At 41.2% G+C, this 72,089-nt stretch overlaps 1 protein-coding gene and 1 pseudogene across 1 annotated transcript; both read left to right on the top strand.

Annotated features, from left to right (window-relative positions):
* Window positions 1-5,993: 5,993 nt before the first annotated feature.
* Window positions 5,994-9,393, top strand: LOC140739063 (protocadherin gamma-A6-like; annotated as a pseudogene).
* A 10,956-nt stretch (window positions 9,394-20,349) lies between these two features.
* Window positions 20,350-56,940, top strand: LOC140739558 (uncharacterized). The gene is made up of 5 exons (XM_073067954.1): window positions 20,350-22,871; window positions 29,771-29,803; window positions 40,176-40,580; window positions 42,351-42,786; window positions 54,163-56,940. Exons 1-5 carry the CDS (start codon window positions 20,487-20,489, stop codon window positions 56,583-56,585), a joined length of 5,682 nt encoding a protein of 1,893 aa, XP_072924055.1. The 5' UTR covers window positions 20,350-20,486; the 3' UTR covers window positions 56,586-56,940.
* Window positions 56,941-72,089: the final 15,149 nt, after the last annotated feature.

Here is a 72,089-nt window from a genome sequence, read left to right as displayed (position 1 = left end):
GAGGACAAAAAGATCCGAGCCAAAGGTTCAAGCAGGCAATTCCCTGTAAAAGCCACAGCATCGTAATTCCATACACTGATTCACACTGGACGCCTATTCCTATTATTGATAAATCTTTTCGTATTGAAGTAAAGCCATGCCCACTGACTAACCCTTCCCTTCAGTCACTCTGCACATTGCTTACATCTTTACACCATATAGCTCTTCATCTTTTCGAAAACTCTGGCTGTCGCCCTGCAGCGAAACTCATTTAAACTCTGCCAACATCTCGAGCAAACCTGCCTGCAAAGCCATCCCTCTCGAACTCAGGTGTAACCAGTCCCTCTTGTGCAGGTCACACCTTCCACAAAAGAGATCCCAATGTTCCCGAAATCTGAAAACCTGTCACTTCCACCAACTATTCAACCATGTATTCAACTGCCAGAACTTCCCGTTCTTCCCCTCACTTGCGCGTGACACACACATCAATCCAGAGATTGCTACATTTAAGGTTCTGCTTTTCAGCTTCATACTAATCCACTAATTTTGTGCTTTAGGACCTCAGCCTATTTCCGTTCTATGCCGCTTCACCATGTACGCTGTTGTAGACTCCATCAGGCTGGGCCCCTGTGGCTTTGCCTGTAGGTTTCCTCTTCCAGCAGTATCCAGGGCAGTATACTTGTTATTACAGTATTTATGCTTTAGCTTCACGCTTCTCACTTCCGTGCATATTCACCAAATTTTATATTACACCTTTGCCCATCTGTTTGTCAAATTGTCCATTACTGCTATCAACCTTGTTAACCTCAGTTACTAGTTGTGGTAGTTTCCATTGTCTATTCGTACGCAGATCCCCTAAATTACTCACAGTTTCTATTATTATTATTATTATTATCTCCTTTATGTGGACTCCTCTACATGTAAACATATTTTCTCCTTTCGTAATCAGTTAAATACTCGAAGATGTAATCTTCATAGGACCCATGACCTTGCTGCTGCTTCGGCTCACTTCTATAGACTCTGCGACTGTACTCCAAGTAATCCTAGACGCAAGAAATCTAATTGTATCTTCCCCCATATCTTCTGGTTCCTCGCATAGATTACGAATCTGATCATTTGTCCATTGTAATCCTGTTGTTTTTGGCATATCCGTAGATTACTTTACGATTGTTCTTTCAATTGCCTGCTAAGGAAATGTCATGCGTTAGTTTAGTCCTTAGATTTATTTCTTGTGTTATTTTGAATTTCCTTTACTCCATTAACACCCCTTTTGTTCTTACCTGCTTATAGCTGCTCTGCATCTCCTATGTTTCCTCATCCATGACCTCAATATCTCTTGAAAAGCAACATTCCCTAAAACTGCTATCTTTACCTTTTTATTTTGACAAAGTGTTGCAAGCTTTGTACTCCCAATAGTTCACGTTTGCAGTCCTCACATTTACAAATCTACATTGAAGAAACCAAAAGGTGAATATAGGGGTGAAGGCGTTTTATTTGAATGCGTGCAAGGTAGATTAACTTAACAGCACAGTTGCAGATTGGCAGATATGATGTTGTAGGCATCACCGAATCATGGCCGAAAGAAGACTGCAGTGATAGTTAATGTTCAGGGATACACAATGTATCAACAGGACAGGCAGGAAGGCAGAGGTGACGGCGTTGCTCTGCTGCTGGTGTCGGAAGCCCTTGAATTATTGTGAATAGAGCTAACGAACTGCAAAGATATAATAACCTGATGGGAGTTGTGTATAGTCCCCCACCCCAACCAGATTGAAAGATGTGTCCTACAAATTACAACGAGAGATAGAAAATCATGCTAAAAAGGAAATGTATTAATAGTGATGGGATACATCAACATGCAGGTTGATTGGGAAAATGAAACTAGTGTGGGATTCCAGGAGGGGGCATTCCAGAGTTCATTGTGATTGGGCCCACTGGGGGATGGGCTATTCCGGATTTGGTGAAGTGCAAAGAACTAGAATTGATTAGAGAACTTAATGTGAAAGATCCCTTCGGGGCAAGTTATCATAATATCTTCTAATTCACCTGAAATTTGAGAAGGAGAAGCTAAAATCAGATTTGTCAGTCTCACAATAGAGAAAAGGGAAAAAAAGAGACATAAGGAGAGCTGACCAGAATTGATTGGAAAAGAACACTGGTGGAGATGATGGCACAGCAGAAATGGCTGGAATTTCTGAAAGCAATTCGGTAGGATATATACATCCCAAAGAGGAAATAGTAATTGAAAGAAAAGAAGATACAATCGTGGCTAACAGGAGATTTTAAAAAATACCATCAAGGCCTAAGAGAGGACATATTTTAGAGCAAAAATTAGTGGGAGGTTGGTGGGATTATAAAATTATATTAAAGAGGATACCGACAGTTTCTTCAGATACATAAAGTGTTAAAGAGAGTTGAGAGTGTATGTTGGACTGCTGGAAAACAATGCTAGAGAGGTAGTAATGGGGAACAACGAAATGACAGGACTGAATACGTATTTTACATCAGAATTCACGGTGGAAGACATTAGCAGTATGCTGAAAGTTCCAGGTGTCAGGGTCATAAAGTTTGTGAAGTTACCAAAGTGAAGGAGCAGGTCTTGGGAAACTGAAATGACTGAAGTCACTGGACCAGATGCTGCACATCCAAGGGTTCTGGAAGTGATGACTGAAGAGACCGTAGAGGCATTATTAATGATCCTTCACGAATCAATAGATGCTAGAATTACTTCTCTGTAATTCCATGTGCGCTTAAGTAGCTAAGCAGCCTCATGTACGGCACCTTGTCAAAGGCCTTCTGAAATTCCAAGTCCACCACGTCTACTGCATCTCCTTCGTCTACCTTGCTTTTAATTTCCTCAAAGAATTGTTGTAGGTTTATCAGGCAGCATCTTCCTTCGAGGAAACCATGCTAACTTTGGCCTTTCTTGTCATGTGCCTCCAGGTACTCCCTCGTGTCATTGCTAACAATCGATTCCAACAACTTCCCAACCTTTGATGTCATGCTAACATGTCTATAGTTTCCTTTTTTGCTGTATCCCAACATTATTAAACAGCGGAGTAACATTTGCAGTTTTCCAGTCATTCGGCACAATGCCAGAATCCATCGATTCTTGAAAGATCATCGTTAATGTCTTTGCAATCGCTCCAGCTACTTCCTTCAGAACCCGAGGGTGCATTCCATCAGGTCGAGGAGACTTATCCACCCTCATACCATTCATCTTGCTGAGCACTTTCTCAGTCGTAATTTTCACTGCACAAACTTCACTTCCCTGACACTCTCGAATGTCCGGTATACTGCAGACGTTTTCCACTGTGCAGACTTATACGCTTTTAATTCCTCTGCGATCTCCGCATCTCTCAGTACAATATATCTAGCGTCATTTTGTATTGGTCCTATATTTACTTTCGATTCATTTTTACCCTTTTTATACTGAAAAATATACTTTGAGAATTTTCTTTGCTATTATTCGCAAGATTCATTTCATAATTCATCTTTCCCAATGACCTTAGTTTCCTTCTGCAAGTTTTTAAAAGCTCCCCAATCCTTTATCTTCCCTCTAGATCTGGCTTCCTTGTACACCCTCTCTTTTTATTTTACTTTGGCTCTGACTTCTCTTGTCAGGGACGGTAGTGTTCTTCTTTCCTTTGATAATTTCATCTTACTTGGAATATATTTGTTTTGCACTTCCCTCATTTTTCGCAGAAACTCCAGCCATTGTTGCTCTGCTGTCCTTCCTGGAAAACAGTCTACTTAGGCCAGTTACCCTCTCCTGCCATTGCAATTCCCTTTATTTCACTGAAATAGCGACAGTCTGGGTTTTATTCTTTCCCTCTCAAATTTCAATGTGAACTCGATCATATTGTGATCACTGTTCCCTAAGGGTTGCTTAACCTTAAGCACTCGTATCACCCCCGGATCATTGCACAACGCACAATCAACAACGAACTATTCTAAAAGCCATCACTTAGACATTCTGTAAACTCTCTCTTAAGGTCCAGTACAGACTTGGTTTCCCCAATCCACATTCATGTTAAAATCCTCAACGCTTATTATGACATTGCCTTTCTGACACGCCTTTTCTATCTCCTGCTGTAATTTGTAATCCATATCCCGGCTGTTGTTTGGAGGTCTGTAAACAACTGCCATTCGGGTCCTTTTACACTTGCCATTTCTTAACTCAACCTATAGAGACTCTACATCTTCCTTTCCTATGCCATCTCTTTCTTCTGATTTAATATTATGTTGACAACATTCAAAAGATGTGTGGTGAAGAGCATAAGAACTGGTTACATAGCGGCCTGGTATGGAAATTCTAATGCCCTTGAACAGAAAATCCTACAGAAACTACTGGATACGGGCCAGTCCTTCACGGGCAAAGATCTCTGCAGCAATAAGCACAGATACATGGAGCACTGTCGCAGGAAAGCAGCATCCGCTATCAGGGACTCGCACCATCCGGGATATGCTCTCTTCTCGTTGTTGCCATAAGGAACATGGTAGAGGAGCTTGAGGGTCCTCGTTACCGGATTCAGGGAAATTTATTAGCCCTCAAACATGGTTTCTGAATTAGTGGGATAACTTCACTCAAATTGAGTCGGTCCATCACTGAACTGTTGCCACAACTTATGGACTCACTTTCATGGCTACTTCCTTTCATTCTCCTTGATTGTTATTGCTTCTGAATATATTTATTTGCCTTTTGTACATTGGTTGTTTGTCCGACCTGCTCGTGGCGCTCTTTCAGTGTTTGTATTATATTGGAAACAAGAGTGAATCTTCAGATGCTGGAAATAAATAAAAACACAAAATACTGGCAGAACTCAGCAGACCAGACAGCATCTATGGGAGGAGGTAGTGACGACGTTTCGGGCCGACACCCTTCATCAGAAGTTTCGGCCCGAAACGTCGTCACTACCTCCTCCCATAGATGCTGTCTGGCCTGCTGTGTTTTGCCAGCATTTTGTGTTTTTATTTGTATTATATTGCTTGGTTTTACTGACTATCCCCATAGGAAAGCCAATGACCAGGTTGTATCTTGTGACATATATTTACTTTATACTTTGAACTTTGAACGACAGGAAATAACGGAACTGCCCAGCTGATCAGTGGATGGGGAGGGAAATACAATTGACTGTTCATTGGTCGGAAACATTGTTCTTGTTAGAGCTTTCTCCATTTTGAACAACTGTGTACTTCCAATATTTTCTGTTTCTAATTAGTTTTGTAGAAGTTTCATTTTCATTTAAATATTTCAATTCCTCTGAAAGCGAAAATATCTGCAGATGACTGAATTCTTCCATTATCCCCCCATGATCATTTCATAATTTTTTCACGACATTTAGTCTAGATTTCCTATACTAGAGAGTTAATTCCATGCAGTCTTTAACTTCTCAGTCACTGCTCGTTTACTTCTGCTCCTGTTTGACATCACGATATTTACTACAGAAGATAAACATTTTCATAATATACGTTTAAGGTTCATTACATGTGGCCGAGATGGAAGCAGTCCCTGAGCCAATCTTTCAACATCAGCATGCATGCACATAGCTCTTTTAATATACGCTGTTGACATTTGTAGGAATAGTTTTATAGCTTTGGTGTAAACTTTGGAACAGAACAAAAATTGCGGATTAAACTGGGAACCTTCTTGTGTCATTGGGGCAGAAATTACAGTTGAACACCCGTAAACAGTAGACTACCAGTCCTGGCGCCGCCCAACTTTAAGAATTTCTGGCGTTATTATTGACAAGAATTCTTTGCGTTGCTGTACACCGATCAGGCTCCCAAGTGCAGCTAGAGATCCATTGCTCTACCCCCACTGTGAACGAAAACAGGATTATAATGAAAAGACCCGGTATTTTACTTTAGTCTGAGCGACCATTTATTGAAACAGACTGGACCAGTCCGTCATTTCGGGAAGACAAGGTTTAGTTAGATATTTCAGTCAGCAGCCTTTCGCAAAGTAACCGAAGTAAATTCCTGCAACTGGAAAAGAAGGCGGCCTCACAACAATGGCGAATGTACAGGATAAGAAAGCCTTGCAGTCCCTGGGATTGCCATTTATTTTTATTATTTGTACTTTAAATGTGGTTTTCGGACAGATTCGCTATTCGATTCCCGAAAAAATGGAGCGGGGATCAATCATTGGTAACGTTGCTGAAGATTTAGGATTAAAGGCTGGAACATTGCTCGCTCGTGGAGGACGGCTTGTCTCCGGTCGCGTTAAACCATATGCGGAATTAAATTTGGAGAGTGGGGTTTTATTTGTCAATGAGAGAATGGACAGTGAAAAAAATCTGTGGATCGGTATCCACCTGCATTCTTTCTTTCCAAATTGTGATTGAAAATTCCCCAGAAATGTACCGCAGTGAATTGGAGATTGCTGATATAAATGATAATTTGCCCATTTTCCCGCAAAAAATTCCTTGCAGATTGTTGAAAATGTTGCACCCGGCTCTCGTTTTCCGCTGGAGAGCGCTCTCGATCCGGACGTGGGGGCAAATGCAGTCTCTACGTACATGATCAGTCCTAATGAACACTTCAGTCTGAAAGTGGAGAACGCGGAAGAACGCATTAAAATTGCAGAGCTATTGTTGGAGAAATCCCTGGACCGCGAGAGGCAGGCATCTTTTCAGCCGAAGTTGACGGCCGTTGACGGAGGAATCCCTTGGAAATCTGGGACAACTCAGGTTGTAATCACTGTGCTGGACAGCAACGATAACGCGCCGATTTTCAACCTGAAGATCTACAAAGCCAGCCTGCCAGAAAACACGTCTAAGGGATCCCCAGTGGTTGCCGTGCACGCTTCGGATGCAGTTGTAGGCTTAAACGCAGAGGTAACTTACGCTTCCAGCAATCGTGCCTCAAAGAAAGTTTGTATCCGCGGACGGGAGAAATTAGATTTTTAGGAGATCTGGACTTCGAAGAGGCAAATAGTTACACAGTTGGTGTTCAGGCTCTGGACAGAAGTTCACCAGCCATTGCTGGGCATTCTAAAGACCTAATCAGGTTAACGGATGTCAATGATAACGACCCGGAAATAGAAGTAAACCTGGTGACGACAAAGGTCACAGAGATTGCCGCGCGCGGGACAGTAATCGCAGTGATCAATGTGCATGATCGAGATTCTGGGATGAATGGTGAATTACACTGCAAGATTCCACCACATGTTCCGTTTAAGTTGCAGGCATCATCGAGCGACCATTATAAACTAATTGCCAGTGACTCGTCAGATCGGGAAAACACCGCACTCTGTAATATTGCTCTTTTCAGAGACACAAGTCTGTGGGTCGAGGGTTAAACGGAGATTCAGATTCAGATTCATATTCAGTTTATTGTCATTTAGAAACCACAATTGCAATGCAGTTAAAAAATGAGACAACGTTCCTTCAGAATGATATCACAAAAGCACATGACAAAACAGACTACACCAGAAAATCCACATAACGTTTGTTATTAACGTTTGTCAATCCCCAATCCAGAGGCCGGAGAGGCTGCTGCGTACCATATCGTATTAATATCGCGCTACTATCTTAGCGCGTTCTCCGGAAAGGAGCTTCAACTCCAACTCCACCAGACAATACAAGACCAAAAACTAAAGCTACACATCCTGCATAAAACCACATAGTTACAACATATAGTTACAACAGTGCAAACAATAGCATAACTGATAAAAAAAAGACCATGGGTACAGTAAAAATATTCCAAAGATGTTAAAAGATTATAAGTTCAAAAGAAACCACCACATAGTTTCCACAAGTCCTCAGGGTCCCGATAGACTCTTCATCCCACGCAGGCGGCAGAAGGGAATAATCCCGCTATGGACTTCCACGGCGCCGCCCGACTCAGCCTCGCAGACGCAGCACACAATGAAAGCTCCGTCGAACCCAGCCTCGCAGACACAACACACACTGAAAGCGACTTGATCGCAGCGGACTCCGAGTCCGTCGAGCCTCCGAGCCTCCGACCATCCCCTCCTGCACAGCCTCTCCGAGCACCATCCTCTGCCGAGCGTATTAAGACACCCCCGCCGACGGCCATCGGCAACGCGACCCCGAGGACTGGGCGCCTGTTCTTCCCAGCAGATATCCGGACCTCACAGCAGCAGCAGCAGCAGCAACAACTAAGAAAGGCTTCCTGGAGATATCCAGATGTTCCTCCGTGCTCCCACGTCCGTTTTTCATCCGATTATGATTGCGCACGGCACTCAGCGTCACAAATAACAGATAATCAGCTCCGAAGTGGCCGCAGCAAGCTGCGTCGCGCCGACATGTTGGATCTTTTAGCCTGGGATTCGGGATATCCTCCTTGATCGACGAATAAAACTATCCAGATATGGGTTTCTGATGCCAATGACAACGCCCCAAGGTTTGCCCGGTCCTCTTATACAGTTTATGTGATGGAGAACCACGCTCCAGGTGCATTTATTTTCGCAGCAGCTGCAGTTGATCCTGATTTCGACCAGAACTCTTATGTTTCTTGCTCCTTTGTAGAGAGCCTTATCCAGGACTTTCTAGTATCCAGGTATCTCAACATTAATTCTGTGAATGGTACCATTTATGCGCTGCGCTCTTTTGATTATGAGAATATCCAGGTCTACGTTCAAGCCCGGGACGCTGGAGTACCCCCACTGAGCAGGACCGCTACGATGAATGTGATCATCTTGGATCAAAATGACAACGCTCCAGTAATTGTTTCACCTTCAGCAGAGAGTGGATCAGCAGCTGTGGAGTTCGTGCCGCATTCAGTGGGTCAGGGGTACTTGGTCACCAAGATAATGGCAACTGACGCAGATTCTGGTCAGAACGCGCGGCTGTCCTATCATGTGCAGAGATCCACTGATTCTAGTTTATTCAATATTGGGCAAAGCTCGGGCGAAATTAGAACAGCTCGTAATATTTTGGAGTCTGATGTCACTACACAAACTCTAGTAATTGTGGTGAAGGATCATGGGCAGCCAAGCCTTTCCAGCACGATTACAATTCCCCTTACAGTTACGGACAACATCACTGAAAGAAGCATTGAAAACAGTAATTTTGTAATGAAGCCCGAAGATTTCTCTGACCTGAACCTTTACTTAATTGTCGCTTTCGGCTGCACTTCTACCCTCTTTCTTGTCACATCATTCTCCTGATTGGCATCAAGTGTAACATGACCAGAAACGTCAGCCAAGACTACAATTCACCCAGTTGTTGCTACAGCCTTCAAAATTCTAACGACAACTTTCACCTAAGACATCAAGTGAAGGAATCCTTAAATTACAGTAGAGCAAACTCGTTGGGTTACGTACCGGAAAACCATCATTATTCTGTTTGTTTGTCTCCAGAGTCAGCGAAAAGCGATTTCTTGTTTCTGAAGCCGTGCTGCCCGCCAATATCTCAGGCCCAATGTCAATCTCTAAATATCGGATAACAATTCCACTTCGAACTCTCTTTAAAACTAAGAAATTGGACCAATGTGAAAAATAATTAAAGAGAACCCGAAACAAAGTCCATTGTTTATGAGGCGAAGAAATCGTACATAACTATAAATATTGATTGGAAAGTGCAATATTCAAAGACAAAGTTTCGCAATATTTAATCCAGGTATCGCAAACTGGCATGTGATAACTGTTATAGAAATTCGACGATGAATTTTTGACTCACACTCACAAGACTTTGTTGGTATATAAGCTGCACCAAGCATGGTGGTCCCATGTACGTCGTTAATTTTTAATGTGAATTAAAGTGATTATAATTCCTTAGCATTAAAAAAAAAACAAAGCGATTTGTGTGAAGTGCATAACCCAAAATAATACTCATTTACTCAACAGCCGAACCATTACAGAACGGCTTTGCAGATTTGTTGGGCGGAATGGCCCAATTCTACTCCTATGTCTTTAATATTATTGTTTAAACCTATCGTTCCTCGGACGATAATGGGAAGAGAAATGGCACAAGCGAAAAGCACACGAGCCACATCAAATTGTAAGCTATGATAACGGTTATGATGATATATTAAGCCGAAAAACGTGACAAGCAAACCGGGAATATTATGAAGAAAGGGAGTTGAAGTAAGACGCCCAGTTATTAATCATATGGATATAAATATCCAAATAGCAGAGGGACAATGTGGCTGATTAGATGAAATAAATGATGTCAGCATAGAAGGTGAAGATACAGCAGGAGGATTAAATAAATGCTTTGATTTTGTTTTTACAGTCTCGTAGGGTTCAAAACCTCAACCAGAGCCATATGCCCTAATGAATTCCACGGAATCACCACCCACTAGTTATAGAAATCTCTCCTCATCTATGCTCGATAGGGACGGCCCTCAATTCCAAGCCTGTGTCTCCTTGTCCATGGTTTCCCCAGTACAAGAATCAACTCTATCTCGGCCTTTTAATATTCTAAATTGAGTAATCAGATAGAGAACAAGAGAAACATTATTACAATTGATAGACGGGGAGACTGAGATAAAGCTTGTTAATAGCAGAACTCTTGCCTGGAGAAGATGCAAATCTAACCAAAAGAATAAGAGCAAATGAACTAAAGATCACTAGAGCAGCGAGTGACGGAATGGTGCTGTAGGGAAAACCTGAAATGAAGGAAAATGCTGTTTTTTCTGTGAATGGGAGAAATGACGTTCTGGCCTTATTGTGGACGATACAAAAATAGGTGGACGAGCGGCAAGTGTTGTGAACCATGGAGTCTGCAGAAGAACTAGACAGATGACGAGAAAGGGTAAAGAAGCGGCAGATGGAATATAGTGCAGTGCAGAGTATGATCTTGCACTTTGTTAGAAGGAATAAAGGCATAGGCTATTTTACAAACGGGTCGAACATTTAGGAATCAGACGTGCAGGACTTCTTAAAGAATAACTTGAGTCGTTGGTAAAGATACAAAAGTAATATTAGCATTCATTTCAAGAGAATCGATATAACAGCAAATATGTAATGCTGAGGCATTATGAATTATTTTTCATCCAGCACTTGGAGTATTGTGAGCAGATTATCGTCCCTTGTTTTCGAAGGTTCCTTTATTGCAGCTTGTACACAAAGTATTCAATTACGCAGTGATGCATGGATATTCATCATATTTTCTCTTTCACTTATCAGCTGAGGATAAAATAACTTCTCTGGAACCAAACTTGCAGTGTAACAATAACGTTCGTAGGGAAAGTCATTCGAAATTTCACAGCTGCTATTGTCCACGTCGGCCTTGACACTCCAAATGCAAACTTTGGAATGGAATCTAAAGATTAATACAATTTCTCATTAATAAGAAACAACGCGGGAAGTAGTAAAATTATATTCGCAATTATATTGGGCTCGTTATCTAAGAAAAAAACTGTGCTGGCCAAAGGGTCCAGGACCAGGAGGCACAGCCTCCGAATAGAAGGACGTCCTTTTAAAAATAGATGAAGAAGTACTCAGGCCGACAATATCAACAGACTTGTATTTCTATATTGTATGCTAAAGAACAAAAGCAAAGTGTATTATACGCCATTATTCTAGCTGTTCTGAAGTACTGAAGAAGGCAAGAGCAAGTAGAAATGTCTGTTTTGTTTCTCCAAACTAAATATTTATCGAACCACTAACACCCTTCTCTTTTCCCTGCAAACTCCAATCTCATGTTTGACATTGAGCGCGAAATAACACTCTAAATATACTTTACCAAACTAGAAGCATGAGATATACGATTTTATCATGCAAATAAAAGTCCTAAAATTGTGCGCAAATATTGTTTGAATAAAAGTGAACAATTATTTCCATTGCCCGTTAGCAGCATTAGATTATCGAACTAGTCACGCCCGTGCACTTTTCTCCAACAAACCTTATTTAAACGCCTTATGTAAAACACGAAATTAATTTTAAATTTGATGATATCTATAGCGTCATGTTTTCAAAATCTCAACCTGCGTACCTGAAATGTTACAATGAAATACTCAAGAAAATTTACTTTGAATGGTAATGAGGTTACATTTCCTTAAAAGTAATAATTCATAAAGTAATATTATTGAAATTCAGCTGCGAACAAACTGATATTTATACAGAAGACATTTTGTTACTACACTTAAGGGGTTCCAAAAGAAGTGTCAGTATATGCATGCATTTTTGCTATGTAATAGAGTAACTGTCGAAGAATGTACCCTGTTTTACCGTATTATATTGTAAGAGAATTCACCACGTTATTAAACAGAAATAAAAAACACAGTCCTCGGTATAAGGTTAACTCTTTAATACGTGATCACAGGGAGCCGTTGCTTTACGACTCATACGATGCTAGGTTACGTCTTAAATTTATACGGTAAATTTTGGGCGATAGCCTATATTCATTGAAGTTTAGAATAAACATAGTCAGCAATTTCCAGAAGCACTTGCTAGATATCAATCAATTCACAAATACTTCCGTGCAGTACACAAAATTAGAACTGCATTTCTAGATTCAATTCCTCTATAAACCAGTCTCGGCAAAAATTAGGACTACTTCAATTCTGGCATGGTCTATTGCAAGGCAGTGGCCGCGTCATATCCTGTCACTCTCATGTTCCAAATCTTAAGCAATACTGAGCCAGTCAAGCTTGACAACAACATTGAATTCAAAATTTAATTTTCTTCCCTCGTCCCTTCGTTTTGTCCACCTTTTCAGGACACTTCTCTTTTTCCTCTGGATAGAGAATGCCATATTCATGGGGTAAAATCCTCATGTTTAAACAGACCTTTTCATCATATTCTGGATAGAAAGGTTCCAGTTTAACTGGTACGGATAATTTTACAGGAAAAGCTGCAGGCCGAGCTATCCAAGAGCTAGCACATCGTGCAAAGTTGACCACTAGTGTGATCATTACAAATTAGCCCATATGGATGAGGGGTTCCCACCATAAATAAAGCTTTTCGCTACAACTAATCCTTCCCAATAACTGACCTGTCCTGTTTTATCTGCACCTGCGCTGTTCACCTGTTTGAGAAGCTACGTGAAATCTAGGCATTATGATCTGTTAAATTACAGTCAGGCATATACCAGCCATTAAAGGAATTTCTCTTAAAGGATAACGATCAGAATGACATTTATGTAGCTTGTACTTTTGTTGCTTATTTATTTCCTCCTGTATCCATCCCTTCCTTTTTCTCCTACCAGTAATGGCTTTTGAGGCAGCTGGCTATTTTATCGCGCATTCTTGCTTGTCGTTGAAGGGCGTTGACTTTATGCACAGGAATCCCAGACAGACAGACAGACAGACAGACAGACAGACAGACAGACAGACAGACAGACAGACAGACATACTTTATGGATCCGAGGGAAACTGGGTTTCGTTACAGCCGCACCAACCAAGAATAGTGAAGAAATATAGCAATATAATGCCATAAATAAAGAAATAATAAGTTAATCATGCCGAGTGGAAATAAGTCCATGACCAGCCAATTGGCTTAGGGTGTCTGACACTCCGAGGGAGGAGTTTTAAAGTTTGATGGCCACAGGTGGGAATGACTTCCTATGACACTCAGTGTTACATCTCGGTGGAATCAGTCTCTGGCTGAATGTACTCCTGTGCCTAACCAGTACATTATGGAGTGGATGGGAGTCATTGTCCAAGATGGCATGCAACTAGGACAGCATCCTCTTTTCAGACACCACCGCCAGAGAGTCCAGTTCCACCCCCCACCACATCACTGGCCTTATGAATGAGTTTGTTGATTCTGTTGGTGTCTGCTATCCTCAGCCTGCTGCCCCAGCACACAACAGCAAACATGATAGCACTGGCCAGCACAAGCTCGTTAAACGTCCCTAGCATCGTCCGGCAGATTTGAAAGGACCTCAGTCTCCTCAGGAAATAGAGACGACTCTGCCCGTTCTTGTAGTCAGCCTCAGTGTTCTTTGACCAGTCCAGTTTATTGTCCATTTGTATCCCCAGGTATTTGTAATCCTCCACCATGTCCACACTGACACTTTGAATGGAAACAGGGGTCACCGATGCCTTAGCCTTCCTCAAGTCCACCACCAGCTCATTAATCATTTTCACATTAAGCTGCAGATGATTCTGCTCGCACCATGTGACAAAGTTTCCCACCGTATCCCTGTACTCAGACTCATCTCCCTTGCTGATGCATCCAACTACGGCAGAGTCATCAGAAAGCTTCTGAAGAGGGCAAGACTCTGTGTTGTAGTTGAAGTCCGAGGTGTAGATGGTGAAGAGAAAGGGAAACAGGACAGTCCCCTGTGTAGCCCCAGTGCTGTTTACCACTCTGTCTGACACACAGTGTTGCAAGCGCTTGCAGTGTGGTCTGCCAGTCAGGTAATCAATAATCCAGGACACCAGGGAAGTATCTACCTGCATCACTGTCAGATTCTCACCCAGCAGAGCAGGGCGGATGGTGTTGAACGCACTGAAGTAGTCAAAAAACATGACCCTCACAGTGCTCGGCGGCTTGTCCAGGTGGGCGTAGACACAGCTCAGCAGGTAGACGATGGCATCCTCAACTCCTAGTCGGGGCTGGTAGGTGAACTGGAAGGGGTCTAAGTGTGGCCTAACCATAGGCCGGAGCTGCTCTAGAACAAGTCTCTCCGGGTCTTCATGATGTGGGAGGTCAATGCCACCAGTCTGTAGTCATTGGAGCCACTGGGTCGCGGCGTCTTCGGTTCAGGAACGAGGCAGGACGTCTTCCACAGTACAGGAACGGTCTGGAGACTCATGCTCAGGTTGAAGGCCCCATATACGCCCAACAACTAACGACATTAGTTCGTGTAGCATATTCAGAAACTAAGCCCAAGTAAGTATTATTGATTTTCCCCAGCATAATAAACACCAACTGACTACAGAAATAAGTAATATCTTCATAATTTAGTTTTCAGTCTTCAATTTTTCAGGAGAAGACAGTTTGAACTTGGCTCCCTGTATCCAGCCAGCCATCCCCCAGACTTGCACAGCAGTCCTTGTCACCGGAATCACCTGATTTCTCCCCCTTTCTACCTAGAATAAAGGGAGTCTTTCATAAGCGTCTTTACATAGTCTCCAGGTTTAAAGGGGTGGGAGTTTTTTTTCTCCCGCCTTAGGGAAGGCAGCAGCTACATGTCCTCGGTTTGCTCTTAGTGCTTAGCCTAACAACTTCTATGGTTCACTTATCGGTTCTGAGCAGGCACGTTTGCGCACTAATCAAAGGAGGCAGAGAGAACGGCGGTATAGGCCTTTCCCTTAATACTTCGAACTGAGTCAATTTAGGTGTGCGTCTCACTTGATTTCTTAGAATCTATAATGCTATGGGAAGAGCCATTTCAAACCAGTTTCCTGACATACCTTAGCCAATATATATTTTAATACTCCATTTATTCTTTCTGCTAGTCCCGAGGACTGCGAGTGTTATGGAAGGTGGTATTCCCAAGGAAATTCTAACGCCGGACCCAATTCCTTAATTAACTTTCCTGCATGGAACCCCAATTCTGGGAATAATTTCCTGCATGAATATCTTAACCGCAGGTAGGGGTAATCTTTTCTAGTGGGAAACGCCTCCCCCATTTGGAGAATTTATCTAGTTTTACCCATACTTATCACCCCCACTAGCAGGTATCTATCTGTAAATTGGCAACTGGTGCCGACGCGGGTGGAGAATGATCAAATTTAACAGGTGACTTTCCTCCATTATGTCACTAGCTAATCTCATAGGTTTGCAGAACCTGTACCGCAATTATTGTTAGTCTGGATGCAAGCCATTATTCATGTATAATACCCCGATTCCTGTGACATACAAGGAGATTATACGGATGTCCCCACACCCTCTCAGAATCCTGAAAACTCTAGTTTTCCCTTTATACTCTCTTATCCTTTTGCGGAGTCCCGTCTTTGGCGGAGATAAAACTTTGCAGATTTGAGGTAAGAGTTACAAGAGTACATTTCACCTACATATGTACTAGTATAACTTTTCCTGCATGAGCGGCTTCTTTAGCAGATGCGTCCTCAGCAGCATTTCCCTTACTTATGGGGTCTGAGCCATTAGTGTTAGCTTTGCACTTAATGACAGCAGTTTTGTTGGGCTGCTGCATTCTTATAACATTTTTATTAGATACATATGGTAAATGGGTTTTCCCGCAGAAGTAATGAACCCCTGATGTTTCCAAAGTGATCCAAAATCATGTCCCACTCTAAGGCCTGCCTAGAGTCCTTACAGATGTTTACTGTGTGTCACTCGTGTTGGAGCAAGTAGCTCCGCTGCCTGAGCTGAAGTTCCTTGGGGTTCGGTTTGTACCTCTAAAGTTTCAAAGGCAGTCACTATCGCATCGCTTTCTAATAGGGTGTGATGGCTCGGCTTGCACGAAGATCCCTCGGTATAGGGCATTAATTCTCGGTTATCAAGGGGTACAGCGTATAGGCTTTAACACAGTCATGGGGATCATCGTGTTCTTTAAAAATTCAAATTTGACCTTTTAAGTATCCCGTGCGGGGGGCGTCAGTGAAATGTTGCGTAGGAGTTGAGCTAAGGAGCAACATTGCAGCAGAGGGGTCAGCAGCATCCAAGCAAGCTGTAGTATTAACGGTGCAGCCTACTCGCCCTCTGCCGCTGTCGTTACCAACGTCCTTAACTATCCTGACATTCCTCTAACCGCTAGATGCAATAGGGTGGAAAAATGTGCCACTGGTCTTCGTAAGCTACCTTGGGTTAATACTGCGCTTGCGAAAGCTCAGTTTCATTCACATTCAGCTGGAACGGCTTGCTGTAATAGGGCAGTCCATTGTATTGTATCAGATGCATCCTGTGTTACAGCGACTCGTAGGACAGTATCATAGGTGCTGTGTTCAGGTACTCAATGTCGACACTAATTCGTCATTGCAAGGAATGGTATCATCTGTCTGTTGGCGGAAGGTCTGGGAGACTGAGCAGTGAGAGTCACACGCTCCGGCTTCAATCGGCGGGTTGCTTTGTGCAATATATACCCGAAATATGTCACTGTAGTCCGGCAAAGTTGGAAGTTTGACAAGGAGGGTGTACGTCCTCTGGCAGCAAAATGATTCAACAACGTCACACATTCTTCTGTAAAATCAGTCAGTGTCTGAGAGGCCAACAATAAATCGCCTGCATATTGCAAAATCATGCTGCCTCCAGGCAGTAGTAAGTTTACTGGATCATCATGAATAACGGCTGCGTAGAAAACTGGACACTGTAATCCGGCAGTAAACCTGTTCACGTGTATTGCTCTCCATTATATGTGAAGGCAGCCAGATATTGACTATCCTCATGCAGTGGTATAGAAAAAAATGAGAAGAGTACAAATCAATCACCGTATACCAGTATCACATTCGTGTCCGGAACCTTCCGTGAAATAGGCTGGACTTTCTGATTTATAGACCGCAGTTCCTGGATAAACCGCCTCTCACTCGGCCTCCCTGGTTTGGGATTGGATAATATCAGCGTATTGCAAGGGCTTTGAGTTCATCGCAGAATCCGTTGTCGAATAACGACTCTATTACGTTTATTACCCTTGATGGCTTCTGGAGTTGGCAATATTGTTTGATGGACAGTAGTCGGGCACTTTGTTAAAAGTCACCTGATGGGGAACTATTGACCATTAATCCTACATGATTAGTATCTGGGGAACTGCCTATGATTTCCAATCAATAAGCATGAAAGGTGATTTCATTTCCAGTAAGGCATGGGGCGGTGAATTTTGGCCCCTCGGGAAGAGCTCCTCATGTTTCCTTTTGAACTGAATCTTAGCTGCTATTCACTCAGGGCCAAAATATCCCTACTCGATCAGAATATTAGACCCTCTTACCTTCATGCTAATATACTTGGTACAATAATCGTCATCAGGATCTGGATTCCTGAAGGCCACAACACAATGTAGTGCAGATACTAGTTTTTCAGGTTCTATTCACATCATTCAATAAATCTTCCACTTTATGTGGTCTTCTATTTGCTGCCACAGCCAATCTCACCAGGCTTTCCCCCCACTGTGTCAACTGTAGAGAACTGCATTACAGTGCAGAGCTCGGGTTGTCTATTCTCAGGGGTTTCAAGATATAATCTTTCGGAGGTACAATGTATTCCCCATTTAGTGTTTAGAGTGCTTGGCGTCGAAGCCAATTAAGAGGTGCGTTCTCTGCTATAACAAGTGTTTCATCAGTCGAAAATTTCCCTGCTTGTTTTTAATTGACTCAGACAGCGATTCTATCATAGGAACTCTGGTTATCTCTGCATTCTTAATACTTTTGCTGTCTTTTGGGTATGCCAATTCAGGCTGGTCAATTTAAAAGAATGTGCTACCTCTGATGGGGGACAATTTACGAGTGTTTTTTTTCCTGCAAGGGTTGCCCTGCACTAGATCCCTGGAAAGCTACACGTATATTTCCAGCTTTTATGTATCAGGGCATTCCCTACTATTAGCGAGGAGCCTGGAGAAGAGTCTGAGCTAATCGTCGGCCTCTCTATTATTATTTCTATTATTATCTGGAACCTCTAGTTAAGGTGTAGGTAGTGCTATTGGAGGATATAGTCCGGGTCTGAGACGGTCAGAGCCGAGGGTCCTGATGCGAGTACCTCGGCATTCTGCGTAATTTGCGTAATTTGGTTTAAACTTCAGAGGCTGGTGCCGATTAGCCGTCTCTTCCCATGTGTTAAAACACCATATTATATATTCTAGATTCCAGTTAGGATTTCCGCCTCCAGCGTTTGTTTCATTTCGCCTATACTGAATGTTTTTTTAGAACAACGGATCCACCATAGAGCCCATCCGCATAACTCCACCCATAGAGATCAGGAGAGAAAGTTTTCATAAAACCTGTTGTCTCTCGTTTCGAAACAAATCTTGTCATCGAGAGACTACAGGAAACCAGCGGGCCACTTAAGAGTTGTTTGGTCTTCAAACTTTTGGCCTGCTTTCGTGTATTCTTATTCATTGACACCTTTGCCAGAGGATCAGATGGCTGCGATTGAAAAGATGATTCTCCTCAGGTCTTTTTCTTTGATTCTTGCTTTGAAACGTACCGTTATTATTACCCATTTTCCTCCTCCAGCTACCGTTGAGACAATTATACAAGATCGAATATTCTTTCCAGGTAATAGTTACAATGTCTTCTACCCCATTGGTTGACAAACCATCTAACATACGCCAAGGTCTCTTTACATTTAGTCTAAATGCACTCCCCGATGCTCTCAGGCTCCCTTCTACCAATCCCACACTTGTTCCTTTACTCGAAGTCATGGGTCACTGGCCGGTATGTGACAGCTTCGGCACACTCGTCTAGTCTGGATCCCGCTTCCTTGAGCGAGTCTCTGTGATGAGCTCACCCGAGTCGAATCTTGACCTTTAGCTTTCAAGTAAATCTCACGGATAGGTTCGTTCGGAAGCTCTTATCATAAAGATCCTATCTCCGTCGCCAAATTACAGTCTGAGAATCTACCCTGTTTTACCTTATTTACTGTAAGAGAATTTCATCAGGTTATCAAACAGAAATAAAGACACAGACCTCGGTATACAGTTAACTCTTTAATGCGCGATTAAGGGGAGCGGTTGTCTTACGATTCGCACAATATCAGGCTACATCTTACTTCTTTAATAGTAAATTTTGGGCAAAAGCTAACAGCTGAACATAGTCACCGATTGCAAGAAACACTAGTTAGATATTAGCCAATACACAAATGTTCCCACGCAGTGGTAAAATTAGAACAACACTTCAACGTTCAGTTCCTCTATCAGTCAAACAGTCTCGGACAAAGGTTAGTCATTATTGGCATCATCTATTGCTAGCTATTGTCAGCAAGCACAAGCAAGACAGCGTCTGTTTCTTATCGTGACACCCTCATGATCCAAATCTATTGCAATACTTAGCTAATAAAGCTTGACAACAAAATTGAATATACAATTTAATTTCTTCGACATGTAACTATGGATTGAAACTGCCCCAGTACAATGGCCCTTCAATTGTAAAAGCTCACCCGCAATGTTTCTTCGAGCAGTTCATATCATAGAACAAATGCAGAAATCTAACTGTCACGGTCGGATGCGAGGGAAACCAAACAATTCATCAAATTGGATCATAGAAATGGCCATGTAACCTATCAGCTCTCTATTGCATACTGAGTAGATTTCTAGGTCGTGTTAAATTTACGGGCCAAAATGCCATTTAATAGGCATTGTTATAGTTTACGATGATAAACGATGAAAATAAAATAAATTGAGCAATTGTATCAACAACTAAATTTTATGGTGTGCACCATTAAATATAGGAGAACGATACAGCTTTAAGAACATCAGTTGTAATTGACAAAAAGAACTGGTTGTGTCGCTGTCTACCAATGAAAAACTCAATTTCACAGTTGGATCCATTGCCCCTCCCTCGCCCTGAATAAAAGGACAGAGTCAACGAAGAGACAACCATTACGTGCGTTTACATTACGGTGTTAACCTGAGGCGTAAAAAATCTGTCTGTTTAGATTCGGTATTTATCTGCATGCGTTTACGTCTTGTAGTAAGGACATGTTCGGAATGAATTGAGCAGAGGCCTGGATTTGTAAATTAATTGACTGCGGAACAATGGCGTCCATATCCATATTAAGCATCACTGTAATTGCACACAGTTTTATCGTGTGTGTCCCGGATCAAATTCCAGGGCAATTTCGTTATTCTATTCCCGAGGAAATGGTCGAAGGGACAATTATTGGGAATATTGCTCAAGATTTGGGATTGAATGTACCGATTTTGTCAGCTCGTAAATTTCGTCTCAGCTCTAATGACGGAGAACGGTACATGAAGGTTAGTTTGGATAATGGGCTTTTATCTATTTGTGAAAGAATCGACAGGGAACGTATTTGTGGCCAAATAGTGTTGTGTACTATACCTTTGGAAGTAATGCTGGAAAATCCATTAGAGGTGTATCGCGGCGAAGTGGAGATTCTTGACGTAAATGACAATTCTCCTACATTTCGGGACACACATATTGCCTTACAAATGTCTGAAGCCATTACACCAGGGGTACGTTTTCGACTTAAGAGCGCGGAAGATGCTGATACTGGAATGAATACTATCGCTAATTATACAATCAGTTCGAGTGAGTACTTCAGTCTGAAAACACGGAGAACCGAGGAGGATTTTATAATTGCTGAGTTGCTGTTAGAGAAACTTTTGGATCGAGAGCTACAATCATCCTTTCAGCTGGTGCTTACTGCAGTGGATGGTGGGAATCCTCAGAGAACCGGAACAGCTCAGATTCTCATTACTGTACTGGACATTAATGATAACCCTCCTGTATTCGAGCACGATGTTTACAGGGGCACTATTACTGAAAACACACCACAAGATACCATTGTGTTAACAGTTAAAGCAAACGATTTGGACGAAGGGCTGAATGCAGAGCTAACTTATTCTTTCAGTGATGTTATTACTTTGCGAAGAATGCGTGATTTGTTTTCCTTGGACCCTAAAACTGGAGAGATTCGAGTCAAAAGGCCGCTAGATTTTGAAAAATCAAACAGCTATTCACTCGATATTCAAGCTGTTGATCACGGGTCACCTGCGATTACGGGACACTCGAAAGTGCTGATTAAGGTAACTGACGTGAATGACAACGCACCCGAGATAAAAGTGACGTCAGCCACAATCCAAATCCCGGAAAATGCTACGCCCGGATATTTAATCACCTTGGTTGATGTTATCGATCGTGATTCTGGAGAGAATGGTCAAGTGCGCTGCGAAATAGCACAGAACGTCCCTTTTATGCTACAAAGATCGTCCAATCATTATAAATTAATTACAAGTGGAACGTTGGACCGTGAAACTGTGTCTAATTATAAAATACTTATTTCAGCCTGGGATTTGGGGTCACCGTCACTGTCAACAAATGTAACCATCCATATCATAATTACAGATATAAATGATAATGCCCCACGCTTTGCTGAATTGCCCTACAACTTTTACGTGACTGAGAATAACTCTCCTGGCGCTTCTATCTTCGCAGTAACGGCTTCAGATCCTGATCTGGAGCAGAATTCCTATGTTTCTTATTCCATTCTGGACAATTACATTCAAAACTTGCCAGTGTCCACGTACCTGAACGTTAACTCTATGAACGGCACCATTTACGCTCTGCGATCTTTTGACTATGAGGAACTGAAAAGTTTTCAGATCCATGTTCAAGCCCGTGACGCTGGAGTGCCACCGTTGAGCAGCAGCGCTACTGTGAATGTCATCATCCTGGATCAAAATGACAACGCGCCAGTGATTGTTTTACCTTCAGAGCATGGTGGATCATCAGCCGTGGAAACCTTGCCACAGTCAGCGGCTCAGGGGTACTTGGTCACCAAGATACTGGCCACTGATGCAGATTCTGGACAGAACGGGCGACTCTTTCACCAAATGGTGAAAGCTACTGATCCCAGTTTGTTTATTATCGATCAAACGTCTGGTGAAATCAGAACAACGCGTAAAATCTTGGAGGCGGATCTCAACACGCAAACTTTGACAATCTTAGTGAAAGACAACGGTCAGCCTAGCCTATCTAGTACAGTTACCTTTCACATCACAATTTTGCAGAATAGCACCGAAACTCCCACAAAAAGCAGTAATTTAGTGAGAAATTCAGAATCTTTTTCCGATCTAAATCTTTATTTATTGGTTATTTTCAGTTGCACTTCCATTGTCTTTCTTCTGCTTATCATTGTGCTTATCGGGATCAAATGTAAACAGGAGAGAAGGAACCCCCAAGAGTATACTTCCTCCACTTATTTTTACAAACGTGGGGATTTGCAGGACTCGTTTAATCGAAGATCTGCAATGGAGGAAACTTTACGCTATCCTGGTACGGACCAGGTAGTCCGCATGCCAGGACTGCCTCAGTACTCGGTCTGCCTGTCTCCAGAATCAGCGAAAAGCGATTTCCTTTTCTTGAAGTCGTGCGGCCCTGCCATCTCTCAAGCCGAATGCTAAATTACAGAGAACTATAACATAAACGTATGCTTATTTTATGTGTGCTTACTTTTGTTTATATTCAGAGATGTAGGATACTGGGGTAAAGTAATTTAGAACATATTTCTTATCAGCAACTTATTTTTTAATTTTCTGTTGCTGAAGAATATAGTTGTTATAATGGTCAAAGATAAATTTACATCAACCCGAATCCACCCGTCTGAGCGTGGCATCTGTTACCTTTGGAGAATCTGAAAGCAGCTCTCATATGTACTTCTGCACCCAACAACAACTGCGTATTTTTAATCCCGTCGAAGTGCGCAAAGCAGGCCCTTCCTCCACCTTCCTCCCTTGACCCCATCCAACGATCTGCTTAGCAGGGACAAGTGATTTGTATACAACATATCTATTCTAATCCTGAAGCATATTAATTTGGATAAATCCCCGTGACTTGATCCACCGTTTCTTGGGATATTTTGGGAAGCTAGAGAGGACATTGCAAAGGCCTGTCGGAGACGTATCCGCAGTTTATTTTTGTCAAGTTTGAGGTAGATATGATCTGCCTAAAGTTTAACAAGGGCTTCGACATGGATCTGTACAGTGGTTTAGACTGAAAGGGTAAGTCACATGGGATCCAAGACGAGTTAGTCAGCTGGATAAAGAAATGACGAAGAGGAATGATTCAGAGAGTGCTAGCGGAGGGTTGTAATTTATGTTGGTGGCCTGTGATTAATGGAATGTCAAATGTATCAGTGCTGAATTCATTCTTATTTGTTATTTCTATGTACTGTTCGCTTGGAAATAATTTTTACAGGGTTAGTATGTTTCTGGAAAATATCAAAAAAGGGAATGCACTAGAGAGTGAAGAATATTATCTAAGCTAAATTCAACGTCTGCTAGATAACAGTAAAAGTGGTCTAAGAATGGTAGATCAAATATAAGTTAGACAAGTGCGACCTGTTGCAATTTGTTCCATTAAACCAGGAAGTGTGTGCACATTAATTCCTACAAATCTGAAAGGCATCATAAAACAGAAAGCTAAAGGCGCAGATATATCGTTGCTTGAAAGTAAAGACAGCGGTACACAGTGTGGGGAAGAAATAATTTAGTCTATTTACTTTCATAAGGCACTATTTAGATTACTGATTCCGTACTTCATGTTGCAACTCTGCGGTTCGTTGGTGAGACTACAGTTATAACATGGTGTGCCATTTATGTTGGCTACCTAACAGAAAGATGTCAATAGCTGGCAATAGTACAGAAATATTTCGCAAGGTGCTACCAGTACTGGAGGGCTTACGCTATAAGTAATGGGTGGAAAGGCTGGACTTGTTTTAACCAGTATGATAGGAGACGGAGCATTGACCTTATGACGGTGTATAAAATCAAACTAAGACAAATAAGAGTAGCGTTAATTGACATGTTGGGCGGCATTGACATGTTCAGCCAAAGAGCTGATCTTCGAGTTGTATTACTCCCAGACTCTAATACAAGAAATTGGTCATCTCAATGTGTTTGTGCTGCATAGGTGAAATAAAAGAAGATTGGGTGATTGATTGCAGCGCACAGGCGTTTAAACATGCATCCGGTAGTTAACCACGTTGATTCGATGTTTCATTAACACGTTGACCTTTCTGAATCTGGCTTTCCGCATCGTTTCAACGAGGCAAAGGCAAGACAGCTAGACGGAGGGGGGGGGGGGGGCGCTTCATTTTCCAGTTGGGAATGTTTCAAAATTTAATTTTGAATTGATTTTGTTGTTTCTTTCTAACTCTCTGAATCAAAGCTGATCTACTGGTCTACCGCCTGCACACAGCCCTTAATGCTTATAGATACTAATTCCACCTGCGTTTATTAACTTCACATTTCTGTATACATATACCATACTCATTCGGGACATGCACAATGACGCTTGAACGGTACTAATATCCTGCCTCCCCCTCCCCCTCTGGTAGCTCATTTCCATTACCAATTACAATTGTGTGAAAATATTCCTCCCAGTTCCCCTTCAATTTTCTAAATAATTATAAAACCATAATGCTAAAATGTGTAAACTTGGAATACGAAACCAAGGTAATTTAAGACATTGAAATTTATTATCTAGCATACAAAAATAATGCAAAATGTTTACATTTAACAAACTTGATATGGTTACAAATTGAACTGGAGCTTGGTTAAAATGACTTCGTTTGTGAGTGTGAGTTTATTTATGGTGATCTTGTCTCTTAGCAGAAAGGATTTTGCTTCGTAAAATGACAGAAATAATGATGAAATATGGTTCATTCAGAGGGCGGGGAGCATCTGAATATTTTATCCGCTTTAGACTTGTGCGCAACTATTAAATAAAAATCACATTCTACATTTTCAAAGCAGTGTGTTTTTCGCTTTGATAACTGAATACAGCGCAATTTCTGCTTAAACATCTTCAAATAATTTAAACATTTATGCTGTTATCACTACGCTCATTTTTGAATACTCAATATATAATTTGATTTTCGTCGCTCACGTGAGAATCAAAGCCCTTGTGTTCAACAATTTACCTGTTTGTTACACCAAAGAAATCATTGAAGGTTGTTAGAGCTACGGCAATTCTTCGGATTTGACGTGGCGTACCTAAACGCACACATTTAATGCTAGAGGAATAGATAGAGTGGACAACCAGCGCCTCTTCCCCAGGGCACCACTGCTCAATACAAGAGGGCATGGCTTAATGGTAAGGGGTGGGAAGTTCAAGGGGGATATTAGAGGAAGGTTTTTTACTCAGAGTTGGTGGTGCGTGGAATGTACTGCCTGAGTCTGTGGTGGAGGCAGATACACTAGTGAAATTTAGGAGACTACTAGACAGGTATATGGAGGAATTTAAGGTGGGGTATATATGGGAGTCAGGGTTTCAGGGTCGGCACAGCATTGTGAACCGAAGGTCCTGTACTGTGCTGTACTATTCTATGTTCTATGTTCTCTAGGATATAAATTTCCTGTTTTGGGGATTGTATGTGTCTGAGGAAATTATCACATCATCATGTACGATGAACACTTGGAAAATATTGACAATATATAGCATGATATTTTATTATTATTTTTTATTGAACACAAACAAAAACAGAAACACTAGACATATGCTATCAAAGACAAGGAATCATACATAATCAGCAACAGTTATATAACTATTAACTTTAAATATACAAATACACAAGAAACTCCACTCTAAATACTGTTGGACAGAAGGAACTATATATAAAAGGAGCCACAAAACAGAAACATTGACAGAAATAACCCGAAACGTTGACAAATTTGTACAGTCTTCTCAGCTTTCTGGTTATGGGAAGTTGTCAGAGTATTAACGTATAGTTTGAAGTCTGACGTAAAACATATACATGAAGGTTTCTTATTGCTGTATTTGCATTTATGGATATAAAATTTGCTGTAACGTAACAAAAGATTTATGGTAAAGAAATGATACCTATGAGATTTGGTATTATTAGTAAACCAAAATAAGACATATTCAAAACGAAAAGTAAAATCTACATTAATATATTGATTTATAACTTGACAAACATCAACCCAAAATGTTTACCATATTCGCAATCGCAAAACAGATGAAATAAATCCTCTGGATATAAACCACAAAAAGAACAGTTAGTTTCAATATCAGAATTAAACCTTGTCAAATAAACATTGGTTGGATAATATCTATGTATAATTTTAAATGGAATTCCTTTAATTTTATTCCTCAATAAAAAAAATATTAAATAAGACGTACATGTCCTCCACCTCAGATTCCTCAAGGGACTATTTTAAAAACTAACAGCCGTAGGAACAGAAGTAATGACTTTTTGAATCAAATTTCTAATACCGTTATTATTTTTTTAAAGGACGGAGGAAAACAAATCTTTCCTACAGCTGTACTGGATGGATCTAAATTGGGTAATTCAACTGCCAAATATGATGTATTGCTAAACTACATAATTACACCAGAGGGAACTGCACCCAGAACAACAGCAAATTCTTTTGGAGTCACAGGAAAGTCAAAGGTGGATTAAAACTCAGTATAACTCAATAAAGTACCACTTGAATTAAATAAATATTTAACTAACAAAATATTGTTATCATCAAACCAATCTTTATAAAACAAAGATTCATTCTTATAAGTTACGTTGTGGTTATTCCAAACAAAGTAACTATGAGCAGAAAAATTGTGTTTTTAAAACAAAGACCAGAATAAAAGCTTCTAGTTATGAAACGGAGATAAATGGAGAGGAACTTTGTCTATTTTGTAATTACATAAAAGAAAAAAAAAATCAATCCACCAACCTGGGAAAAGACAAAAGAAGGAATGCAATTTCATATAGAAATTGTTTAATCCAATTAACTTTAAAAGTATTATTACGCCTGTCAAAATCAAGAAAATTTAGTCCCCCCTTGTCATAACTATCCATGACAACAGTTTTGTTTTATATAATGAACTTTGTTTTTCCATAAAAAGTTAAACAGCACGGTGTCTATCAATTTACAGATTTTTATCGACATATAAGGGGAGATTTATATATATAATCCTGGAAAGAACTTCTGCTTTACAAAGCAATACCGGGCCTTTCAAAAATAAGTCTCTTTGAAGCCACTGGTTTAATCTTTTGTTGGTTTTGTCTATAAGAGGTTGAAAATTATCCACTCACCTTAAGTATTCGTTATTAAAAATAGTTATCCCCAAATATGTAACTTTGTCTTTACTGGACTATTATTCATTATAGATTGATTGCGATCTTGAAGAGGAAGCAATTCAGATTTGTGAATACTTAAACAGAGTCCTGAGGCTTTGGAAAAAACCCAGAAATACAGTTTAAAGCCAATGAGACTTCCGAAACATCATTTAATAAAGAGTTGTATCATCTGCAACCTGAATAATCAGAAAATTGGAATTTGCACAGGAAATGCCTTTAAGAGGACTAGACTTGATGGAATAGGTGAGCAGCTGAGCACATAAAAGGAATAAATAAAGTGAGATAGGACAACCTGGTCTCACCCCGCTATTCACATCAAACCACTGTGAAGTCCCCAACTTCAACTTTATAGAACTATTAGAGTTTGTGTACAAAGCCTTAACAGCCTTACGAAATAATTGACCAATTCCAAATTTACCAAGAGCAGTGAAGATAAACTGATGCTCAATAGTGTGAAAAGCTTCATAGAAATCTAAAAACAGTATAAAACTGTCGTTTTGAACAAGATGAGAATAATCAATAAGATCTAAGACTAATCTGACATTATTAGAGATATGACGACCCTTCATGAAACCTGACTGTGTTTCATCGATAATAAATGGTAAAACTACCATTGTTAGCAAGGATTTGGGACAGAATTTTATACTCACTATTGAGAACGAAAATAGGACGTCAATTATCGATAAATAATTTATCTTTTCTTTGTTCAGGAATTATAGTAATAAGACCCTGTATTAAGGAAATGGGAAGAAAGTCTGTAGTCAATACATTCTAAAAACAATTTTTGTAAAAAGGGAGCTAGAGTGTCAGAAAACATCATAAAATTCTGCAGTCAGACCGTCCACACCCAGCGACTTATTATTTTTCCCAGGGTAATAAGAGCATCACACAGGTGTTTCTGATCATTGGACAGGTTCCTAAGAATATTAATATATTCATGAAATGTAGTGTAGATGCTACACAATATTTTTAGCTATACAGTTTACTGTAACATGCAGAAAAATATCTTGCTATTTTTTAGTGTCCTCTGCAATCACACCGTCAATGTTAAGCCGATGAATGGAATTGAGTTGGGCATGTTGCTTTTCTAATCGAAAGAAATAAGCTGTACTCTGTTCACCCTCTTGCAATCGTTGTTTTCCAGATTTCACAAATGCACCGTCTCCCTGTATAAGATACAGATGCTTTAACTTATCCTTTAACAAAGCCAGCTCCTCTTTATCTTTTCATGAAAGGTTATGTAGAAACAATTCACATGACTTTGCAATCTTTAAGATCAATGATTGTTCTTCCAATTTTCTTTTCTTTACTACACCACTACTGTATTTCCTGAAGTGTTTGGCATATTCAAATTTAAAAAGGTTCCAATTTGAAGAGAAATTATTCTCTACCATCGCTTTATGTAAAAAGTAGGTTGCCATCTTTTTAATGTGCAAAGAAACAACTTCAAGCCCCAAAATGGAATTATTTAATTTCCAATAAGATTTAAAATTGGATCCAGTTGAAAATAATGCAATTTGTATATGGATAGCTTTATGATCTGTTAAAGGTTAGGAAAATATTAAAAGCGACATTATTATTTCTTAAGCCATCGGATTGTAACCAGTAATCTAGTCTAGAAATGCAAGTAATAGATTTTTTAGTCCAAGTCTGATTTTTAACTCCAGTAAAGTGTTCTCTCCAAATAGCTATGATATTAAACGTCTGAATAAAGCTAGTAAAGTTATTATTAGTAGAGTGCTGCCTTGGTGGCCATCGATCAATATTTTCATCTAATACCATATTAAAGTTTCCTCCCATATCAATAAATACATCAGGAAATGTACAGAGCCAATAATAGAAACGTTTTCCAAAATGTCAAGTAACCTATTATTTGAGTTACGTTATTTTAAATATTTTCATTCGTTTGCTCTGAAATGCCGTGGATTCTCAGATTCCACGTTCCCTGATAACGCTCGGCCTCATTCAGCCTCAACTCAAAAGTCTCAATTCTCTTTTCGTGGTCCGTGCAAGTCCCTTAAATCTGCAGAACATCAGACTTCAAAGTTTTCACCTCTTCAGAAATAAAGTCAAGATATTTCTTAACGTCATCAATACTATTTTTATTGTTGCCAATTCTCAACGCCAAATCATCGGATCTATCGTTAACTAACTGCACTATAGTTTGTAAAGTGACCTCTGCTTTCTTCTTTTTAACAGCAGGCTTCACCGGAGTGTCGAGGGCTGACTCAGGTAAAGGCTCCAGGCGGGGGTCGGCCTTCAGATTTTGGATCTGGGAATAACTGTGCTCTCGTTCCGAAGCAGCAGCACTGGACTTTTCCAAAGGCACTCCAAACTGCATATCTTCAGAGAAGGACTGAACTTGTTTTTTTTCGGCTATTTTTCGCTTACTTTCTTTGCTCTTGGGTTCTTTGAAGGCATTAAAACTTTCCAGAGCACGTGGTTTCTTCCACCACGGGCCAATAATAAAAAAAACACAAAATATATCTTCCGAAGCCAAAGAAAACTTCAAAAATAGTAAACGATCGAGCATTGAGCGACACTGGACCGGGATTGTGACATATCTTTAGAAAATTGAGATGAAGATCAAAACACTATCTCAAGCATAAAAACTAGCGACTTCACCGGGCACCATCTTGCGCGTCATCCCCATATACAGCATGCTGAAATAATTATACTATTCGGAGATGACATAGATTTGTACGCAGTTTGGCTCAGTCCGTTACCTATACTAGGTAAGTTGTAGCTGCTTCTCAATTCGCAACAAATGAAAGAACAAAATCCAGGGTTTCAGAGAAAGGGGAAGAATAGTAATAATTAAGCGAATACTTGGTACGACGAAATTAACTCAGAGATTTATAAGTGCAACATATGTCCATGAACCGTACAATAGAGGAGACGTGCGGGAATGTAATTACTTGATTTGGTTCCTCATATCCCATCTGACGCACCAGAGAATATAGGCGGAGAACTCCACTGTAGTTCGGACAATATCTATCTCTTCACCAAAGGACGAAAACAGACACCTTCTTCAATATCACAAACAAGAGAAAACCTGTAGATGCTGGAAATCCAAGCAACACAAACAAAATGCTGGAGGAAATCAGTAGGCCAAGTAACACCTAACTACCCTACTAAAGTACACAAGGTAGGAGGAGGTGTCTGAGAGTTGGCGCTGGGCCTCAGCGGGATGGTGGTCGGTGTGCTAGGCTGCTGCAGCGCCTCCCTTGACTGCGGGATTGGTGTCAAGGTTAAGATTAGTTCTCCTTTTCTTTTGTCCTGCCGCAGGATTTCGGACCGAAATGTCGACTGTGTTTTTATGCTCATAACTGCTGCCTGGTCTGCTGCCTTCCTCCAGAATTTTGAATCTTCAATATGTATTGTTTTTTAGGATGCTATTGTTTGCAATGGGTTATCCGCCTTTGCCTTAGTCCCTTTAAAATGATGTACAAAGATACGAATTTTGTTTTTTTGTCTGACACAGATATTTATTTAACCATCACCGTCCTTTTTCTATAGCCGATACATCAAATAAAGAGTGTGAACTCTTTGGAATCTCGCTATATCAAGTTAGAAGTTAGATGGGCGAACTTAACGAAGGGGAGAACCGTAAACTCCTTCGCCTTTAAATACACTTTAAATCTGGGTCTGCGAAACATTACTTTATTGGTTAGCAGCATGTGATTCCCGTTTGGGATCCTACGATTCTGTTTCTCAAATAAATCTCACTGGAAAACATCTTGTGGAAAATTCGAAATGGCTTCAGTTGTCGGTGGTATCAATCATGCTATGGTCTTATACCCCCACATCAGAAAATTGACAAGCAAATTCTCAAGAATATCCATTCAGGTTGGATGAGACTAGAACTAGAATTCATGGGCTAAAGTTGAACGGTGAACCGTTTAAGGAAAAGATAAGGGGGATCTTCGTCACTCAAAGATTAGTGCGAGTATGGAATGAGCTGCTAGTGGAAATGTATCAGGGTTCGAAAGAGCAATTTAGATAGGTCCGTAGTTGGGAGGTGTATAGGGGATTATGATCCAGGTGCAGGTAGGGGGGAATAGGTAGATTAGAGTTGGGCACGGACTCGATGCGCCGAAGGTACCATTTCTGTGCTGTAGCGTTCCATGATTCTAACATCTGCTCCGTATACTAAAAAAAATGCGCTATTGCTTTTGTGAACTATATTTGTTTGTAAGAGAGATAGGAAACTGAGACGTCAAAACGTCAAAGACGGTAAAACATCTTCAAGAAAGCGAAACCCCTTTCTTTGAAAAAGGAAGCCATTCCTTCGTTATAGAATGAAATGCCTCATTCCAAGAGCAGATGCAGCGGAGACTGAGAAATTGAGAAAGGAGGATGGCGTTTTCACAGGTACCAGTGTTGGAAGCGGTATAGTCCAGATGCTGTGGGAATCCTCTGGGTTTATAGTAGACACCAGTAGATTAGCTGCCTACAGAGATAGAGACAGTGACATCCAGAAAGGTGAGGGACCTGTCGAAAATAGACCAGGTAGATTTGAGGGCAGGGTGGAGGTTGGAAGCAAAATTGATGAAGTCGTAGACCTCAGCATGGGTTCAGGGAGCCGCACCAATGCATTACTTTCCCTTTTCTGCAGCTGTGACACTACTCTTGATTGGCAATGCCAGTATTTCTCTGTCTCTTTCGAAGTATCTAAACCACGCAACATAGAACATAGAACATAGAATAGTACAGCACATTACAGGCCCTTCGGCCCACAATGTTGTGACGACTCTCAAACCCCGCCTCCTATATAACCCCCCACCTTAAATTCCTCCATATACCTGTCTAGTAGTCTCTTAAACTTCACTAGTGTATCTGCCTCCACCACTGACTCAGGCAGTGCATTCCACGCACCAACTACTCTCTGAGTAAAAAACCTTCCTCTAATATCCCTATTGAACTTCCCTCCCCTTATCTTAAAGCCATGTCCTCTTGTACTGAGCAGTTGTGCCATGGGGAAAAGGCGCTGGCTGTCCACTTTGTCTATTCCTCTTAATATCTTGTACACCTCTATCATGTGTCCTCTCATCCTCTTTCTCTCCAAAGAGTAAAGCCCTAGCTCCCTTAATCTCTGATCATAATCCATACTCTGTAAACCAGGCAGCATCCTGGTAAATCTCCTCTGTACCTTTCCAATGCTTCCCCATCCTTCCTATACTGAGGCGACCAGAACTGGACACAGTACTCCAAGTGTGGCCTAACTAGCGTTTTATAGAGCTGCATCATTACATCACGTCTCTTAAACTCTATCCCTCGACTTATGAAAGCTAACACCACATAAGCTTTCTTAACTACCCTATCTACCTGTGAGGCAACTTTCAAGGATCTGTGGACATGTACCCCCGATCCCTCTGCTACTCTACACTACCAAGTATCCTGCCATTTACTTTGTACTCTGCCTTGAAGTTTGTCCTGCCAAAGTGTGCACACTTCTCCGGGTTGAACTCCATCTGCCACTTCTCAGCCCACTTCTGCATCCTATCAATGTCTCTCTGCAATCTATGACAATCCTCTACACTATCTACAACACCACCAACCTTTGCGTCGTCTGCAAACTTGCCAACCAACCCTTCTACCCCAACATCCAGGTCGTTAATAAAAATTACAAAAAGTAGAGGTCCCAGAACAGATCCTTGCCGGACACCACTAGTCACAACCCTCCAATCTGAATGTACACCCACCACCACGACCCTCTGCCTTCTGCAGGCAAGCCAATTCTCAAAACACCTGGCCAAAGTTCCCTGGATCCCATGCTTTCTGACTTTCTGAATAAGCCTACCGTGTGGAACCTTGTCAAATGCCTTACTAAAATCCATGTAGATCACATCTACTGCACTACCCTCTTCTATATGCCAGGTCACCTCCTCAAAGAACTCTATCAGGCTTGTTAGGCACGATCTGCCCTTCACAAAGCCATGCTGACTGTCCCTGATCGGACCATGATCCTCTAAATGCCCATAGATCCTATCTCTAAGAATCCTTTCCAACAGCTTTCCCACCACAGACGTAAGGCTTACTGATTTATAATTACCTGGACTATCCCTACTACCTTTTTTGAACAAGGGGACAACATTCACCTCCCTCCAATCCTCCGGTACCATTCCGGTGGACAATGAGGACAAAAAGATCCTAGCCAGAGGTTCAAGCAGGCAATTCTCTGTAAAAGCCACAACATCATAATTCCATGCACTGATTCACACTGGACGCCTATTGCTATTATTGCTAAATCTTTTCGTATTGAAGTAAAGCCATGCCCACTGACTAACCCTTCCCTTCAGTCACTCTGCACATTGCTTACATCTTCACACCATATGGCTCTTCATCTTTTCGAAAACTCTGGCTGCCGCCCTGCAGCGAAACTCGTTTAAACCCTGCCAACATCTCGAGCAAACCGGCCTGCAAAGCCATCCCTCTCGAACTCAGGTGTAATCAGTCCCCCTTGTGCAGGTCATACCTTCCACAGAAGAGATCCCAATGTTCCACAAATCTGAAAACCTGCCACTTCCACCAACTATTCAACCACGTATTCAACTGACAGAACTTCCCGTTCTTCCCCTCACTAGCGCGTGACACACCCATCAATCCAGAGATTGCTACATTTAAGGTTCTGCTTTTTAGCTTCATACTAATCCACTAAATTTGTTCTTCAGGACCTCAGCCTATTTCCTATCTATGCCGCTTCACCATGTACGCTGTTGTAGACTCCATCAGGCTGGGCCCCTGTGGCTTTGTCTGTAGGTTTCCTCTTCCAGCAGTATCAAGGGCAGTATACTTGTTATTACAGTATTTATGCTTTAGCTTCACGCTTCTCTCTTCCGTGCATATTCACCAAATTTTATATTACACCTTTGCCCAACTGTTTGTCAAATTGTCCATTACTGCTATCAACCTTGTTAACCTCAGTTACTAGTTGTGGTCGTTTCCATTGTCTATTCGTATGCAGTTCCCCTAAATTACAGACAGTTTCTATTATTATTATTATTATTATTATTATTATTATTATTATTATTATTACTACTACTATTATAATGATTATTATCTCCTTTATGTGAACTCTTCTACATATACACATATTTTCTCCTTTCGTAATCAGTTAAATACTCGAAGATGTAATCTTTATAGGACCCATGACCTTGCTGCTGCTTCGGCTCACTTCAATAAACTCTGCGACAGTACTCCAAGTAAACCTAAACGCAAGAAATCTATTTGTGTCTTCCCCCATCTCTCCTGGTTCCTCGCATAGATTAAGAATCTGATCTTTTGATCATTGCAATCCTATTCCTTTTGGCATATCCGTAGATTACTTTACGATTGTTCTTTCAATTGCCTGCTAAGAAAATGTCATGCGTTAGTTTAGTCCTTAGATTTATTTCTTGTGTTATTTTGAATTTCCTTTACTCCATTAACTCCCCATTTGTTCTTACTTGCTTAAAGCTGCTGGGCATCTCCTATATTTCCTCATCCATGACCTCAATATCTCTTGAAAAGCAACATTCCCTAAACCTGCTATCTTTACTTTTTCATTTTGACTAAGTGATGCAAGCTTTGTGCTCCGAATAGTTCACTTTTGCAGTCCTCACATTTACAAATCTACATTGAAGAAACCAAAAGTTGAATACAGGGGTGAAGGTGTTTTATTTGAATGCGTGCAAGGTAGATTAACTTACAGCACAGTTGCAGATTGGCAGATATGATGTTGTAGGCATCACCGAATCATGGCTGAAAGAAGACTGCAGTGATAGTTAATGTTCAGGGATACACAATGTATAAACAGGACAGGCAGGAAGGCAGAGGTGACGGCGTTGTTCTGCTGCTGGTGTCGGAAGCCCTTGAATTATTGTGAATAGAGCTAACTAACTGCAAAGATAAAATGACCTGATGGGAGTTGTGTATAGTCCCCCCCCCCCCAACCAGATTGAAAGATGTGTCCTACAAATTACAACGAGAGATAGAAAATCATGCTAAAAAGGAAATGTATTAATAGTGATGGGATACATCAACATGCAGGTTGATTGGGAAAATGAAACTAGTGCGGGATTCCAAGAGGGGGCATTCCAGAGTTCCTCGTGATTTGGCCCACTGGGGGATGAGCTATTCCGGATTTGGTGAAGTGCAAAGAACTAGAATTGATTAGAGAACTTAATATGAAAGATCCCTTCGGGGCAAGTTATCATAATATCTTCTAATTCACCTGAAATTTGAGAAGGAGAAGCTAAAATCAGATTTGTCAGTATTACAATAGAGAAAAGGGAAGTAGAGAGACATGAGAAGAGCTGACCAGAATTGATTGGAAAAGAACACTGGTGGAGATGATGGCAGAGCAGCAATGGCTGGAATTTCTGAAAGCAATTCAGTAGGATATATACATCCCAAAGAGGAAATAGTAATTGAAAGAAAAGAAGATACAATCGTGGCTAACAGGAGATTTAAAAAAAATACCATCAAGGCCTAAGAGAGGACATATTTTAGAGCAAAGATCAGTGGGAAGTTGGTGGGATTATAAAATTATATTAAAGAGGATACGGACAGTTTCTTCAGATACATAAAGTGTTAAAGAGAGGTGAGAGTGTATGTTGGACTGCTGGCAAACAATGCTGGAGAGGTAGTAATGGGGAACAACGAAATGACAGGACTGAATATGTATTTTACATCAGAATTCACGGTGGAAGACATTAGCAGTATGCTGAAAGTTCCAGGTGTCAGGGTCATAACGTTTGTGTAGTTACCAAAGTGAAGGAGCAGGTCTTGGGAAACTGAAATGACTGAAGTCACTGGACCAGATGCTGCACATCCAAGGGTTCTGGAAGTGATGGCTGAAGAGACCGTAGAGGCATTATTAATAATCCTTCACGAATCGATAGATTCTAGAATTACTTCTCTGTAATTCCATGTGCGCTTAAGTAGCTAAGCAGCCTCATGTACGGCACCTTGTCAAAGGCCTTCTGAAATTCCAAGTCCACCACGTCTACTGCATCTCCTTCGTCTAACTTGCTTTTAATTTTATCAAAGAATTGCTGTAGGTTTATCAGGCAGCATCTTCCTTCGAGGAAACCATGCTAACTTTGGCCTTTCTTGTCATGTGCCTCCAGGTACTCCCTCGTGTCATTGCTAACAATCGATTCCAACAACTTCCCAACCTTTGATGTCATGCTAACATGTCTATAGTTTCCTTTTTTGCTGTCTCCCAACATTATTAAATAGCGGAGTAACATTTGCAATGTTCCAGTCACCCGGCACAATGCCAGAATCCATCGATTCTTGAAAGATCATCGTTAATGTCTTTGCAATCGCTCCAGCTACTTCCTTCAGAACCCGAGGGTGCATTCCATCAGGTCGAGGAGATTTATCCATCCTCATACCATTCATCTTGCTGAGCACTTTCTCAGTCGTAATTTTCACTGCACAAACTTCACTTCCCTGACACTCTCGAATGTCCGGTATACTGCAGACGTTTTCCACTGTGCAGACTTATACGCTTTTAATTCCTCTGCGATCTCCGCATCTCTCAGTACAATATATCTAGCGTCATTTTGTATTGGTCCTATATTTACTTTCGATTCATTTTTACCCTTTTTATACTGAAAAATATACTTTGAGAATTTTATTTGCTATTATACGCAAGCTTCATTTCATAATTCATCTTTCCCAATGACCATAGTTTCCTTCTGCAAGTTTTTAAAAGCTCCCCAATCCTTTATCTTCCCTCTAGATCTGGCTTCCTTGTACACCCTCTCTTTTGATTTTGCTTTGGCTCTGAATTCTCTTGTCAGGCATGGTAGTGTTCTTCTTTCCTTTGGTAATTTCCTCTTATTTGGAATATATCTGTTTTGCACTTCCCTCATTTTTCGCAGAAACTCCAGCCATTGTTGCTCTGCTGTCCTTCCTGGAAAACAGTCTACTTAGGCCAGTTACCCTCTCCTGCCATTGCAATTCCCTTTATTTCACTGAAATAGCGACACACTGGATTTTATTCTTTCCCTCTCAAATTTCAATGTGAACTCGATCATATTGTGATCACTGTTCCCTAAGGGCTGCTTAACCTTAAGCACTCGTATCACCCCCGGATCATTGCACAACGCACAATCAACAACCATCTATTCTAAAAGCCATCGCTTAGACATTCTGTAAACTCTCTCTTGAGGTCCAGTACAGACTTGGTTTCCCCAATCCACATTCATGTTAAAATCCTCGACGCTTATTATGACATTGCCTTTCTGACACGCCTTTTCTATCTCCTGATGTAATTTGTAATCCATATCCCGGCTGTTGTTTGGAGGTCTGTAAACAACTGCCATTCGGGTCCTTTTACACTTGCCATTTCTTAACTCAACCTATAGAGACTCTACAACTTCCTTTCCTATCCCATCTCTTTCTTCTGATTTAATATTATGTTGACAACATTCAAAAGATGTGTGGTGAAGAGCATAAGAACTGGTTACATAGCGGCCTGGTATGGAAATTCTAATGCCCTTGAACAAAAAATGCTACAGAAACTACTGGATACGGGCCAGTCCTTCACGGGCAAAGACCTCTGCAGCAATAAGCACAGATACATGGAGCACTGTTGCAGGAAAGCAGCATCCACTATCAGGGACTCGCACCATCCGGGATATGCTCTCTTCTCGCTGCTGCCATGAGGAACATGGTAGCGGAGCTTGAGGGTCCATGTTACTGGATTCAGGGAAAGTTATTAGCCCTCAAACATGGTTTCTGAATTAGTGGGATAACTTCACTCAAATTGAGTCGGTCCATCACTGAACTGTTGCCACAACTTATGGACTCACTTTCATGGCTACTTCCTTTCATTCTCCTTGATTGTTATTGCTTCTGAATATATTTATTTGCCTTTTGTACATTGGTTGTTTGTCCGACTTGCTCGTGGCGCTCTTTCAGTGTTTGTACTATATTGGAAACAAGAGTGAAACTTCAGATGCTGGAAATAAATAAAAACACAAAATACTGGCAGAACTCAGCAGACCAGACAGCATCTATGGGAGGAGGTAGTGACGACGTTTCGGGCCGACACCCTTCATCAGGGGTGTCGGCCCGAAACGTCGTCACTACCTCCTCCCATAGATGCTGTCTGGCCTGCTGAGTTTTGCCAGCATTTTGTGTTTTTATTTGTATTATATTGCTTGGTTTTACTGACTATCCCCATAGGAAAGCCAATGACCAGGTTGTATCTTGTGACATATATTTACTTTATACTTTGAACTTTGAACGACAGGAAATAACGGAACTGCCCAGCTGATCAGTGAATGAGGAGGGAAATACAATTGACTGTTTATTGGTCGGAAACATTATTCTTGTTAGAGGTTTTTCCATTTTGAACAACTGTGTACTTCCAATATTTTCTGTTTCTAATTAGTTTTGTAGAAGTTTCATTTTTATTTAAATATTTCAATTCTTCTGTAAGCGAATATATCTGCAGATGACTGAATTCTTCCATTATCCCCCCATGATCATTTCATAAATTTTTCATGACATTTAGTCTAGATTTCCCATACTAGAGAGTTAATTCCATGCAGTCTTTAACTTCTCAGTCACTGCCCGTTTACTTCTGCTCCTGTTTGACATCACGATATTTACTACAGAAGATAAACATTTTCATAATATACGTTTAACGTTCATTACATGTGGAAGAGATGGAAGCAGGCCCTGAGCCAATCTTTCAATATCAGCATGCGTGCACGTAGCTCTTTTAATATACGCTGTTGACATTTGTAGGAATAGTTTTATAGCTTTGGTGTAAACTTTGGAACAGAACAAAAATTGCGGATTAAACTGGGAACCTTCTTGTGTCATTGGGGCAGAAATTACAGTTGAACACCCGTAAACAGTAGACTACCAGTCCTGGCGCCGCCCAACTTTAAGAATTTCTGGCGTTATTATTGACAAGAATTCTTTGCGTTGCTGTACACCGATCAGGCTCCCAAGTGCAGCTAGAGATCCATTGCTCTACCCCCACTGTGAACGAAAGCAGAATTACACGGAAAAGACCCGGTATTTTACTTTAGTCTGAGCGACCATTTATTGAAACAGACTGGACCAGTCCGTCATTTCGGGAAGACAAGGTTTAGTTAGATATTTCAGTCAGCAGCCTTTCGCAAAGTAACCGAAGTAAATTCCTGCTTCTGGAAAAGAAGGCGGCCTCACAACAATGGCGAATGTACAGGATAAGAAAGCCTTGCAGTCCCTGGGATTGCCATTTATTTTTATTATTTGTACATTAAATGTGGTTTTCGGACAGATTCGCTATTCGATTCCCGAAGAAATGGATTGAAGATCAATCATTGGTAACGTTGCTGAAGATTTAGGATTAAAGGCTGGAACATTGCTCGCTCGTGGAGGACGGCTTGTCTCCGGTCGCGTTAAACCATATGCGGAATTAAATTTGGAGAGTGGGCTATTATTTGTCAATGAGAGAATGGACAGTGAAAAAAATCTGTGGATCGGTATCCACCTGCATTCTTTCTTTCCAAATTGTGATTGAAAATTCCCCAGAAAGGTACCGCAGTGAATTGGAGATTGTTGATATAAATGATAATTTGCCCATTTTCCCGCAAAAAATTCCTTGCAGATTGTTGAAAATGTTGCACCCGGCTCTCGTTTTCCGCCGGAGAGCGCTCTCGATCCGGACGTGGGGGCAAATGCAGTCACTACGTACATGATCAGTCCTAATGAACACTTCAGTCTGAAAGTGGAGGACGCGGAAGAAGGCATTAAAATTGCAGAGCTATTGTTGGAGAAATCCCTGGACCGCGAGAGGCAGGCATCTTTTCAGCCGAAGTTGACGGCCGTTGACGGAGGAATCCCTCGGAAATCTGGGACAACTCAGGTTGTAATTACTGTGCTGGACAGCAACGATAACGCGCCGATTTTCAACCTGAAGATCTACAAAGCCAGCCTGCCAGAAAACACGTCTAAGGGATCCCCAGTGGTTGCCGTGCACGCTTCGGATGCAGTTGTAGGCTTAAACGCAGAGGTAACTTACGCTTCCAGCAATCGTGCCTCAAAGAAAGTTTGAATCCGCGGACGGGAGAAATTAGATTTTTAGGAGATCTGGACTTCGAAGAGGCAAATATTTACACAGTTGATGTTCAGGCTCTGGACAGAGGTTCACCAGCCATTGCTGGGCATTCTAAAGACCTAATCAGGTTAACGGATGTCAATGATAACGACCCGGAAATAGAAGTAAACCTGGTGACGACAAAGGTCACAGAGATTGCCGCGCGCGGGACAGTAATCGCAGTGATCAATGTGCATGATCGAGATTCTGGGATGAACGGTGAATTACACTGCAATATTCCACCACATATTCCGTTTAAGTTGCAGGCATCATCGAGCGACCATTATAAACTAATTGCCAGTGACTCGTCAGATCGGGAAAACACCGCACTCCGTAATATTGCTTTTTTCAGAGACACAAGTCTGTGGGTCGAGGGTTAAACGGAAATTCATATTCAGATTCATATTCAGTTTATTGTCATTTAGAAACCACAAATGCAATGCAGTTAAAAAATGAGACAACGTTCCTTCAGAATGATATCACAAAAGCACATGACAAAACAGACTACACCAGAAAATCCACATAACGTTTGTTATTAACGTTTGTCAATCCCCAATCCAGAGGCCGGAGAGGCTGCTGCGTACCATATCGTATTAATATCGCGCTACTATCTTAGCGCGTTCCCCGGAAAGGAGCTCCAACTCCAACTCCACCAGACAATACAAGACCAAAAACTAAAGCTACAAGACCTGCACAAAACCATATAGTTACAACATATAGTTACAACAGTGCAAACAATAGCATAACTGATAAAAAAACAGACCATGGGTACAGTAAAAATATTCCAAAGATGTTAAAAGGTTATAAGTTCAAAAGAAACCACCACATAGTTTCCACAAGTCCTCATTGTCCCGATAGACTCTTCATCCCACGCAGGCGGCAGAAGGGAATAATCCCGCTATGGACTTCCACGGCGCCGCCCGACTCAGCCTCGCAGACGCAGCACACAATGAAAACTCCGTCGAACCCAGCCTCGCAGACACAGCACACACTGAAAGCGACTTGATCGCAGCGGACTCCGAGTCCGTCGAACCTCCGAGCCTCCGACCATCCCCTCCCGCACAGCCTCTCCGAGCACCATCCTCTGCCGAGCATATTAAGACACCCCCGCCGACGGCCATCGGCAACGCGACCCCGAGGACTGGGCGCCTGTTCTTCCCAGCAGATATCCGGACCTCACAGCAGCAGCAGCAGCAGCAGCAACAACTAAGAAAGTCTTCCTGGAGATATCCAGATGTTCCTCCGTGCTCCCACGTCAGTTTTTCATCCGATTATGATGGCGCACGGCACTCAGCGTCACAAATAACAGATAATCAGCTCCGAAGTGGCCGCAGCAAGCTGCGTCGCGCCGACGTGTTGGATCTTTTCGCCTGGGATTCGGGATATCCTCCTTGATCGACGAATAAAACTATCCAGATATGGGTTTCTGATGTCAATGACAACGCCCCAAGGTTTGCCCGGTCCTCTTATACAGTTTATGTGATGGAGAACCACGCTCCAGGTGCATTTATTTTCGCAGCAGCTGCAGTTGATCCTGATTTCGACCAGAACTCTTATGTTTCTTGCTCCTTTGTAGAGAGCCTTATCCAGGACTTTCCAGTATCCTAGTTTCTCAACATTAATTCTGTGAATGGTACCATTTATGCGCTGCGCTCTTTTGATTATGAGAATATCAAAACGTTCCAGGTCTACGTTCAAGCCCGGGACGCTGGAGTACCCCCACTGAGCAGGACCGCTGCGATGAATGTGATCATCTTGGATCAAAATGACAACGCTCCAGTAATAGTTTCACCTTCAGCAGAGAGTGGATCAGCAGCTGTGGAGTTCGTGCCGCATTCAGTAGGTCAGGGGTACTTGGTCACCAAGATAATGGCAACTGACGCAGATTCTGGTCAGAACTCGCGGCTGTCCTATCAGGTGCAGAGATCCACTGATTCTAGTTTATTCAATATTGGGCAAAGCTCGGGCGAAATTAGAACAGCTCGTAATATTTTGGAGTCTGATGTCACTACACAAACTCTAGTAATTGTGGTGAAGGATCATGGGCAGCCAAGCCTTTCCAGCACGATTACAATTCTCCTTACAGTTACGGACAACATCACTGAAAGAAGCATTGAAAACAGTAATTTTGTAACGAAGCCCGAACATTTCTCTGACCTGAATCTTTACTTAATTGTCGCTTTCGGCTGCACTTCTACCCTCTTTCTTGTCACATCATTCTCCTGATTGGCATCAAGTGTAGCATGAACAGAAACGTTAGCCAGGACTACAATTCACCCAGTTGTTGCTACAGCCTTCAAAATTCTAACGACAACTTTCACCTAAGACATCAAGTGAAGGAATCCTTAAATTACAGTAGAGCAAACTCGTTGGGTTACGTACCGGAAAACCATCATTATTCTGTTTGTTTGTCTCCAGAGTCAGCGAAAAGCGATTTCTTGTTTCTGAAGCCGTGCTGCCCGCCAATATCTCAGGCCCAATGTCAATCTCTAAATATCGGATAACAATTCCACTTCGAACTCTCTTTAAAACTAAGAAATTGGACCAATGTGAAAAATAATTAAAGAGAACCCGAAACAAAGTCCATTGTTTATGAGGCGAAGAAATCGTACATAACTATAAATCTTGATTGGAAAGTGCAATATTCAAAGACAAAGTTTCGCAATATTTAATCCAGGTATCGCAAACCGGCATGTGTTAACTGTTATAGAAATTCGACGATGAATTTTTGACTCACACTCTCAAGACTTTGTTGTTATATAAGCTGCACCAAGCATGGTGGTCCCATGTAAGTCGTTAATTTTTAATGTGAATTAAAGTGATTATAATTCCTTAGCATTCAAAAAACAAAGCGATTTGTGTGAAGTGCATAACCCAAAATAATACTCATTTACTCAACAGCCGAACCATTACAGAACGGCTTTGCAGATTTGTTGGGCGGAATTGCCCAATTCTTCTCCTATGTCTGATATATTATTATTTAAACCTATCGTTCCTCGGACGATAATGGGAATAGAAACGGGACAAGCGAAAAGCACACGAGCCACATCAAATTGTAAGCTATGATAACGGTTATGATGATATATTAAGCCGAAAAACGTGACAAGCAAACCGGGAGTATTATGAAGAAAGGGAGTTGAAGTAAGACGCCCAGTTATTAATCATATGGATATAAATATCCAAATAGCAGAGGGACAATGTGGCTGATTAGATGAAATAAATGATGTCAGCATAGAAGGTGAAGATACAGCAGGAGGATTAAATAAATGCTTTGATTTTGTTTTTACTGTCTCGTAGGGTTCAAAACCTCAACCAGAGCCATATGCCCTAATGAATTCCACGGAATCACCACCCACTAGTTATAGAAATCTCTCCTCATCTATGCTCGATAGGGATGGCCCTCAATTCCAAGCCTGTGTCTCCTTGTCCATGGTTTCCCCAGTACAAGAATCAACTCTATCTCGGCCTTTTAATATTCTAAATTGAGTAATCAGATAGAGAACAAGAGAAACATTATTAAAATTGATAGACGGGGAGACTGAGATAAAGCTTGTTAATAGCAGAACTCTTGCCTGGAGAAGATGCAAATCTAACCAAAAGAATATGAGCAAATGAACTAAAGATCACTAGCGCAGCGAGTTACGGAATGGTGCTGTAGGGAAAACCTGAAATGAAGGAAAATGCTGTTTTTTCTGTGAATGGGAGAAACGGCGTTCTGGCCTTATTGTGGACGATACAAAAATAGGTGGACGAGCGTCAGGTGTTGTGAACCATGGTGTCTGCAGAAGAACTAGACAGATGACGAGAAAGGGTAAAGAAGCGGCAGATGGAATATAGTGCAGTGCAGAGTATGATCTTGCACTTTGTTAGAAGGAATAAAGGCATAGGCTATTTTACAAACGGGTCGAACATTTAGGAATCAGACGTGCAGGACTTCTTAAAGAATAACTTGCAGTTTAAGTCGTTGGTAAAGATACAAAAGTAATATTAGCATTCATTTCGAGACAATTCGATATAACAGCAAATATGTAATGCTGAGGCATTATGAATTATTTTTCATCCAGCACTTGGAGTATTGTGAGCAGATTTGCGTCCCTTGTTTTCGAAGGTTCCTTTATTGCAGCTTGTAAACAAAGTACTCAATTGCGCAGTGATGCATGGATATTTTCTCTTTCACTTATCAGCTGAGGATAAAATAACTTCTCTGGCACCAAACTTGCAGTGTAACAATAACGTTCGTAGGGAAAGTCATTCGAAATTTCACAGCTGCTATTGTCCATGTCGGCCTTGACACTCCAAATACAAACTTTGGAATGGAATCTAAAGATTAATAAAATTTCTCATAAATAAGAAACAACGCGGGAAGTAGTAAAATTATATTCGCAATTATATTGGGCTCGTTATCTAAGAAAAAAAACGGAGCTGGCCAAAGGGTCCAGGACCAGGAGGCACAGCTTCCGAATAGAAGGACGTCCTTTTTAAAATAGATGAAGAAGTACTCAGGCCGACAATATCAACAGACTTGTATTTCTATATTGCATGCTAAAGAACAAAAGCAAAGTGTATTATTCGCCATTATTCTAGTTGTTCTGAAGTACTGAAGAAGACAAGAGCAAGTAGAAATGTCTGTTTTGTTTCTCCAAACTAAATATTTATCGAACCACTAACACCCTTCTCTTTCCCTGCAAACTCCAATCTCATGTTTGACATTGTGCGCGAAATAACACTCTAAATATACTTTACCAAACTAGAAGCATGAGATATACGATTTTATCATGCAAATAAAAGTCCTAAAATTGTGCGCAAATATTGTTTGAATAAAAGTGAACAATTATTTCCATTGCGCGTTAGCAGTATTAGATTATCGAACTAGTCACGTCCGTGCACTTTTCTCCAACAAACCTTATTTAAACGCCTTATGTAAAACACGAAATAAATTTTAAATTTGATGATATCTATAGCGTCATGTTTCCAAAATCTCAACCTGCGTACCTGAAATGTTACAATGAAATACTCAAGAAATATTTACGTTGAATGGTAATGAGGTTACATTTCCTTAAAAGTAATAATTCATAAAGTAATAATATTGAAATTCAGTTGCGAACAAACTGATATTTATACAGAAGACATTTTGTTACTACACTTAAGGGGTTCCAAAATAAGTGTCAGTATATGCATGCATTTTTGCTATGTAATAGAGTAACTGTCGAAGAATGTACCCTGTTTTACCGTATTATATTGTAAGAGAATTCACCACGTTATTAAACAGAAATAAAAAACACAGTCCTCGGTATAAGGTTAACTCTTTAATACGTGATCACAGGGAGCCGTTGCTTTACGACTCATACGATGCTAGGTTACGTCTTAAATTTATACGGTAAATTTTTGGCGATAGCCTATATTCATTGAAGTTTAGAATAAACATAGTCAGCAATTTCCAGAAGCACTTGCTAGATATCAATCAATTCACAAATATTTCCGTGCAGTACACAAAATTAGAACTGCATTTCTAGATTCAGTTCCTCTATAAACCAGTCTCGGCAAAAACTAGGACTACTTCAATTCTGGCATGGTTTATTGCAAGGCAGTGGCCGCGTCATATCCTGTCACTCTCATGTTCCAAATCTTAGGCAATACTGAGCCAGTCAAGCTTGACAACAACATTGAATACAAAATTTAATTTTCTTCCCTCGTCCCTTCGTTTTGTCCACCTTTTCAGGACACTTCTCTTTTTCCTCTGGATAGAGAATGCCATATTCATGGGGTAAAATCCTTATGTATAAACAGGCTTTTTCATCATATTCTGGATAGAAAGATTCCAGTTTAACTGGTACGGGTAATTTTACAGGAAGAGCTGCAGGCAGAGCTACCCAAGAGCCAGCACATCGTGCAAAGTTGACCACTAGTGTGATCATTACAAATTAGCCCATATGGATGAGGGGTTCCCACCATAAATAAAGCTTTTCGCTACAACTAATCCTTCCCAATAACTGACCTGTCCTGTTTTATCTGCACTTGCGCTGTTCACTTGTTTGAGAAGCTACGTGAAATCTAGGCATTATGATCTGTTAAATTACAGTCAGGCATATACCAGCCATTAAAGGAATCTCTCTTAAAGGATAGCGATCAGAATGACATTTATGTAGCTTGTACTTTTGTTGCTTATTTATTTCCTCCTGTATCCATCCCTTCCTTTTTCTCCTACCAATAATGGCTTTTGAGGCAGCTGGCTATTTTATCGCGCATTCTTGCTTGTCGTTGAAGGGCGTTGACTTTATGCACAGGAATCCCAGACAGACAGACAGACAGACGGACAGACAGACAGACATACTTTATGGATCCGAGGGAAACTGGGTTTCGTTACAGCCGCACCAACCAAGAATAGTGAAGAAATATAGCAATATAATACCATAAATAAAGAAATAATAAGTTAATCATGCCAAGTGGAAATAAATCCATGACCAGCCTATTGGCTCAGGGTGTCTGACACTCCTAGGGAGGAGTTGTAAAGTTTGATGGCCACAGGTAGGAATGACTTCCTATGACGCTCAGTGTTACATCTCGGTGGAATCAGTCTCTGGCTGAATGTACTCCTGTGCCTAACCAGTACATTATGGAGTGGATGGGAGTCATTGTCCAAGATGGCATGCAACTTGGACAGCATCCTCTTTTCAGACACCACCGCCAGAGAGTCCAGTTCCACCCCCCACCACATCACTGGCCTTACGAATGAGTTTGTTGATTCTGTTGGTGTCTGCTACCCTCAGCCTGCTGCCCCAGCACACAACAGCAAACATGATAGCACTGGCCAGCACAAGCTTGTCAAACGTCCCTAGCATCGTCCGGCAGATGTTAAAGGACCTCAGTCTCCTCAGGAAATAGAGACGACTCTGCCCGTTCTTGTAGTCAGCCTCAATGTTCTTTGACCAGTCCAGTTTATTGTCTATTTGTATCCCCAGGAATTTGTAATCCTCCACCATGTAAACACTGACACCTTGCATGGAAACAAGGGTCACCGATGCCTTAGCCTTCCTCAGGTCCACCACCAGCTCATTAATCATTTTCACATTAAGCTGCAGATGATTCTGCTCGCACCATGTGACAAAGTTTCCCACCGTATCCCTGTACTCAGACTCATCTCCCTTGCTGATGCATCCAACTATGGCAGAGTCTGTGTTGTAGTTGAAGTCCGAGGTGTAGATGGTGAAGAGAAAGGGAAACAGGACAGTCCCCTGTGGAGCCCCAGTGCTGTTGACCACTCTGTCTGACACACAGTGTTGCAAGCGCTTGTACTGTGGTCTGCCAGTCAGGTAATCAATAATCCATGACACCAGGGAAGTATCTACCTGCATCACTGTCAGATTCTCACCCAGCAGAGCAGGGCGGATGGTGTTGAACGCACTGAAGTAGTTAAAAAACATGACCCTCACAGTGCTCGGCGGCTTGTCCAGGTGGGCGTAGACACAACTCAGCAGGTAGACGATGGCATCCTCAACTCCTAGTCGGGGCTGGTAGGTGAACTGGAAGGGGTCTAAGTGTGGCCTAACCATAGGCCGGAGCTGCTCTAGAACAAGTCTCTCCGGGTCTTCATGATGTGGGAGGTCAATGCCACCGGTCTGTAGTCATTGGAGCCACTGGGTCGCGGCGTCTTCGGTTCAGGAACGAGGCAGGACGTCTTCCACAGTACAGGAACCTTCTGGAGACTCAGGTTCAGGTTGAAGGCCCCATATACGCCCAACAACTAACGACATTAGTTCGTGTAGCATATTCATAAACTAAGACCAAGTAAGTATTATTGCTTTTCCCCAGCATAATAAACACCAACTGACTACAGAAATAAGTAATTTCTTCATAATTTAGTTTTCGGTCTTCCCTTCTTCAGGAGAAGACAGTTTGTACTTGGTTCCCTGTATCCAGCCAGCCATCCCCCAGACTTGCACAGCAGTCCTTGTCACCGGAATCACCTGATTTCTCCCCCTTTCTACCTAGAATAAAGGGAGTCTTTCATAAGCGTCTTTACATAGTCTCCAGGTTTAAAGGGGTGGGAGTTTTTTTTTCTCCCGCCTTAGGGATGGCAGCAGCTACATGTCCTCGGTTTGCTCTTAGTGCTTAGCCTAACAACTTCTATGGTTCACTTATCGGTTCTGAGCTGGCACGTTTGCGCACTAATCAAAGGAGGCAGAGAGAACGGCGGTATAGGCCTTTCCCTTAATACTTCGAACTGAGTCAATTTAGGTGTGCGTCTCACTTGATTTCTTAGAATGTATAATGCTATGGGAAGAGCCATTTCAAACCAGTTTCCTGACATACCTTAGCCAATATATATTTTAATACTCCATTTATTCTTTCTGCTAGTCCCGAGGACTGCGAGTGTTATGGAAGGTGGTATTCCCAAAGAAATTCTAACGCCGGACCCAATTCCTTAATTAACTTTCCTGCATGGAACCCCAAATCTGGGAATAATTTCCTGCATGAATATCTTAACCGCAGGTAGGGGTCATCTTTTCTAGTGGGAAACGCCTCCCCCATTTGGAGAATATATCTAGTTTTACCCATACTTATCACCCCCACTAGCAGGTATCTATCTGTAAATTGGCAACTGGTGCCGACGCGGGTGGAGAATGATCAAATTTAACAGGTGACTTTCCTCCATTATGTCACTAGCAAATCTCATAGCTTTGCAGAACCTGTACCGCAATTGTTAGTCTGGGTGCAAGCCATTATTCATGTATAATACCCGATTCCTGTGACATACAAGGAGATTATACGGATGTCCCCACACCCTCTCAGAATCCTGAAAACTCTAGTTTTCCTTTTATACTCTCTTATCCTTTTGCGGAGTCCCGTCTTTGGCGGAAATAAAACTTTGCAGATTTGAGGTAAGAGTTACGAGAGTACATTTCACCTACATATGTACTAGTATAACTTTTCCTGCATTAGCGGCTTCTTTAGCAGATGCGTCCGCAGCAGCATTTCCCTTACTTATGGGGTCTGAGCCATTAGTGTGAGCTTCGCACTTAATGACAGCAGTTTTGTTGGGCTGCTGCATTGCTTATAACATTTTTATTAGATACATATGCTAAATGGGTTTTCCCGCAGAAGTAATGAACCCCTGATGTTTCCAAAGTGATCCAAAATCATGTCCCACTCCAAGGCCTGCCTAGAGTCCTTACAGATGTTTACTGTGTGTCACTCGTGTTGGAGCAAATAGCTCCGCTGCCTGAGCTGAAGTTCCTTGGTGTTCGGTTTGTACCTCTAAAGTTTCAAAGGCAGTCACTATCGCATCGCTTTCTAATAGGGTGTGATGGCTCGACTTGCACGAAGATCCCTCGGTATAGGGCATTAATTCTCGGTTATCAAGTGGTACAGCGTATAGGCTTTAACACAGTCATGGGTATCATGGTGCTCTTTAAAAAATCAAATTTGACCTTTTAAGTATCCCGTGCGGGGGGCGGCAGTGAAATGTTGCGTAGCAGTTGAGCTATGGAGCAACATTGCAGTAGAGGGGTCAGCAACATACAAACAAGCTGCAGTATTAACGGTGCAACCTACTTGCCCTCTGCCGCTGTCGTTACCAACGTCCTTAAACATCCTGGCATTCCTCTAACCGCTAGATGCAATAGGGTGGAAAAATGTGCCACTGGTCTTCGGAAGCTACCTTGGGTTCATACTGCGCTTGCGAAAGCTCATTTTCATTCACATACAACTGGAACGGCTTGCTGTAATAGGGCAGTCCATTGTATTGTATCAGATGCATTCTGCGTTACAGCGGCTCGTAGGACAGTATCATAGGTGCTATGTTCAGGTACTCAATGTCGACACTAATTCGTCATTGCAAGGAATGGTATCATCTGTCTGTTGGCAGAAGGTCTGGGAGACTGAGCAGTGAGAGTCACACGCTCCGGCCTCAATCGACCGGTTGCTTTGTGCAATATATACCCGAAATATGTCACTGTAGTCCGGCAAAGTTGGAAGTTTGACAAGGAGGTCGTACGTCCTCTGGCAGCAAAATGATTCAACAACGTCACACATTCTTCTGTAAAATCAGTCAGTGTCTGAGAGGCCAACAATAAATCGCCTGCATATTGCAAAATCATGCTGCCTCCAGGCAGTAGTAAGTTTACTAGATCATCATGAATAACGGCTGCGTAGAAAACTGGACACTGTAATCCGGCAGTAAACCTGTTCACGTGTATTGCTGTCCATTATATGTGAAGGCAACCAGATATTGACTGTCCTCATGCAGTGGTATAGAAAAAAATAAGAAGAGTACAAATCAATCACCGTATACCAGTATCACTTTCGGGTCCGGAACCTTCCGTGAAATAGGCTGGACTTTCTGATTTATAGACCGCAGTTCCTGGATAAACCGCCTCTCACTCGGCCTCCCTGGTTTGGGATTGGATAATATCAGCGTATTGCAAGGGCTTTGAGTTCATCGCAGAATCAGTTGTCGAATAACGACTCTATGACGTTTATTACCCTTGATGGCTTCTGGAGTTGGCAATATTGTTTGATGGACAGTAGTCGGGGACTTTGTTAAAAGTCACCTGATGTGGAACTATTGACCATTAATCTTACATGATTAGTATCTGGGGAACTGCCTATGATTTCCAATCAATAAGCATGAAAGGTGATTTGATTTCCAGTAAGGCATGGGGCGGTGAATTTTGGCCCCTCGGGAAGAGCTCCTCGTGTTTCCTTTTGAACTGAATCTTAGCTGCTATTCACTCAGGGCCAAAATATCCCTACTCGATCAGAATATTAGACCCTCTTACCTTCATGCTAAAATACTTGGTACTATAATCGTCATCAGGATCTGGATTCCTGAAGGCCACAACACAATGTAGTGCAGATACTAGTTTTTCAGGTTCTATTCACATCATTCAATAAATCTTCCACTTTATGTGGTCTTCTATTTGCTGCCACAGCCAATCTCACCAGGCTTTCCCCCCACTGTGTCAACTGTAGAGAACTGCATTACAGTGCAGAGCTCGGGTTGTCTATTCTCAGGGGTTTCAAGATATAATCTTTCGGAGGTACAATGTATTCCCCATTTAGTGTTTAGAGTGCTTGGCGTCGAAGCAAATTAAGAGGTGCGTTCTCTGCTATAACAAGTGTTTCATCAGTCGAAAATTTCCCTGCTTGTTTTTAATTGACTCAGACAGCGATTCTATCATAGGAACTCTGGTTATCTCTGCATTCTTAACACTTTTGCTGTCTTTTGGTAATGCCAATTCAGGCTGGTCAATTTAAAAGAATGTGCTACCTCTGATGGGGGACAATTTATGAGTGTTTTTTTTTTCCTGCAAGGGTTGCCCTGCACTAGATCCCTGGAAAGCTACTAGTATATTTCCAGCTTTTATGTATCAGGACATTCCCTACTATTAGCGAGGAGCCTGGAGAAGAGTCTGAGATAATCGTCGACCTCTCTATTATTATTTCTTTTATTATCTGGAACCTCTAGTTAAGGTGTAGGTAGTGCTATTGGAGGATATAGTCCGGGTCTGAGACGGTCAGAGCCGAGGGTCCTGATGCGAGTACCTCGGCATTCTGCGTAATTTGCGTAATTTGGTTTAACTTTCAGAGGCTGGTGCCGATTAGCCGTCTTTTCCCATGTGTTAAAACACCACATTATATATTCTAAATTCCAGTTAGGATTTCCGCCTCCAGCTTTTGTTTCATTTCGCCTGTATTGAATGTTTTTTTAGAACAACGGATCCACCATAGAGCCAATCCCCATAACTCCACCCATAGAGATCAGGAGAGAAAGTTTTCATAAAACCTGTTGTCTCTCGTTTCGAACCAAATCTTGTCATCGAGAGACTACAGGAAACCAGCGGGCCACTTAAGAGTTGTTTGGTCTTCAAACTTTTGACCTGCTTTCGTGTATTCTTATTCATTGACACCTTTGCCAGAGGATCAGATGGCTGCGATTGAAAAGATGATTCTCCTCAGGTCTTTTTCTGTGATTCTTGCTTTGAAACGTACCGTTATTATTACCCATTTTCCTCCTCCAGCTACCGTTGAGACAATTATACAAGATCGAATATTCTTTCCAGGTAATAGTTACAATGTCTTCTACCCCATTGGTTGACAAACCATCTACCATAGGCCAAGGTCTCCTAACATTTAGTCTAAATGTACTCTCCCGATGCTCTCAGGCTCCCTTCTACCAATCCCACTCTTGTTCCATTACTCTAAGTCATGAGTCACCGGCCGGTATGCGACAGCTCCGGCACACTCGTCTAGTCTGGATCCCGCTTCCTTGAGCGATTCTCTGTAATGAGCTCACCCCAGTCGAATATTGACTTCTAGCTTTCAAGTAAATCTCACGGATAGGTTCGTTCGGAATCTCTTATCATAAAGATCCTATCCCCGTCGCCAAATTACAGTCTAAGAATCTACCCTGTTTTACCGTATTTAATGTAAGAGAATTTCACCAGGTTATCAAACAGAAATGAAGACACAGACCTCGGTATACAGTTAACTCTTTAATGTGTGATTACGGGGAGCTGTTGTCTTACGATTCGCACAATATTAGGCTACATCTTAATTTTTTATAGTAAATTTTGGGCAAAAGCTAACAGAAGAACATAGTCACCGATTGCAAGAAACACTCGTTAGGTATCAGCCAATACACAAATGTTCCCACGCGGTAGTAAAATTAGAACTACACATCAACGTTCAGTTCCTCTATCAGTCAAACAGGTCTCGGACAAAGATATTGGCATTAACTATTGCTAGCTATTGTCAGCTAGCACAAGCAAGACAGCGTCTGTTTCTTATCCTGACACCCTCATGATCCAAATCTATTGCAATAGTTAGCTAGTAAAGCTTGACAACAAAATTGAACATACAATTTAATTTTCTTCGAGATGTACACATGGATTGAAACTGCCCCAGTACAATGGCCCTTCAGTTGTAAAAGCTCACCCGCAATGATTCTTCGAGCAGCTCATATCATAGACCAAATGCACAAATCTAACTGCCACGGTCGGATACGAGGGTAACTAAACAATTCATCCAATTGGATCATAGAAATGGTCATGGAACCTATCTGCTCTCTATTGCATACTGAGTAAACTTCTAGGTCGTGTTAAATTTACGGCCAGAATTCCATTTAATGGGTATTGTTATAGCTTACGATGATAAACGTTGAAAATAAAATAAAATGAGCAATTGTATCAACAACTACATTTTATGGTGTGCACCATTAAATATAGGAGAACGGTACAGCTTTAAGAACATCAGTTGTAATTGACAAAAAGAACTGGTTGTGTCGCTGTCTACCAATGAAAAACTCAATTTCACAGTTGGATCCATTGCCCCTCCCTCGCCCAGAATAAAAGGACAGAGTCAACGAAGAGACAACCATTACGTGCGTTTACATTACGGTGTTAATCTGAGGCGTAAAAAATCTGTCTGTTTAGATTCGGTATTTATCTGCCTGCGTTTACGTCTTGTAGTAAGGACTTGTTCGGAATGAATTGAGCAGAGGCCTGGATTTGTAAATTAATTGACTGCGGAACAATGGCGTCCAAATCCATATTAAGCATCACTGTAATTGCACACAGTTTTATCGTGTGTGTCCCGGATCAAATTCAAGGGCAATTTCTTTATTCTATTCCCGAGGAAATGGTCGAAGGGACAATTATTGGGAATATCGCTCAAGATTTGGGATTGAATGTACCGCTTTTGTCAGCTCGTAAATTTCGTCTCAGCTCTAATGACGGAGAACGGTACATGAAGGTTAGTTTGGATAATGGGCTTTTATCTATTTGTGAAAGAATCGACAGGGAACGTATTTGTGGGCAAATAGAGTTGTGTACTATACCTTTGGAAATAATGCTGGAAAATCCATTAGAGGTGTATCGCGGCGAAGTGGAGATTCTTGACGTAAATGACAATTCTCCTACATTTCGGGACACACATATTGCCTTACAAATGTCTGAAGCCATTACACCAGGGGTACGTTTTCGGCTTAAGAGCGCGGAAGATGCTGATACTGGAATGAATACTATCGCTAATTATACAATCAGTTCGAGTGAGTACTTCAGTGTGAAAACACGGAGAACCGAGGAGGGTATTATAACTGCTGAGTTGCTGTTAGAGAAACCTTTGGATCGAGAGCTACAATCATCCTTTCAACTGGTGCTTACTGCTGTGGATGGTGGGAATCCTCAGAGAACCGGAACAGCTCAGATTCACATTACTGTACTGGACTTCAATGATAACCCTCCTGTATTCGAGCATGATGTTTACAGGGGCACTATTACTGAAAACACACCACAAGATACCGTTGTGTTAACAGTTAAAGCAAACGATTTGGACGAAGGGTTGAATGCAGAGCTAACATATTCTTTCAGTGATGTTAATACTTTGCGAAGAATGCGTGATTTGTTTTCCTTGGATCCAAAAACTGGAGAAATTCGAGTCAAAGGGCCGCTAGATTTTGAAAAATCAAACAGCTATTCACTTGATATTCAAGCTGTTGATCACGGGTCACCTGCGATTACGGGACACTCGAAAGTGCTGATCAAGGTAACTGACGTGAATGACAACGCACCCGAGATAAAAGTGAAGTCAGCCACAATCCAAATCCCGGAAAATGCTCCGCCCGGAAATTTAATCGCCTTGGTTGATGTTATCGATCGTGATTCTGGAGAGAATGGTCAAGTGCGCTGCGAAATAGCACAGAACGTCCCTTTTATGCTACAAAGATCGTCCAATCATTATAAATTAATTACAAGTGGAACGTTGGACCGTGAAACTGTGTCTAATTATAAAATACTTATTTCAGCCTGGGATTTGGGGTCACCGTCACTGTCAGCAAATGTAACCATCCATATCGTAATTACAGATATAAATGATAATGCCCCACGCTTTACTGAATTGCCCTACAACTTTTACGTGACTGAAAATAACTCTCCTGGCGCTTCTATCTTCGCAGTAACGGCTTCAGATCCTGATCTGGAGCAGAATTCCTATGTTTCTTATTCCATTCTGGACAATTACATTCAAAACTTGCCAGTGTCTTCGTACCTGAACGTTAACACTATGAACGGCACCATTTACGCTCTGCGATCTTTTGACTATGAGGAACTGAAAACTTTTCAGATCCATGTTCAAGCCCGTGACGCTGGAGTGCCACCGTTGAGCAGCAGCGCTACTGTGAATGTCATCATCCTGGATCAAAATGACAACGCGCCAGTGATTGTTTTACCTTCAGAGCATGGTGGATCATCAGCCGTGGAAACCCTGCCCCAGTCAGCAGATCAGGGGTACTTGGTCACCAAGATAATGGCCACTGATGCAGATTCTGGTCAGAACGGGCGACTCTTTTACCAAATGGTGAAAGCTACTGATGCCAGTTTGTTTATTATCGATCAAACGTCTGGTGAAATCAGAACAACGCGTAAAATCTTGGAGGCGGATCTCAACACACAAACTTTGACAATCTTGGTGAAAGACAACGGGCAGCCAAGCCTATCTAGTACAGTTACCTTTCACATCACAATTTTGCAGAATAGCACCGAAACTCCCACAAAAAACAGTAATTTAGTGAGAAATTCAGAATCTTTTTCCGATCTAAATCTTTATTTGTTGGTTATTTTCAGTTGCACTTCCATTGTCTTTCTTCTGCTTATCATTGTGCTTATCGGGATCAAATGTAAACAGGAGAGAGGTAACCCCCAAGAGTATACTTCCCCCAGTTATTTTTACAAACGTGGGGATATGCAGGACACTTTGAATCGAAGATCTGCAATGGAGGAAACTTTACGCTATCCTGGTACGGACCAGGTAGTCCGCATGCCAGGACTGCCTCAGTACTCGGTCTGCCTGTCTCCAGAGTCAGCGAAAAGCGATTTCCTTTTTTTGAAGCCGTGCGGCCCTGCCATCTCTCAAGCCCAATGCTAAATTACAGAGAACTACAACATAAACGTATGCTTATTTTATGAAACGTATGCTTATTTTGTGTGTGCTTACTTTTGTTTCTATTCTGAGATGTAGGATACTGGGGTAAAGTATTTTAGAACATATTTCTTTTCAGCAACTTATTTTGTAATTTTCTGTTACCGAAGAATATAGTTGTCATAATGGTCAAAGATAAATTTACATCAACCGGAATCCACCCGTCTGAGCGTGGCATCTGTTACCTTTGGAGAATCTGAAAGCAGCTCTCTTACGTACTTCTGCATCCAACAACAACTGCGTATTTTTAATCCTGCCGAAGTGCGCAAAACAGGCCCTTCCCCCACCTTCCTCCCTTGACCCCATCCAACGATCTGCTTCGCAGGGAGAAGTGATTTGTATACAACATTTCTATTCTAATCCCGAGACTTATTAATTTGGATAAATCCCCGTGGCTTGATCCAGCGTTTCTTGGGATACTTTGGGAAGCTCGAGAGTACATGGCAAAGGCCTGGTGGAGATGTATCCACAGTTTATTTTTGTCAAGTCTGGGGTACAGGCAGGTGCTTTATGATGCACCTATACTGAAAAGAGTTTTCAAGAGCAACCCAGGCAACTGCAGGCCGGTGACGATCTCTGCTAGGAAAGTTACTGAGGGACGGGGGTTTCTGAGGGCAAGTATCTACCAGCATTTGCATGGGGAAGAACTTAGGGGAACAGCTTAGTTTTGTGCTTGCGATGTCGTGTCGCACAAGCTGGTCTGAGGTTTTTGAACAGGACGACGAAATCAGGGTAGTAGATATTATCTGCATAAAGTTTTACGAGGCCTTTGACATGGAGCTTTATAGTTGTTTAGACTGAAAGGGTAAGTCACATGGGATCCAAGACGAGTTAGTCAGCTGGATAAAGAATGACGAAGTGGAATGATTCAGAGTGTGCTAGTGGAGGGTTGTAATTTATATTGGTTGCCTGTGATCAATGGAATGTCAAAGGTATCGATGCTGAATTCATTCTTATTCGTTATTTACATTGACTGTTTGCATGAAAATAATGTTTACACGGTTATATGTTTGTGGAAAATAACAGAAAAGGGAATGTACTAGAGAGTGAACAATATTATCTAAGCTAAATTCAACGTCTTCTAGATAAACTGTACAAGTGGTCCAAAAAATGTTGATCAAGCATAAGTTAGACAAGTGCGACCTATTGCAACTTGTTCCATTAAACCAGGAAGTATGTGCACATTAAACCCTGCAAATCTGAAAAGCATCATAGAACAGAAACCGAAAGGCGCAGATATATCGTTGCCTGAAAGTAAAGACAGCGGTACACAGTGTGGGGAAGGAACAATTTAGTATATTTACTTTCATAAGCCACTATTTAGATTACTGATTCCGTACTTTATGTTGCAACTCTGCGGTTCGTTGGTAAGACTACACTTATAATATGGTGTGCCATTTATGTTGGCCGACTAACGGAAAGGTATCAATAGCTGGCAATGGTACAGAAATATTTCGCAAGGTGCCACCAGTACTGGAGGGCTTATGCTATAAGGACTGGCTGGACAGGGTAAACTTGTTTTAACCAGTAAGTTAGGAGACGGAGCATTGACCTTATGACGGTGTATAAAATCAAACTAAGACAAATAAGAGTAGCGTTGATTTTCATGTTGGGCGGCATTGACATGTTCAGCCAAAGAACTGATCTTCGAGTTGTATTACTCCCAGACTCTAATACAAGAAATTGGTCATCTCAATGTGTTTGTTCTGCATTGGTGAAACAAAAGCAGATTGGGTGATTGATTGCAGCGCACAGGCGTTTAAACATGCATCCCATAGTTAATCACGTTGATTCGATGTTTAATTAACACGTTGACCTTTCTGAATCTGGCTTCCCGCATTGTTTCAACGAGGCAAAGGCAAGGCAGCAAGACTGAGGGGTCATCTTCCAGATGGGAATGTTTCAAAATTTAATTTTGAATTAATTTTGTTGTTTCTTTCTAACTGTCTGAATCAAAGCTGATCTACCGGTCTACCGCCTGCACACAGGCCTTAATGCTTCTTGATACTAATTCCACCTGCGTGTATTAACTTCATATTTCTCTATACTTATACCATACTCATTCGGGACATGTACAATGACGCTTGAACGGTATTAATATCCTGCCTCCACCTCCCCCTCTTGCAGCTCATTTCCATTACCAATTACCATTGTGTGAAAATATTCCTCTCAGTTCCCCTTCAATTTTGTGAATAATTATAAAACCATAATGCTAAAATGTGTGAACTTGGAATACAAAACCAAGGTAATTTAAGACATTGAAATTTATTATCTAGCATACAGAAATAATGCAAAATGTTTACATTTAACAAACTTGATATGATTACAAATTGAACTGGAGCTTGGTCAAAATGACCTGGACGTTTGTGAGTGTGAGTTTATTTATGGTGATCTTGTCTCTTAGCAGAAAGGATTTTGCTTAGTAAAATAACAGAAATAATGATAAAATATGGTTCATTCAGAGGGTGGGGAGCATCTGAATTTTTTATCGGCTTTAGACTTGCGCACAACTATTAAATAAAAATCACATTCTACATTTTCAAAGCAGTGTGTTTTTCGCTCTGACAAATGAATACTGCCCAAATTCTGCTTAAACATTTTCAAATAATTTAATAATTTATGCTGGTATCACTACGCTGATTTTTGAATCTTCGATATATAATTTGATTTTCGTCGCTCACTTGAGAATCAAAGCCCTTGTGTTCAACAATTTAACTGTTTGTTACACCAAAGAAATCATTGAAGATTGTTAGAGCTACAGAATGTTTTCGGATTTGACGTGGCGTACTTAAACACGCACATTTAATGCTAGAGGAATAAATAGAGTGGACATCCAGCGCCTCTACCCCAGGGCACCACTGCTCAATACAAGGGGACATGGCTTTAACGTTAGGGGTGGGAAGTTCAAGGGAGATATTAGTGGAAAGTTTTTTTTTACACAGAGTGTGGTTGGTGCGTGGAATGCACTGTCTAAGTCTGTGCTGGAGGCAGATGCACTAGTGAAATTTAGGAGACTACTACACAGTTATATAGAAGAATTTAAGGTGGGGGATATATGCGAGGCGGGGTTTAAGTGTCGGCACAGCATTGTGAACCGAAGGGCCTGTACTGTGCTGTACTATTCTATGTTCTATGTTCTCTAGGATATAAATTTCCTGTTTTGGGGATTGTATGTGTCTGAGTTTATTATCACATTAACATGTACGATGAACACTTGCAAAATATTGACCATATATAGCATGTTTTATTATTATTATTATTATTATTATTATTATTATTATTATTAAACACAAACAAAAACAGAAACACTAGACATATGCTAATAAAGACAGGGAATCACACATAAGCAGCAACAAATATACAACTATTAACTTTAAATATACAACTAAACAAGAAAATCCACTCTAAATACTTTTGGACAGAAGGAACTATATCTAAAAGGAGCCACAAAACAGAAACATTTACAGAGATAACCTGAAATGTTGACACGTTTGTACAAACGTTTGTACATTCTTTACAGCTTTCTGGTTATGGGAAGTTTTCAGAGTATTAACGTAGGAAAACAAATCTTTCCTACAGCTGTACTGGATGGATCTAAGTTGGGTAATTCAACTACCAAATATGATGCATTTCTAAACACCATAATTACAACAGCGGAAACTGCTTCCAGAACAACAGCAAATTCTTTTGGAGTGACAGGAAAGTCAAAGGTGGATAAAAACTCAGTATAACTTAATAAAGTACCACTTGAATTAAATAACTATTTAACAAACAAAATATTATTATCACCAAACCAATATTTATAAAACAAAGATTCATTCTTATAAGTTATGTTGTGTTTATTCCAGATAAAGTAACTATGAACAGAAAAATTTTGTTTGTAAATCTAAGACCAGGATAAAAGCATCTAATTATGAAACGGAGATAAACAGAGAGGAACTTTGTCTATTTTGTAATTACATAACAGAAACAAAAATATTCAATGCGCCAACCTGGGAAAAGACAAAAGAAGGAATGCAATTTCATATAGAAGTAGGATTACTTAAAATTGTTTAATCCAATTAACTTTAAAAGTATTATTAAGACTGTCAAAATCAAGAAAATCTAGACCCCCCCATCATAACTATTCATGACAGCAGTTTTGTTTTATGTAATGAACTTTGTTTTTCCATAAAAAGTTAAACAGCATGGTGTCTATCAATATACATATTTTTATTGACGTATAAGGGGAGAGTTTTATATATATAATCCTGGAAAGACCTTCTGCTTTACAAAGCAAAACCCGGCCTTTCAAAGATAAGTCTCTTTGAAGCCACTGGTTTAATCTTTTTTTTGTTTTGTTTATAAGAGGTTGAAAATTATTAACACACCTTAAGTATTCGATTTCAACAATAGTTATCCCCAATTATGTAACTTATTCTTTTACTGGATTATCATTAATTGTAGATTGATTGCGACCTTGAAGAGGAAACAATTCACATTTGTGAATACGTAAACAGAGGCCTGAGGCTTTGAAAAAAGACAGAAATACGGTTTAAAGCCAGTGAGCTTTCTGAAATATCATAAAAAAAGAGTCGTATCATCTGCAGCCTGAATAATCAGAAAATTGGAATTTGCACAGGAAATGCCTTTAAGAGGACTAGACCTGATGGAATAGGTGAGCAGCCGAGCACATAAAAGGAATAAATAAGGTGAGATAGGACAACCTTGTCTCACCCCGCTATTCACACCAAACCACTGTGAAGTCCCCAACTTCAATTTATAGAACTATTAGAGTTTGTGTACAAAGCCTTAACAGCCTTACAAAATAATGGACCAAATCCAAATTTACCAAGAGCTGAGAGGATAAACTGACGCTCAATAGTATCAAAAGCTTTGTAGAAATCTAAAAATAGTATAAAACTCATTTTGAACAAGATGAGAATAATTAATGAGATCTAAATATTTTGAGCTATACAATTCACTACCAAATGCAGGAACAATATTTTGCTATTTTTCCGAGTCCTCTGCAATCACACCGTCAACATTAAGCCGATGAATGGAATTGAATTGGGCACGCAGTTTTACTAAACGGAAGAAATAAGCTGTACTCTGTTCACCCTCTTGCAATCGTTGTTTTCTGGATATCACAAATGCAGCTGCTTCCTTTATAAGATAAAGATGTTTTAACTTGTCCTTTAACAAAGCCAGCTCCTCTTTATCTTTTCCTGAAAGGTTATCTGGAAACAATTCACATAAATTTGCAATCTTTGAGATCAATGATTATTCATCCAGTTTTCTTTCCTTTACTACACCACTACTGTATTTCCTAAAGAATTTTGCAGATTCAAATTTATAATGTTCCCAATTTGAAGATAAATTATACTGTACCATCGCTTTATGTAATAAGTAGGTTGCCAGCTTTTTAATGTGCAAAGAGACAAAGTCATGCCCCAAAATGGAATTATTTAATTTCCAATAAGATTTAAATTTGGATCCAGTCGAAGATAATGCAATTTGTGTATGGATAGGTTTATGATCTATTAAAGGTTAGGGAAAAATTAAAAGTGACATTATTATTTCTTAAGGCATCGGATTGTAACCAGTAATCTAGTCTAGACATGCATGTAATAGATTTATTAGTCCAAGCCTAAATTTTAACTCTAGTAAAGTGCTCTCTCCAAATAGCTATGATATTAAACTTCTGAATAAAGCTAGTAAAGTTATTATAAGTAGAGTGTTGCCTTGAAGGCCATCGATCAATATTTTCATCTAAGACCATATTAAATTTTCCTCCCATTTCAATAAACACAACAGGAAATTTAGAGAGCAAATAATAAAAAAGTTTTCCAAAACGTCAAGTAACCTATTATCATCATTTCTAATTTTATAACCATAAATATTAGCAATAAGAAACATTTTACCACAATATTGAACAATAAGAACTAAACATTATCCATTCGTATCCGCCTCAGACAGCAAAACATCTCCTTTAAAGTTAAACTTCAAAATAAGAACACCTGCAGAATGTTCAGAATCATGTGAAAACCAAACTTCGTTTCCCCACTGGGATTTCCATAGTTTAATGTCTTCAGTCACAGAGTGTGACTCTTAGATTAAAAAGAAGTCCACATGTTTATGCTGCTTTCAGATCAAGAATAAAGCCTTACGTTTAACAGTGTCTCCAAGTCCCCGGCATTAAGAGAAAAACGTGAATAAGACAGTCTTATGGGAGACTACAAACACACACACACACACACACACACACACAAACACACACACACACACACACACACACACACACACACACACACACACACACACACACACACACACACACACACACACACACACACACACACACACACATATATATATATATATATATATATATATATATAGGACCTCTACGATCCTCAGGCTCTGCGAGAGCAAGTATTCATTATTTTTTCTGGGTTGTTTCCATACCAGATCCCTCGTGAAAATCGAATTATGGTCACCCGAGGCTTCTTATCCCCTCTTATCCAACCGAGACGATGTATAGCATCCACGTGTAGTAGAATCACCTCCTTGGCCTCTGGAGCTACTGCTTCGCATATTTGAGTTACTTTATTTTAAATATTTTCATTCGTTTGCTCCGCAATGCCGTTGATTCTCAGATCCCACCTTCCCTGATCACGCTCGGCCTCATTCAGCCTCAATTTCAAAGTCTCAATTCTCTTTTCGTGGTCCATGCAAGTCCCTTTAATCTGCAGAACATCAGACTTCAGGGTATTCACCTCATCAGAAATAAAGTCAAGGGATTTCTTAATGTCATCAATACTATTTTATTGTTGCCAATTCTCAACGCCAGATCATCGGATCTATCGTTAATTAACTGCACTATAGTTTGTAAAGTGACCTCTGCTTTCTTCTTTTTAACAGCAGGCTTTACCCGAGTGTTGAGGACTGACTCAGGTAAAGGCTCCAGGCTGGGGTCGACCTTCGGATTTTGAAGCTGGGAATAACTGTGCTCCCGTTCCGAAGCAGCAGCACTGGACTTTTCCAAAGGCACTCCAAACTCCATATCTTCAGGAAAGGGCTGCACCTTGTTTTTCCAGCTGATTTTCGCTTACTTTCTTTGTTCTTGGGCTTCGTTGATGGCATTAAAACTTTCCAGAGCACGTGGTATGTTCCATCACGGGATAATTAAAAAAAACACAAAATATATCTTCCAAAGCTGAAGAAAACTTCAAAAATAGTAAACGATCGAGCATTGAGCGACACTGGACCGGGATTGTGACATATCATTAAAAATTTGAGATGAAGATCAACACACTATCTCACGCTTAAAAACTTGCGACTTCACCGGGCGCCATCTTGCGCGTCATCCCCATATTCAGCATGCTGAAATAATTATACTATTCGGAGATGACATAAATTTGTAAGCAGTTTGGCTCAGTCCATTACCTATACTAGGAGAGTTGTAGCTTCTTCTCAATTCGCAACAAATGACATAACAAAATCCACGGTTTCAGAGAAAGGGGAAGAATAGAAATAATCAAGCAATTGCTTGGTAAGGCGAAATTAACTTAGAGATTTAAAAGTGCACCATGTGTCCAAGAACCGTACAATAGAGGAGACGAGCGGGTATGTGTTTTCTTGATTTGGTTTCTCATATCCCATCTGACGAACCAGAGAATATCGGCGGAGAACTCCATTGTAGTTCGGACTTCATTAAAGAACAAAAACAGGCACCTTCTTCAATATCACAAACAAGAGAAAATCTGTAGTTGCTGGAAATCCAAGCAACACAAACAAAATGCTCGATGAACTCAGCATACCAGGCAGCACCTAACTGCCCTACTAAAGAACACCAGGTAGGGGGAGGAGTCTGAGAGTTGGCGCTGGGCCTCAGCGGGGTGGAGGTCGGTGTGCCAGGCTGCTGCAGCGCCTACTTTGCCTGCGGGATTGGTGGCAAGGTTCAGATTAGTTCTCCTTTTCTTTAGTCTTGCCGAAGGATTTCGGCCCGACACGCCGACTGTGCTTTTATTTCCATAAATGCTGCCTGGCCTGCTGCTTTCCTGTAGCATTTTGTGTACGATTCTCTTCAATATGTATTGTTTTGTAGGATTCTACTGTTTGCAATGGGTTATTGCCTTTGCCCTAGTCCCTTTAAAATGATGTACAAAGATACAAATTCTGTTTTTTATTGTCTGACACAGATATTTATTTAGCCATCAGCGTCCTTTTACTATCGCCAATCCATCAAATAAAGAGTGTGAACACTTTGGAAACTCGCTAAATCAAGTTAGAAATTAGTTGGGCGAATTTAACGAATGGGAGACCATAAGCTCTTTACTCTTTAAATACACTATAAATCTGGGTCTGCGAAACATTACTTTATCGGTTAGCAGCATGTGATTCCCGTTCGGGACCCGGCGATTCTTTCTCAAAGAAATCTTACTGGAAAACATCTTGTGGAAAATTCGAAATGGCATTAGTTGTCGGTGGTAACAATCATGCTATGGTCTTATACCCCCATTTAAGAAAAGTAGCAAGCAAATTCTCAAGAATATCCATTTAGGTTGGGTGAGACTAGAACTAGAATTCATGGATTAAAGTTGAACGGTGAACCGTTTAAGGAAAACATAAGGGGAATCTTCGTCACTCAAAGATTAGTACGAGTATGGAATGAGCTGCTAGTTGAAATGTAGCAGGGTTCGAAAGAGCAATTTGGGTAGGTCCGTAGTTGTGAGGTGTATAGGGGATTATGATCCAGGTGCAAGTAGATGGGAATAGGCAGATTAGAGTTGGGCACGGACTCGATGCGCCGAAGGAACCATTTCTGTGCTGCAGTGTTCTATTATTCTAACATCTGCTCCGAATACTAAAAAAAATGTGCTATTGCTTGTGTAAACTATGTTTGTTTCTAAGAGAGATAAAAGAAAACTGTAACTGTCAAAGACGGGGAAAACATCTTCAAGAAAGTGAAACCCCTTTCTTTGAAAAAGGAGGACATTCCTTCGTTATAGAATGAAATGCCTTATCCTGAGAGCAGATGCGGCAGAGACGGAGCAACTGAGAAAGGAGGATGATGTTTTCATAAGTACCAGGGTGGGAAGCGGTATAGTTCAGGTTGCTGTGAGATTCCGTTGGTTTATAATAGACACCAGCAGATAAGCTGCCTACACAGTTAGACAGTGACATCCAGAAATGTGAGGGACCTGTCGGAAATAGACCAGGTAGATTTGAGGGCAGGGTGGTGGTTGGAGGCAAAGTTGATGAAGTCGTAGAGCTCAGCATGGGTGCAGGGAGCAGCAACAACGCAGTCGTCGATGTAGCGTTGGAAAAGTGGGGGACAGACTCCAGCGTAGGCTTGGAACGTGGACAGTTCAATGTAGCCGACAAACAGGCAGGCATAGATGGGACCCATGCGACTGTCCATGGCTACACCTTTTGTTGGAAGGAAGTGAGAGGAGCCAAAGAGGAAATTATTAAAACAGTGAAGAGTGGTGGAGCAACGGAACTGGTTGGGACTGGTCTCCAGAAAGAAACGGGGAGCTCTGAAGCCTTCCTGCTGGGCGATGGAGGTGCATAGGGACTGGACATTCATAGCGAAAATAACTTGAAATCATTGAAAAGATCCAAAGCGTGTGAAGTATCGCGGATGTAATCAGGAAGGAACGGAACTAGGGGGAATATGGCAGAGTCGATATGTAGAATCGAATTGTATGGGGCAGGAACAAGTTGGAACAATTGGTCTACATGAACAACCGAGTTTGTGGATCTTGGGTAGTAGGAAGTAGAAAGGGGAGGTGTGGGGCGCGGGAACTCTGGGGTTGGTGGCAGTGGATGGGAAACCCCCAGAGCTAGAAAAGTCAGTGATGTTCTGGGAGAGAATAGCTTGGTGCCTGTTAATGGGATCCTGTTTGAGAGGTAAGTAAGAAGAGGTGTCTGAGAGCTCTCGCTGGGCCTGAGCAAGGTAGGGTATTGGGCGGTCTATAGATATAATACTGCCGCTTTTCTGCTTCAGACTTCCACCAACCCATACTGATACAGTAGATGATCCCTTCACAATGCTCTCCCTTTTTTGCAGCTGTGATACTACTCCTGATTGGCAATACAGTATTTCTCCTTTTCTATCCCTCTCTGTCTCTTTCGAAGTATCTAAACCTCGCAACATCAAGCAGGCAATTCTCTGTAAAGGCCACAACATCATAATTCCATGCACTGATTCAATCTGGACGCCTATTCCTATTATTGATAAATCTTTTCGTATTGAAGTAGAGCCATGCCCACTGACTAACCCTTCCTTTCAGTCACTCTGCACATTGCTTACATCCTTACACCATATGGCTCTTCATCTTTTCGAAAACTCTGGCTGCCGCCCTAAAGCGAAACTCATTTAAATCCTCCCCAACATCTCCAGCAAACCTGCCTGCAAAGCCATCCCTCTCAAACTCAGGTGTAACCAGTCCCTCTTGTGCAGGTCATACCGTCCACAGAAGAGATCCCAAAGATCCACAAATCTGAAGTCCTTCTACTTCCACCAATTCTTGAATGACGTATTCAACTGCCAGAACTTCCCGTTCTTCCCCTCACTAGCGCGTGACACACACATCAATCCAGAGATCGCTACATTTAAGCTGTTGCTTTTAAGGTTCTACCTATCCTCTATATTTGTTCTTCAAGACCTTAGCCTATTTCCTATCTATGCCGCTTCACCCTATACACTGTTGTAGACTCCATCAGGTCGAGCCTCTGTGGCTTCGCTTTGTAGGTTATCTCTTCCAACAGTATCCAGGGCAGTATACTTGTTATAACAATATTAATGATTTAGCTTCACACTTCTCTCTTCCGTGTATATTCACCAAATTTTATATTACACCTTTGCTCAACTGTTTCTCAAATTCTCCATTACAGTTGTCAGCCTTGTTAACTTTGGTTACTAGTTGTGATCTTTTCCATTGTCTTTTCGTACGCAGTTCTCCTAATTTGCAGATAGTTTCTATTTATTACCTGTTTTTTGTGGAATCCTCTAGATATAAACGTATTTTCTCCTTACATAATCAGTTAAATACTCGAAGATGTAATCTTTATAGGGCCCATGACCTTGTTGCTGCTTCGGCTCTCTTCTATAGACTCTGCGACTGTACTCCAAGTCCATCCAGACGCAAAAGATGCAAGAAATCAATCTGTGACTTCACCCATCTCTTCTGGTTCCTCGCATAGATGACGAATCTGATCTTTTGTCTATTGCAATCCTGTTGTTTTTAGCATATCCGTAGATTACTTTAGGATTGTTCTTTCAATTGCCTGCTAAGGCAATGTCATGCTTTACTTTAGTCCTCAGATTTAGTTCTTGTGTTATTTTCAATTTCTTGTACTCCATAAGCACCTCTTTTGTTCTTACCTGCCTATAGCTGCTAGGCATCTCCTATTTTTGTTCATCCATGGCCTCAATATCTCTTGGAAAGCAACATTCCCTAAACCTGCTATCTTTACCTTTTTATTTTGGCAAGGAGATACAAGCTTTGTACACCCAATAGTTCACTTCTGAAGTCCTCACATTTACAAATTTACATTTAAGAAACCAAAAGGTGAATACAGGGCTGAAGGTGTATTCGTATGGAGTAAGGTAGATGAACTTGCTGCACAGTTGCAGATTGGCAGATATGATGTTGTAGGCATCACCGAGTCATGGCTGAAAGAAGACTGTAGTAATTGTTAATGTTCAGGGAAACACAATGTATGAAAAGGACAGGCAGGAAGGCAGAGGTGGCGGCGTTGCTCTGCTGTTAGGGTCGGAAGTCCTTGAATCATTGTGAATAGAGCTAACGAACTGCAAAGGTAAAACAACCTGATGGGAGTTGTGTACAGAACACCCCCCCCCACCACAACGAGATTGAAAGATGTGTCCTAAAAATTACAACGAGAGATAGAAAGCCATGCTAAAATGGAAATGTTTCAATAGTGATGGGATACATTAATGTGCAGGTCGATTGGGAAAATGAAACTAGTACTGGATTCTAGAAGGGGGCATTCCAGTGTTTCTCGTGATTGGGCCTCCTAGGGGATCAGCTATTCTGGATTTGGTGTTGTGCAATGAAGTAGCATTGATTAGAGAACTTAAGGTGAAAGATCCCTTTGTGGCAACTGATCATAATATGTTCTAATTCACCCTGAAATCTGAGAAGGAATAGCTAAAGTTAGATGTGTCAGTATCACAATAGAGTAAAGAGAATTACAGAAACATGAGAAGAGCTGGCCAGAATTGATTGGAAAAGAACACTGGTGGAAATGATGACACAGCAGCAATGGCTGGAATTTCTGGAAGCAATTCAGCAGGATATATACATCCCAAAGAGAAAGAAGTAATTGAAAGAAGATACAACAGTGGATAACAAGTGAATTTAAAAATAACATCAAGGCCTAAGAGAGGGCATATTATAGAGCAAAGATTAGTGGGAGGTTAGTAGGATTATAAAATCATACTAAAGAGGATACCGACAGTTTCTTCAGATACATGAAGTGTTAAAGAGAGGTGAGAGTGTATATCAGACTGCTGAAAAACAATGCTGGAGAGGTTGTAATGGGGAACAACGAAATGACAGAAGAACTGAATACGTATTTTACATCAGAATTCACGGTGGAAGACACTAGCAGTATGCTGAAAGTTCCAGGTGTCAGGGTCATAAAGTTTGTGAGGTTACCAAAATGAGAGAGCAGGTCTTGAGAAACTGTAAAGACTGAAGTCACTTGGACCAGGTGCTGCACACCCAAGGGTTCTGGAAGTGATGGTTGAAGAGATGGTAGAGGCATTAGTAATGATCCTTCACGAATCATTAGATTCCAGAATGGTTCCAGAAGACTGAAAAAATTGCATGAGTCACTCAACTCTTCAAAAAGGGAGACAAACAGAAGAAAGAAAATTATAGGCCACTTAATCTTATATCAGTGGTTGGGAAGATGTTGGAATCGATTACTAAGGATGAGGTCTTAGGGTACTTGGACGCACATAGTGGAAAATGCCGTAGTGAGTATGGTTTCCTCTGTAAACAAAGAAGAATCGGTTGATGTGGAATTCTTCCTACAGACTGCTGTGCAAGCCATGTCTTAGAGTATGTTTAAGACAGAGGTTGACAGATTCTTCGTTGGTCAGGACATGAGTGGATTCGGGGACAAAGCAGGAGATTAGTGATTAAGGGAGAATTGGTGCAGCCATGATGAAATGGCGGTGCTGTCTTGATGGGCCAAATGGCCTAACCGATCCTGTAACTTATGGTCTCATGGCCTTATGGTAACAGCAAAACTCCAGATCGCTCAAAACATCCGAAAAGGCACCACAACAATGTAGCTCACAGCTTTCAATCATATGCAGCTCAGTAGCAGAATAATATTTGAAAGAAGAAGTAAAATAAGTAGTTTCGATGGCATTATAGGAAAGTTACTAACATAGTTAGAGCATTAGCTGATTGTAAGAAGGCAGCGAGTGGGAATAAAATGATTCTTGTCTAGTTGGCTGCCAGTGACTCGTGGTGTTCCACAGGGGTCGGTTTTGGGACCACTTATTTTTATGCTGTACATCAGTGATATAGATGATGGAATAGATGGCTTTGTTGCCAAGTCTGCAGATGATACAAAGATTGGTGGAGAGCCAGGTACTGTTGAGGAAAGAGGTAGGATGCAGAAGGACTTAGACAGATTAGGAGAATGGGGAAGAATGAAATACAATGTTGGAAAATGCACGGTCATGCACTTTTTAGTAGAAATACTTGTGTGGACTATTTTCTAAACGGGGAGAAAATGCAAAAATCTGATTGTGAAAAACTGTGTTCTGTGTTTCACGGAGACATGCATCAATATGAACACGTCGCTTTCGGCGATCAGACCCGAAGCCTTCTGCATGCACAGGAAAAAAAAACGAACTGCCAGTTTGGAGAGGAAAAAGGTAGGGATTTGTGTTTCATGATAAAATCTCTGTTTGCTCGGATGTGGTGATTTTGTTGTACACATATTCTTCCAAACTGAACATTTAACTTGAGGCACTCGGAATATTGAATGCTGCAACCCCCTACTCCCCAGAAAGAAACAGTTCGCCCGACGCATTTCTTGATTTCACGCCATGGTAGGGTCTTCAGTCACACTTGTGTGAGGATATCTCTGACCAGGTATTGCGGCAACAGTATATACCCTGCAGCACCAAGAGTCCCAAAACACTAGACCACTGCTGTACTACGGTAACGAATGATTGCTGTTCCTTTCTCGGACCGCATTTCCGGAAAGCAGATAACTTGGCTCTCCTTCTTCTATCTGCATAATGACAGGAGCTAAAGAAACATTCGCTACAGATAAGGAGAACAAAGAAAGCCATGGGAGAGAGAAACATAGACACATAGAAAAACTACAGCTCAATACAGGCCCTTCGGCACACAATGCTGTGCCGGACATGTACCTACTTTAGAAATTACCGAGGGTTACCCACATCCCTCTATTTTCTTTAATCTCCATGTACCTATCCAGAAGTCTCTTAAAAGACCCTATCGTGACCATCTCCACCACCTTCGCCGGCAACCCATTCCTCGCACTCACCACTCTGAGTAAAAAAAATATCCCTGATATCTCCTCCGTACCTACTGCCAAGCACCTTAAGACTGTGCCCTCTCATGATAGCCATTTCAGCCATGGAAATTAGCCTCTGACTATTTACAGGATCAATATTTCTCATCATCTTATACACCTTCATCAGGCCACCTCTCATCCTCCGTCACTACAAGGAGAAAAGGCGAAGTCCACCTAACCCCGACGCTAGGAGAGATCTTCGGTGAATTGGGCGGTGTTCAAGAACTCATCAGAGCATTCGAATGAATACACCACGACGGTCACGAACCATATATATATAACAATATTCGTAGACGAGATTGTCCACAGAAAATAATTCGGAGTCTTTCCCATCCAAAATCCCATGGGGGAGCCATAAAATCCGCAGTGTGCTGAGGGCCGAATCAGTGACATTTAGGTCTGGCGACCAAGAAAGATACCACATGTCCATTTACGTCTCCAGAATGCCTTCTCTGGAGTAAAATTGAACCACTAAAGGATCTTCTAGAACTATGGCTTTTCTAGAATGTCTTTACCTCTTACGAAATGAAATCGAGCTTCGCTTCCAGTTGAGCTCAACGCTTTTTTTTTTGCTCACTTCGGCCTTCAAAACATGGAAGACAGTTCACGAGTACTGCAACTCACGATGACTTTGTGATTTTTGTCATTGAGGCCAACGAGAGAGCGTCCTTTGGGAGGGAGAACCCATGGAAAGCATCCAACCCAAATGGGGTTGCTGGCCGAGTACTAAAGCCCTCTGCGAATCAACTGGCTGGAATGTTCATCGATACGTTGGCGACATAGTAACGTAGCGGTTACCGCAACGCTATTATAGCTCTGCAGTTCGGGTTCAATGCCAGAGCCGTTTATAAGGTGTCTGTATATACT

The sequence above is a fragment of the Hemitrygon akajei genome, chromosome 15, assembly GCF_048418815.1.
Source record: "Hemitrygon akajei chromosome 15, sHemAka1.3, whole genome shotgun sequence".
Taxonomy (NCBI): domain Eukaryota; kingdom Metazoa; phylum Chordata; class Chondrichthyes; order Myliobatiformes; family Dasyatidae; genus Hemitrygon; species Hemitrygon akajei.
This window is presented reverse-complemented; position numbering and strand designations above follow the sequence as displayed.

Bases quoted from the DNA above. Each gene is read 5' to 3' on its own strand.
- LOC140739558 (XM_073067954.1), top strand. From the start codon at position 20,487: ATGGCGTCCATATCCATATTAAGCATCACTGTAATTGCACACAGTTTT. The intron at 29,804-40,175 runs GTAAAGGCTCCA...AATTCCTTGCAG, and splicing joins AGTGTCGAGGGCTGACTCAG to ATTGTTGAAAATGTTGCACC. The intron at 40,581-42,350 runs GTAACTTACGCT...AAAACGTTCCAG, and splicing joins TTGTAGGCTTAAACGCAGAG to GTCTACGTTCAAGCCCGGGA.